We start from the raw sequence: 72,089 nt of genomic DNA on the forward strand, positions 1-72,089 counted from the left end.
CCGCATTCCTCTTCATCATCTGCTCGAACATCATTTCAATTTTACCCATATCATTACCCGAAGAACTAGGACCTTGAGATGGAAATGGTGGTGGATTGTTCGGTTGTTGGTACATTGGGGGCCTTTGAAAGCCTTGCCCCCGGTTTCCTTGGTTTCCATTGTTCCATCCTCCTTGATTATTATTGCCACCCCAATTATTTTTATTACCATTCCAATTCCCTTGGTTGCCTTGATTGTTGTTCTGATTGCCCCAGTTGTTGTTTTGGTTGTTGTTCCCCCAATTGCCATTGTTTTGTTGTTGATTGCCCCAATTGCCTTGAGGTCTCCACTGTTGTTGGTTGGAAGAGTTGCCCCGTTGGCCTTGATAATTGTTTACATATTGAACATCTTCACTTTGGTCATCATAACCATCATTTTGAAAACCATCACATGCATTATCAAATTGCTCAGAATTCCCTTGGTTTTGTTTCCTTCTCTTGTTGACAAGCATATTAACACCCTTCATGGCATTCACTTAGCGAGGATTCTGAACTTGTTGCAACTGCTCCTTAGCCAATTAGTTCATAGTAGTAGTAAGCTCAGCTATCGCTTGCCCGTGATCATGTAATTCCTTGTGCAAATGGATAATCGTAGGGTCACCTTGAGGCACATTTGCTCTACTCTGCCATGCTAAAGAAGTGTCCGCCATTTCATCAAGTACATCACATGCCTCATCATAAGAAAGCTTCATAAAATTTCCCCCGGCCAAATGGTTCACAATGCATTGATTTGTAGTATTTATGCCCCGGTAGAAGGTTTGTTGGATCATGGCCTCGGTCATATCATTATTTGGGCACTCCTTCACCATTGTCATATAACGCTCCCAAATCTCATGCAAAAGTTCTGTTGGCTCTTGCTTGAAGGCTAATATTTAATCTTTAAGTTCCGCCATATGCCCGGGTGAAAAGAATTTAGAAATGAATTTATCCGCCAACTCATCCCAAGTTGTGATGGAATGGTTGGGGAGTCTCTCGAGCCAATCTAATGCCTTCCCCCGAAGTGAGAATGGGAAAAGTCTCAACATAAGAGCATCCTCGGACACATTCGTCTGTTTGCTCCCTCAGCATGTATCCACGAACCCCTTGAGATGTTTGTAGGTATTTTGATCCGCAGCGCCCGTGAAGTACCCACGCTGCTCAAGTAAGGTCAACATCACATTGGTTATCTGAAAGTTGCCCGCCCGAATTCTAAGTGGGACAATAGCACTTGCATAACCCTGGTTTGGAAGTACTTTGGGAGCCACTCTTGGAGGTGGCGGAGGAGGGTCTGGAATATTGTCATTTGGATTAGCATTGGCATTGCGGCCTCTACGTTGTCCTTGAGGTACAAGAGGCACCTCATCTTGCTCAACATCATCTACCTCCTCCCCCGCAATCATGTTTCCAAGAGGGTCATTAGCTTTGTTCAAAGCCATATTGGTACCTGAGTAGTGACACAAACAAGTAAGTAACAAAGAAGGAAAGAAGAACAATACACAAAACTAACTAAATAGATAGCCAAAACCGTTAGCTCCCCGGCAACGACGCCAAAAAGTGATTGCTACCTACTCTGCACCACTAAAAAGTAGCGAGAGAGGGTCGCAATAGCTTTTACCTGATTTTGGGTTAGGATCGATTTCCATAGAGAGCTAGAAAGGGAGTTGAGTATATATTTAGGTTGGGATTGTGTATTGGTTCCAAATTGCACTTCTATTTCATTTTTGGGTTTTCTTTTATAATTCTACTATTATCGAACTACAAATTATAATTGCAACTAGATTAAGCTAAGAGTAAAATGCTACAAGTTGTTCAAATATTCTAAAAGGCACTAGGTTAGTGACTTTCACCTAGGTGGCCAATTGACGGGTAATTGCGTCTAAGACACGATTGACTTGATTGGGGAATATGTTATAATCGTTGATCGATATTACCCATTCTCACACCTCTCGGTAGAAAGAATGATTTTGCCCAATTGACTTTCTCAAGACCAATTGGATATGCATATTTGCTCAAGCAACTAAGGTTCAAGTCGGGTATTACTCTCTCGAGGTTTAACCCTTTAATTGGGACTACCAATTCTCTTGAGTCCATCCCAATTCCTTGTTGGATCAATTTCAGAGACTTAGGCTCTCTTTCTCAAGAAGAACCCAAGTCAACTAAGCACAAACTAGTGTTTGCAACCAATAATTCATAGATTAAACCATGAAATTGACCCAAATAACAAACACCCATAGTCAATCTAACCTTAAATCACAATACCCATCAATTACCCACACTAGGGTTGAGACACAACCCTAGCTAATGGGTCTAGCTACTAATACTTGAAGAGAAAAACAGAGAAATAGATGAAGATAAAGACATATTAATTAATTGCTAAGGTGAATACAAAGATTCAATGATAAAAACTAAGTAAAATGCCCAAAATGTCTAAGAAAAGTCTTCTCACGAGCGCAGCTAACGTCTGATAATATCTGATGCCCTAAAAATGGAAAAAGATTCTATTTATACTAAGCTGGAAAAACTGGACAAAATTGCCCCTGCGGGGTTAGTGCGGCTGCACTAGGCTCTTGAACATGCAATCTTGACTCTCTGAACCCAGGCTCCGCGGATCGCACAAAATGGACTGCGGCTGCAAAGGCTTCTAGCGCGGTCCGCACAAACTCGTCCACGGACTGCACAGGCTTGAACCTCTGAACTTGGCATCACTCTGAACCTTGTCTCTGCGGACCGCACAGAATGGGAGTGCGGCCGCAGAGGTCCACCGCGGACCGCACAAAGTGTAGTGCGGCCGCATTGCTTCGAAGCCTGAAATGTTGAGTCTCTGAACCTCTCTAGTGCGGACCGCACAAAGTCTAGTGCGGCCGCACTAGGCCTGTTTTTCCTGAGTTTGTCTTGTCTTTGGTACTTGTGCAAGTTTCACTCCTTTTGAGCTTATCTTTGATATCTTGTCACTTTGTTGATCAAACCTGCAATCAAGCACAACTTATGAGCCTTTTGGGACTATTTTTTATGAATTTATAATCAAAGCACAAGTAAGAAGGAGCATAAAATGCGTCAAAATCCCTAGTTATCATGCACTATTGGGGATTGTGACTTAGTCCATCCCGAATGACTATTTTACAGTGTATTTGACTGAAATCTATTTGCTATCATCTTGTTTTAGGCTGAATGCCATATTTGGGCCTCGTGCCAACTATTTGAACCCTTAGGGGATTTTTTTATTGATATTTCCTCACTGTTTTGACTTTATACTTGAACTCAGTCATGCTATATTCTACTGTTTTTCATAACTCAGCCATGTTTACTCTGCTTAACACTTAAATGATATTTTAAATGATATTTTGGGCTGAGCACTATGTTTTATTGTTGCCCGAGTGGTTGTGAGATTCTGACTGAGTAAGGCCGAGGGGCTATGTTATGAGGAAACACTGATTATGATTATGAGGCCGAGGGCCTGAGATATGTACGCCATGAGGTGGCTTGTTGATATAAGGCCGAGAGCCTAGTAATGATGCCACGAGATGGCTTGATATTGCACTTGGGCCGTAAGGGGACCCTCCAGGAGTCTGCACACCCCCAGTGAGAGCGGGTAACCATTGTGATGTGAGAGATAGCCCGAAGGGCTAGTATTTTTGACATTGTACCCGAGGGGCAATCCTTTATGTGCTTATTTATCTTATTTGTCTGTCATTTACCTGCTTAATTGTTAAAAGGCATTTCATGAAGCTTAAACTGAACTAAAAATGATTTTACATATTTTTGTTGATTCACTGTCTTTACTGGATTTTATTGCTTCATTATAGCATGTAATGTGCCTTACGTGTTTTCATATCTCTTAGTCGTTTATTTATGATTATTACTCACTGAGTTGGAGTACTCACTTTACTCCCTGCACCCTGTGTGCAGATTCAGGCATTGTTGATCTCACTAGCGAGTGTTGATCTTTCCAGCTCGGGCGGATCCGAAGATTCTCTAGGTAATTGTAGGTGTTCGCAGCCCAGAGCTTCTTCCCTTATCTTATTTCTCTTTGTTTTAGATTTGTATTGAACTCTGTAGACTTTCTTGTCTTATTCTGGATTTTTAGATGCTCATGACTAGTGACCCCCCGGTATTGGGCTGCGTTGGGTTGTATTCCGCAAATTGTTCTGTATTATTAATTGCTCACTTTTGGATTATTTATGTCGTTTTGGACCTAGTTGTTACTGTTTAATTGCTTAAAAACTGAAATGAAAAGTGTCGGTTGGACTTGTATTCACGAGAGGCGCCATCACGATAGGGTCCGGGTTTGGGGTCGTGACAACCACTGATATATTTGGTTTGCTCTGGGTGGTTAGTTTCTTGTGCTTTTGAACTCAGCTCAGACTCTATGTTGGTTAGTTTTAAAGGGTTTTTGTTATTTTCATGGATTTAAAATGATTGAGCAGGCTTCATTTCCAATTAAAGATCAGCTCCAATTTGTTGTTCTCCTCAAAATAAAATGTTCTTGCCTAAACTGCATCCTGAACTCAGTGGTATTTTGTTACTTGGACGTCTCACTTTACTTTGATGTACCCTACCTTTCTTTACTGACATGAATGCTTTATGTTATTGGATCAGGTAAAATGCAGGCTTACGTCAAATTTTGAGTACAATCTCTTAGTCACAAAGTTAGAGTCAGGGCATAATAAAGCAAAATAGTGCACAACATATGAAATTAATTGTAGGAGCAAGCAGCTAAAGGTCTCCAACTTACTAGTCGGACTTTAGTCTTTCCTATGTCAAACTAATCTGTTTGAATTGTCAACATCCTACGTGTATCAAGATATATTCAGCCCTTGGTGTGCATGCAGTTAATGGCTTTTAGAATGGTGAAGTTGATGAAATTTTTATTACGTTTTCTATATGAGCTGTATTCTTTTCCATGATTAAATTCCTTTTATACCATAACTTGTGCAGTTCAAGCTACTTAACTACTATTTTCTCTAAACTTGCAGTGACTGAGGACTTCACTGTCCTCCTTACTTGGTAAAATGTGCCAACCTTAAGATAAAGACTGGGATAATCTTCTTTTGTTTCTTTAACAAAACTAAGCTATATTGTATCCACCCTGAAATGTTTGGGCGAGAAATTTGATTTAGATTGATTAAATAAGCAGTATAATATTTTTGTATCTTTGCTTTTCTGGTTTTAGGGTTTGAGATATCACTTGTGCTCATCTCACGATTTGTTCAACTTTGAATTTTGGGTTGGTAAACTTCAGCAAGCTTCAAATTATATTTTAATTATGTATTTTGTGTGAGCTGTCAAATTTAGCATTGCATCTTTTGTAGTTAAATGAAGAATATCAAGCTATAAATGTAGCTGTGAGAAGTGACATGTGGAGATCTGAGGTTAGCTCTTTTTCTTTTAACTCGGAGGTGAATTGTATATGGTCTGTAATATCTGTCCTGAGCGTAAATTTGCTACACTACAAAGTAGTTTCTCTATATGACTATAGGAGATGGATGCTTATCTCTTATTTTAGGTATTTTGATTTCTGTAATCGTGTCTGCAATTGATCTTTTAGGAAACTTTACTGTTCTTGATGAAAAAGAAAAGCCATAGAGTTTAATGGTGAATTTCCTTAATAAGTTATGTCTTTTATTTGCATGATACCTGGTTACATTCTAACATTCTCTATAACTTTGTTAGGCAAAGGTTTGAGAAGTGAGTTCCCTATTATTTAATTTATTTCAGAAACTTGAAATTGCTTGACTGATCTTACTAGTCTTGCTTTTTCTAATGTGCGAATTAATTTTCTTTCTGGACTGCTCTACAGGTTGTTGTTAATGGCGTTGATCCTAAGAAACAAACATTCTTCTTTTGGTATGTAACTATCATACTCCTTCAATTTGTATTGTAGTTATTTGATATTATTTCAGAAGTATGTTATGATATTCTTCTGGTTTACATGTAATTTGTGCTCAGTTCAAATCCACTAAGACGGAGGAAACAACATGATTTAGTTCAAAATTCAAAGTATGTGCACCCACTTGTTTTAGATTCAGATTTCTCTACATCAACGAATGGGATCAATGACAAGATTAATAGTAATGATGACCCATTGTATTCCTTGGATTATTCAATTTGTTGTTAGTTCTGTATTCCTTTGTAAATGTTGTAGATCATGGTTTCTTAATGAATACATATAAATGAATATCACTTGTTATCAAAGTATCACCGACATCGTTTTGTGTAAATTCTTTTTTAGATTTTTATCTTGATTTTTACACTTCTTATTTCAAATTAATGGGTTTTATTTAAGAAAATCGGACGCCATAAATAAAGTCACATTTTAGGTATACGTTTTGTTTTTCTTATACTTTAGAAGAGCAAGACTTTCGACATGTCTGCTTGGAATCTTTTTAAAGAAGCTTGAGGGCACTTCAGTCATTTCCCAGTAGCTCTATACGTGTCCTTTTGTGCTCTCTGCAGATATACGTGTACATTTGCTTTTCTTCTCTTTCAATATATCCCTCAGCAAAGCAGACACAAGAAAAAGTACCAGAGAAACAATCCATCACAAAACCAATTCGAAATCAGGTAAAAATTTCTTTCTGAAGTTCAGATTTGAGTTTGATTCAAAGTAATTTTGCTGGATTATTGCTCTGTATCAGTTTTACTCCTTAGTTTCTAGCTTTTAATCCATCCCCTTTGGTTTTGGCATTTGTTGGCCTGTGAGTTATGTTTGTACCTGTGATTTGTGCTAAATTTTACTACTTTCTCTATCAAATATCTTGAACTAAATCTCTTACTCTTTAATATCAATTAACCCACAGAAGAATCGGAAATTTTCGAGCTAGGGTTTTGATGGATGAAATTGGAAAATTTTATTATTTTCTATCTGTTTCTTCTTCTTTTTTGTTTCAAATTCATGAAAACGGAGTGAATTAATTACAGATTTTCGAGTTAGGATTTCGATGGATGAAATTGGGAATTTTTTTGTTTTTTGGAGATAATTGAAATCAAGAAAACAAATTCAGTTTCTTTACTTGCTTGAATTTATGTTTTTATACCAAATACCAGTTGCCTAATTTATGTGGTCCATGTAAAGCATATAGGAGAGTAGTGAAGGCCAAGAGTGCACTAAATACCCTGCCTCATATTCATTTCCAGTTGCCTTTTCTAAGAGCTCTTTATGTTGTAAAAGGAGAAAGAAATCCATATGTTGTAATATCTATCTGCTAATGCTTTTTCTTTATAACTGTACTAATAGAACAAGTAGTAGTTTCGGTATAAAAATTAGGTGAAATTTTGAATAGCTCCCTACTAATTCTATTGATTTAGTTGTCGAATGATTTAAATACTTACTGTCATAATTGGATTCGATATTAGATAGGTAACTTACACTTTTAGTCTAAGAAAAACTTTTAAAAGAGGAACAAACCTGTAGCTAGAACACACAACCTTGAGAGCAAGAACACACAATTCTCAGAGGGCCTATGGAGATCGGAGAAACAAAGTATAAAGAAATTGTGTGTTTTTGCAGTGTTTTAATTTAACTTTTGTATCGTATACGTGTCTTTCATTATGCAACTGAATAGTCCACCACGTAGCATATCACTCTACCTCTTGAGCAACACTTAGTTTTGAGTATTTAAAACAAGTACACTTATACCAAATCCAGGCCACTCTGGCAGAAATAATGGATGCAATGTACTCTGACTATCCTTTTTTATGAAGCTATTTAATCTTAGAACACGTAAAGATTTAAGAGCATAATCTACTGAAGCTTGATGCAAAAACCTCAAAGAAAACTTTATTGTATCTTACACTTTATTATCTCACCTTGACCAATTAAGCTACTACTTCTCAGAGCAGTGAACCTGCAAAAGTTAGAATATTGAACTATCACTGCTATCATGAAAAGTGTGCAAATCTTCATACCAAAGCAAAAGAGGTATGCGGAATGCAAATGTCCAGATATTAACTCAAATGCCCACTAACTTAAAACTCTGTGTTTACTTTCACTTTCCTTACACTTGGTACTATAACAGTAAGCCTAACCATTCTCCCCCTACGCAACGTGGCTTTAACCCTGCAACTGAGTAGACACGTATCATTGGCCACTTTTTGCTATCTGTTCATCGCCTTCTTCTGCCTCTCTATCATCTCTATTTCATCTTCCCATGTTGTGATTTTGCTGATTTTGGTATTTCAAGCAATATATAATGAATTACCCAGTGGGCTATGTTGGTTGCTCTTGGTGCTTTGAATCCAGACCTGTTAGAGCTGACGAGACTATTTCAGTTTGCGAAACCGATTGGGGTTAGAGCTGACGAGACTGTTAGATCAAGGATGGTATCTTTCATTTATGTGTTATTGCTAGATTTTCCTTTGTTAATAGGTGATGCTACAAGTATCTATTAATATTATGAGCTTTCATAACGCACATGCTTCAGCTTTGATTAATTTACGAGATCCAAGTTATCATCCGTCGAATTTCTGACCTAGATCTTGGATCCATTAAGATATTCACATAAACTTTTCTTTTTGTTACTTTTATCTTTCTTTAACCAGTAATTGGTAACGCTAATACTAATATGTATCCTGCTAAATGAGTAATAATTTCAAATTTTATTAAACTGGATTTCAGCTATTTCAATTCTATTTATTTTTGCAATTAAAGAAAATCCACAAGCATAAGCATGGGATAGAAATAAAAATTCCTCCCTCGAAAAAGTGCTGAAAGGTATTTACTTCTTCCTACATCATTCTTCACTTGTATTATGCTGCTTCTTGGCCTTCACTTGGTTTCCGTCTAAAGTTTCTCCATTTGGTTACAATTCGTCTCTGTTTCTCTCAAAATCTGACTGTAAATATTTTTTGAGGAAAATATGCAATGTTCAATTTGTGTTTAGAGTTTGCGGATGATACCAACTCTTCTATAATATTAAAATATGCATGTTTGTGATATACTATTGTTTCTGGTGTGTGTTGATTGTTTGGAGAGGAAATAGGTTCTTCGAGGATGAACTTGGCAGTAGAATTGTGATCTATTTTCTCCGAGATTACTGATATTGGAATCTTTCTGCTTATCAAGTTTTTCATATTTCTTTGTATATTCCACACATGAGTGTGATTATTTTCTAAAGTAACGATGGAACGTAGAAGAATTTTGTTGCACTCAAGGCGTTTGATGATATGACTGAAACAAGTTATTTTTTTCCCTTTTCTGTTTCTATAGGTATTCTGCAATATACGCATCCATCATCCACTAAGTCAAAAGGTACATTATTTACTTCTACAAAATTAGTAAATTATATATTGTGTGTTATTTGTTATGTATCAGTGTTAAAGAAATTATTCTTTGAAACATATTCTATTTGCTTCAAGTATATCTCTATTGCAGTGTTGTTACTATTTGTTTAACTTTTTATCAACAACAAAAATTAGATGTAATTTATCACCACTTCAAAAATGTACTAAATTATAAATAATTTGACAAAAGTTTACAAGCTTTTAGATCAGAAATCTAGATACAAAAATACTACAGATTGAGTACCTAAATCTTAAAAGAAGAAACAAAGACGACTCTCTAGATACATGCTTTTAGGAGCTTCAAGTATCTTTTATCTCATGTTAACTTTTATTAACTAGAATAGGTTCTCTTGTGTATATTATTAACAAAAAAAGGTTCTCTTTGTGGTATACTTGGTTTTCTCATCATCTCTGTAGATAATGTTAGTGGTTGATGCTTTTGAATGAATTAGTCAACTGTAGAAAGTGAAAAATAAAATAAAGAGAGTGAATTTGAATCAGTGAAGAAGAGAGCAGTCGTGCTTGGAATAGGATGGGCTGGCTGGTACCAGCTTCTTAAAAGAGATATTACTTTCTTCTTTTAGTAGCATTAAATGTTGGGGAAAGCTTATAATAGGCTGTGATAGTATATGGGATGCTTTATCATTAGATTTGGCAACATAGTCTTGCAGAACTTTACTGACAAAACTTGCTGCAAAGATAGTTGTGAAGGTGTGGAGTAGGTTAACAAGTTTAAAAGTGCCAATCAATTTAGTGATTACTCAAATCAGTTCACTATCATGGTGCTGAAATTTCTTTTTATGTCACATTTTCTATATATTAGAAGAGCTTGATTTTCGACGTGTATGTTTAGTGTCTATTTCAAAAAGCTTGAGAGCACTTTAGTCATTTAGCATCATTTTTGTTGTATCATACATATACGTGGCTTTATTTGCCTACCCATAAGTCTACCTGTAATTGTTATATGACTCCAGGTGTGCATCTCTTTTCTTTAACATCTTAATCTTAATTCCCTTTTCTCTTTCTTTCTACTCAATATCCCAATTTGGAATTTTCTAGGCATGCACAGAGAAAAAGCAGTACAGCAACAACTCACCACAATCAAAGCGTAACACCGAGAAAGGGCAAAAACCAGGTGATGATCCCTTTTTGAGTTGAAATTTGATTTTGGTCTCAAGTCTTTATGCTCGATTATTGCCTTATTCCAGCTTTTCTTTAAGTTTCTTCTTCACTCTTCCATTAGTTTTTACTTAATTTCTACATTTTCTCATTTGCTCTTTGGTTTTGGGATTTATCATATATGTGAATTCTGCGGAGTTTCTTGGTGATGGGATTTTGATGATATGTTTTGGTTTTTGCAGTTTCCTTCTTTGTATTTTTGGGCTTTGTTCTATTTTCTTTATATGGTGATGAGATTTTGTGTGACGACCCAAAAGGGTCATCACCTGTTTCTAATTGAAATCTGTATCTCCGAGGCCCTGAAAACCTAATTTAGAGTCGCCTCAATTTGTGTGCGCAGTCCGGGCACGTAGTCGGAAAGCTTAAATGTGAAATCTTGTGAAAATTGCTAAGTTTTGACCTCGAAATGAATAAATTTGACTTCGGTCAACATTTTAGGTAAACGAACCCAGACCCATAATTTGACGGTCCCGGAGGGTCCGTAGGAAAATATGGGACTCGGGCGTATGCCCGGAATCGAATTTCGAGGTCCCCAGCCCGAGTTATGAATTTTTAAGTGAAATTGTTCTCTAAAATGTTTTAAAAAAATTAAAATGAAATCTGATTAGAAAGTAATGGTATCGGGCCCGTATTTTGGTTCCGGCACCCGGTACGAGTCTTATATATGTTTTGAATCACTCCTGTAAAGTTTGTTAAAAACGGACGTCGTTTGACGTGATCCGGACCCAAATTGGGAAAATTGATGTTTAAAAGGAAATCTGAGAAATTTCATTGATCTTGAGGCTCAATTCGATGTTCATGATGTTATATTGGTGATGTGATCACACGAATATGTTCGTAGGGTGTTTTTGAGGTAGTGTGCATGCTTGGTTTAGAGTTTCGAGGACTCGGGTGAGTTTCTAGTAGGTTCCGGGATGCCTTAGGCTTTAGAAGTTCAGATGTTGCAGGTTCAGGAATTTTGACAGGTCTCTGAACCCTCTTGCGCGGTCCGCGAGCAATCGCGTGCGGCCGCGGTCGCCTTGAGCGGTCCGCGGTGGGTGCTGTGCGGCCGCGGTCGGCTTGGTGCGGTCCGCACCGGGAAATGATCCGCAGGTCTTCAGGGAGCCTGCGCGACCGCGGTCCTTCTTGCGCGGTCCGCGGTGGGAACTTCAGAGGGGTATAAATATACGTGAATTTCAGTTATTTTACACTTTTTAAAACCCCAAAACATAAGAGGCGATTTTCCAAACAACATTTCTTCTCCGAAACGATTGGTAAGTGATTTCTAACTTATTTTCTTCACTTCTTAACATCTTTTAACAGATTTCAAATTCAAATCAAAGATTTTCATGGGGAAATTGGGTGATTTGGGTAGAACCTAGGTTTTTCTAATATTAGGGATTTGGACCTCAATTTGAGGACCGATTTCAAAACAAACCATATATTTGAATTTGTGGGGAAATGGGTAATCGAGTTTTGGTCCGAACCTCGGGTTTTGACCATGTAGGCCCGGGGGTGATTTTTGACTTTTGGGTAAAACTTTGAAAAACTCATTTTCATGCATTGGGGTTGATTCATTTAGCATTTATTAATGTGATTAAGTAACTTATGACTAGATTCGAGCGGATTGGTGGTGGAATCAAGAGGTAAAGCTATAATTGAGACTTGAGTGGTGTTCAAGGCATCAAGGTAAGTGTTTGGTTTAACCCTAGCTTGAGGGATTAGGAGTTGAGTCATATTTTCTACTTGCTTCATGTTGAGTACGACGTATAGGCATGGTGACGAGTATCTATACGTTAGTGTCAAGCATGACCGTGGGTCTTAACTTGAAAGTTATTGTGTTTTTGAATGACACCTTGTATACTTTAATTAATGATCCTCTATGATTAAGTATTTCCATTAATTGAAATGAGTACTAGCAATGTGAGATTGGTTATAGCTGATTCTCCCTTGCCGGGATGACTATTTCGATATCCTTGTTCCCTTGTCGGGAAGTTATTATATTACTTATGTTCCCTTGCCGGGATTTCTTGTGATTGTGTGATGAACTGAAATGGGAGCGGGTGGTATGCCTACCACAAGAGATGAACTGAAATGGGAGCGGGTGGTACGCCTACCACAAGATATTATGAAATGGGAGCGGGTGGTATGCCTACCACAAGATATTATGAAATGGGAGCGGGTGGTACGCCTACCACAAGATATTATGAAATGGGAGCGGGTGGTACGCCTACCACAAGATATTATAAAATTGGAGCGGGTGGTACGCCTACCACAAGATATTATGAAATGGGAGCGGGTGGTACGCCTACCACGAGATATTATGAAATGGGAGTGGGTGGTATGCCTACCACGAGATAGAATGAAATGGGAGCGGGTGGTATGCCTACCACGAGATATGAGAAATGGGATCGAGTTGCACGCCCGCAACAAGAGGAAACTGAAAGTGAAAGTTGCCTTTATTTTCTTCATTTGTGATAGAAGTTATAGTGCTAGCTTCTTATTATTCCATGTTATTTCTTTTAACTGCTATCCCCGAAGCATGTTCCCCTTTCCCAGCTTTAACTGCTTATTACTTGTTTACTTTTCCGCCATATATTATATAATTGTACAGGTTTATCTGGAGTCTGGTCCTAGCCTCGTCACTACCTCGCCGGGGTTAGGCCAGACACTTACCAGCACATGGGGTCGGTTGTGCTAATACTACGCTTTGTGCTCTTTTGCACAGATCCAGGTTTTGGACAGCAGCAGTCGCGCGGAAGCCAGCCTTCAGTCCAGTGAGACACTGAGGTAGCCTTGCAGGCATTTGCAGGCCCGGCGTCTCCTCTATCTTTTATTTCCGTCTGTTATCTCATATATTCGAGACAAACAGTTTATATTTTCTTTCAAACGGTTGTATTTAGCACTCTTAGAAGTTCGTGAGTAATGTGACACCAGTTCTTGGGTAGAGGCATATGTTGATTCTCGCATTATTGTTTAGTTTCTTTAAATTTAAGTCTTCTGCATATTTATTTAATTCCGTTGCTTTCATGCTATCGCCAATAATTGTTAAAATAAGTAATTATTAACGAAGTAAGCAGTTAAGGATTGGCTTGCCTAGCTCTCATTAGTGGGCACCATCACGACTCTTGAGAGTGGTAAATCCGGGTCGTGACAAGTTGGTATCAGAGCTCTAGATTACATAGGTCTCACAACTCACGGACAAGCTCAGTAGAGTCTGAGGGATCAGTACGGAGACGTCTGTATTTATCCCCAGAGGCTACCGAGTTAGGAAAACTTCACTTTTGTTCTTTCTTGTCGTGCGGATTTGTTCCTCAAATGCTAATTGAACTTCTACTCTGTTCTTTGTAGATGGCAAGAACACGCGCTTCCTCATCTACCGCTCAGCAGCTCGATCCCCCTACAGTAGCTCCCACTAGGGGCAGAGGGCGAGGCCGAGGCCATGCTAAAGGCTGAGGTAGGGGCAGAGCTCAGCCCCGAGCAGCGGCACTAGTGGCAGAGCCTCAGGTTGATTTTGAGGAGGAGGTTCCATCCCCAACAGTTCTGGTGGGCCCAACTCAGGTTCCAGAGGGGTTTATCGCTACCCCAGTTCTTGAGGATGCTCTGGTTCGATTGGTGGGCCTGATGGAGAGTGTCACCCGAGCAGGTTTGCTTCCTGTAGCACCAGCCACTTCTCAGGCTGGAGGAGGGGCTCAGACTCCTGCTATACGCACTCCGGAGCAGGTAGCCCCCTAGATTCAGGTTCCAGCGGTTCAGCCAGCGGTGGTAGTTCAGTCGGGTGTAGTGGCTCAGACCGGCGATGGAGTGGCTATGTGCCTATGTCCGCCGATGCTTTGTGGAGACTGGACAGATTCACCAAGCTCTTCACTACTACTTTCAGCGGAGCTCCTTCTGAGGATCCCCAGGATTTCCTATACAACTGACATGAGGTTCTCAGGAACATGGGCATTGTTGAGACTAATAGGGTCGATTTTGCTGCATTTCGCTTATCTGGATCCGCCAAGACTTGGTGGAGGGATTATTGCTTAGCGAGACCAGCCGGATCGCCATCTTTGACATGGGAGCAGTTTTCATTGTTGTTTCTGGAGAAGTTTCTCCCCGTGACGCAGAGAGAAGCCTATCGGAGGCAGTTTGAGCGCCTTCAGTAGGGTTCCATGACGGTCACTCAGTATGAGACCAGGTTCATCGATCTAGCTCGCTATGCTCTTGTCATACTTCCCACCGAGAGAGAGAGGGTGAGAAGGTTTATTGATGGTCTTATTCAGTCGATTCGTCTTCAGATGGCCAAGGAGGCTAGGAGTGAGATTACATTTCAGGAGGCGGCCAATGTGACCCGCAGAGTTGAGATGTTTCTATCATAGGGAGGTGGTCATGGGTAGGATAAGCGGCCCCGTCATTCAGGTAGATTCAGTGGTACCTCGTCTGAAGGTAGAGATTCATATGGTAGAGGCCATCCTCCTAGGCCCTTTCAGTCAGCTCTTCAGGTCTCCCATGGTACTTCAGGTGGTGGTTCTCAGACGCACTATTCTGATCAGCAGCCTTACAGTGCACCATCAGCACCTATTAGTGCACCGCCACTTCAGAGTTTCCAGGGTCGTCAGCCCCAGCAGCCATGGGCTTGTTTTACTTGTGGAGACACGAGGCACATTGCTAGGTATTGCCCTCGAGCTTCGAGCAGTTCTCTGCATCAGGGTTCTCGTGTTATGGTACAAGCACCAGATGTCCCACAACCTGCCCAGCCAGCTAGAGGCGGGGGCAGAGGTGTTAGAGGTGGAGGTAGAGGTCCTAGAGGTGGAGCTCAAGCCGCTAGAGGTGGAGGCCAACCAGCAACAGGCCGTCCCAGAAAGGTAGTTCAGGGTGGTGGGGCCCAACCCCGATGTTATGCACTTCCAGCCAGGCCCCAAACTGAGTCTTCAGATGCAGTCATTACAGGTACTATACTGGTTTGTGATAGAGATGATTCAGTGCTATTTGATCCAGGGTCTACGTATTCGTACGTGTCATCTTATTTTGCAGCGTACCTGGTCATGCCTAGTGATTCATTGAGTATTCTTGTTTATGTGTCTACACCGGTGGGTGATTCTATTGTGGTCGACCGAGTTCATCGTTCTTGTATTGTAGTGTTTGGAGGTCTTAAGACCCGTGTTGATTTGTTGCTTTTAGACATGGTTGACTTCGATGTTATATTGGGAATGGATTGGTTATCCCCGTACCATGCTATCTTGGATTACCATGCCAAGACCATGACCTTAGCCATACCGAGTTTGCCCCATTTAGAGTGGAGAGGGACTCCTAGTCATTCTACTCAAAGTGTTATTTCGTATGTGAAGGCTCGGCGTATGGTCGAGAAGGGGTGTTTGGCATATTTGGCTTATGTTCGTGACTCCAGTGCTGAGGTTCCCTATATTGATTCTATGCCCGTGGTTCGTGAGTTTCCTGAGGTTTTCCCTTCAGACCTGCCGGGGATGCTACTCGACCGGGACATTGATTTCTGCATTGATCTGGCTCTGGCCACTCGGCCCATTTCTATTCCTTCATATCGTATGGCCCCGCCGGAGTTGAAAGAGTTAAAGAAACAGCTGTAGGATTTGCTTGAAAAGGGTTTCATTAGACTCAACATTTCGCCTTGGGGTGCGCCAGTTTTGTTTGTAAAGAAAAAGGATGGTTCGATGAGAATGTGCATTGATTACTGGCAATAGAACAAGGTTACAATTAAGAATAAGTATCCAATGCCGAGTATTGATGATTTGTTCGATCAGCTTCAGGGTGCCAAGGTATTTTCAAAGATTAACTTGAGATCTAGCTACCACCAGTTGAGAATTAGGGCATCTGATGTCCCTAAAACAGCTTTCCGCACTCGGTATGAGCATTATGAGTTCTTGGTTATGTCATTCGGGTTGACCAATGCCCCAACAGCATTTATGGAGTTGATGAACCGAGTGTTCAGGCCTTATTTGGACTTGTTCGTGATAGTCTTTATTGATGATATCCTGATATATTCCCGCAGCCAGGAGGAACACGAGCAGCACCTCAAAGTGGTTCTTCAGACTTTGAAGGATAGCCAGTTATATGCTAAGTTCTCGAAGTGTGAGTTCTGGTTGAGTTTAGTGGCATTCCTGGGTCATGTTGTATCAGCAGGGGGCATTCAGGTTGATCCAAAGAAGATTGAGGCAGTCAAGAACTGGCCTAGACCAGCATCAGCTACAGAGATTCGGAGTTTCTTGGGATTGGCAGGCTACTATTGTCGGTTCGTGGAGGGGTTCTCATCTGTTGCAGCCCCGATGACCAGGTTGACCCAGAAGGGTGCCTAGTTAAGATGGTCAGACGAGTGTGAGGCAAGCTTTCAGAGGCTCAAGATAGCCTTGACTACAGTACCAGTATTAGTTTTGCCCACAGGTTCAGGGCCTTACACCATTTATTGTGATGCATCTCGCATTGGACTTGGTGTAGTGTTGATGCAGGATGGCAAGGTCATTATCTATGCTTCGAGGCAGTTGAAGGTTCATGAGAAGAAATATCCAGTACATGATTTGGAGTTAGCAACCATTGTTCACACATTGAAGATTTGGAGGCATTACCTGTATGGCGTGGCATGTGAGGTGTTCACGGATCATAAGAGTCTTCAGTATTTGTTCAAGCAAAAGGAGTTGAATTTGAGGCAGAGGAGGTGGTTGGAGTTGTTGAAAGATTATGATATCACTATCCTATATCACCCGGGAAAGGCCAACGTGGTGGCCGATGCTTTGAGTAGAAAGTCAGCCAGTATGGGCAGTCTTGCTTATATTCCAGTCAGTGAGAGGTCGCTTGCTTTGGATGTTCAGGCTTTGGCCAATCGATTTGTGAGGTTGGATATTTCTGAGCCTAGTCGAGTATTAGCTTGCACGGTCGCTCGTTCTTCGTTATTGGAGCGTATCCGTGATCAGCAGTTTGATGATCCCCATTTGTGTGTCCTTAGAGACACGGTGCAGTGTGGGGGTGCCAAGCAGGTTACCTTAGGTGATGAAGGAGTTCTGAGATTGCAGGGTCGAGTTTGTGTGCCTAATGTGGATGGGCTTCGAGAGTTGATTTTAGAGGAGGCCCATAGTTCCCGGTACTCTATCCATCCGGGTGCCGTGAAGATGTATCAGGATTTGCGGCAACATTATTGGTGGCGTAGAATGAAGAAGGATATCGTTGCCTATGTGGCTCGGTGTTTGAATTGTCAGCAGGTTAAGTATGAGCATTAGAGGCCTGGTGGTTTATTTCAGAGGATTGAGCTTCCCGAGTGGAAGTGGGAGAGAATCACTATGGACTTCGTTACTGGACTTCCGTTGACTCGGAAGAAGTTCGATGCAGTTTGGGTCATTGTTGATAGGCTGACCAAGTCAGCGCATTTCATTCCTGTGGCAGTCTCCTATTCGTCCGAGAGGTTAGCTGAGATCTATATCCGGGAGATTGTTCGTCTTCATGGTGTGTTGGTATCTATCATTTCGGACCGAGGTACGCAGTTTACCTCGCGTTTTTGGAGAGCAGTTCAGCGAGGGTTAGGCACCCAGGTTGAGTTGAGTACATCATTTCATCCTCAGACGGATGGACAGTCCGAGCGGACAATTCAGATATTGGAGGATATGCTCCGAACTTGTGTTATTGACTTTGGAGGTTTGTGGGATCAGTTCTTGCCTTTAGCAGAGTTTACCTACAACAACAACTACCAGTCGAGTATCCAGATGGCTCCTTATGAGGCTTTATATGGCAGGCAGTGTCGATCTTCGGTTGGATGGTTTGAGCCGGGAGAGGCTCGGTTGTTGGGTACAGATTTGGTTCAGGAGGTCTTGGACAAGGTCAGGATCATTCAGGATAGGCTTCTATAGCTCAATCCAAGCAAAAGAGCTATGCAGATCGTAAGGTTCGAGATGTGGCTTTTATGGTTGGTGAGCGGGTGTTGCTCCGAGTGTCGCCTATGAAGGGCGTGATGAGATTTGGGAAGAAAGACAAGCTTAGCCCTAGGTTCATTGGTCCATTTGAGATCCTTGATCGAATGGGAGAGGTGGCTTATAGACTTGCATTGCCGCCTAGCTTATCAGCCGTGCATCCAGTGTTTCATGTGTCCATGCTTCGGAAATATCACGGCGATCCATCCCATGTGTTAGATTTCAGCACTGTCCAGTTGGACAAGAATTTGTCATATGAGGAGGAGCCGGTGGCTATTCTAGACTGACAGGTTCGCCAGCTGAGGTCGAAGAGTTTTCCTTCGGTTTGTGTTCGATGGAGAGGTCAGCCCCCTAAGGCATCAACCTGGGATTCCGAGTTCGATATGCGGGACCGGTATCCTCATCTTTTCCCCGACTCAGGTACTTCCTTTTTCTGTTCGTTCGAGGACGAACGATTATTTTAGAGGTGGAGAATATGATACCCTTTGGGTCATCACCTGTTTTTAATTGAAATCTGTGTCTCCGAGGCCCTGAAAACCTCATTTAGAATCACCTCGATTTATGTGCGCAGTTCGGGCGCGTAACCGGAAAGCTTAAATGTGAAATCTTGTGAAAATTGCTAAGTTTTGACCTCGAAATGAATAAATTTGACTTCGATCAACATTTTAGGTAAACGGACCCACACCCGTGATTTGACGATCCCGGAGGGTCCGTAGGAAAATATGGGACTCGGGCGTATGCTCAGAATCGAATTCCGAGGTCCCCAGCCCGAGTTATGAATTTTTAAGTGAAATTGTTCTCTAAAAATGTTTAAAGAAAATTGAAATGAAATCTGATTAGAAAGCAATGGTATCGGGCCCGTATTTTGGTTCCGGCGCCCGGTACGAGTCTTATATATGTTTTGAATCACTCCTGTAAAGTTTGGTTAAAAACAGACGTTGTTTGACGTGATCTGGACCCAAATTGGGAAAATTGATGTTTAAAAGGAAATCTGAGAAATTTCATTGATCTTGAGAATCAATTCGATGTTCATGATGTTATATTGGTGATATGATCACACGAATATGTTCGTAGGGTGTTTTTGAGGTAGTGTGCATGCTTGGTTTAGAGTTTCGAGGGCTCGGGTGAGTTTCTAGTAGGTTCCGGGATGCCTTAGGCTTTAGAAGATCAGATGTTGCAGGTTCAGGAATTTTGACATGTCTTTAAACCCTCTTGCGCAGTCCGCGAGCAATCGCGTGCGATTGTGGAGGGGCCAACGCGGCCTCGGTCTCCTGGAGTGGTCCGCGGTGGGTGCTGTGCGGCCGCGGTCGGCTTGGTGCGGTCCGCACGGGGCAATGATCCGCAGGTCTTCACGGAGCCTGCGCGACCGCGGTCCTTCTTGCGCGGCAGAGGGGTATAAATACATGTGAATTTCAGTTATTTTACACTTCTTAAAACTCCAAAACATAAAAGGCGATTTTCCAAACAACTTTTCTTCTCTGAAACGATTGGTAAGTGATTTCTAACTTATTTTCTTCACTTCTTAACATCTTTTAACATGATTTCAATTTCAAATCAAAGATTTTCATGGGGAAATTGGGTGATTTAGGTAGAACATAGGTTTTTCTAAAATTAGGGATTTGGACCTTAATTTGAGGTCTGATTTCAAAACAAACCATATATTTGAATTTGTGGGGGAATGGATAATCGGGTTTTGGTCCGAACCTCGGGTTTCGACCACGTGGGCCCGGGGTGATTTTTGACTTTTGGGTAAAACTTTGAAAAACTCATTTTCATGCATTGGGGTTGATTCATTTAGCATTTATTAATGTGATTAAGTAACTTATGACTAGATTCGAGCGGATTGGTGGTGGAATCAAGAGGTAAAGCTATAATTGAGACTTGAGTGGTGTTCAAGGCATCGAGGTAAGTGTTTGGTTTAACCTTAGCTTGAGGGATTAGGAGTTGAGTCATATTTGCTACTTGCTTCTTGTTGAGTACGACGTATAGGCATGGTGACGAGTATCTATACGTTGGTGTCAAGCATGACCGTGGGTCTTAACTTGAAAGTTGTTGTGTTTTTGAATGACACCTTGTATACTTTAATTAATGATCCTCTATGATTAAGTATTTCCATTAATTGAACTGAGTACTAGCAAAGTGAGATTGGTTATAGCTGATTCTCCCTTGCCGGGATGACTATTTCGATATCCTTGTTCCCTTGCCGGGAAGTTATTATATTACTTATGTTCCCTTGCCGGGATTTCTTGTGATTGTGTGATGAACTGAAATGGGAGCGGGTGGTACGCCTACCCCAAAACATTATGAAATGGGAGCGGGTGGTACGCCTACCACAAGATATTATGAAATAGGAGCGGGTGGTACGCCTACCACAAGATATTATAAAATGGGAGTGGGTGGTACGCCTACCACAAGAATATTATGAAATGGGAGTGGGTGGTACGCCTACCACAAGATATTATGAAATGGGAGTGGGTGGTACGCCTACCACAAGATATTATGAAATGGGAGCGGGTGGTACGCCTACCACAAGATATAATGAAATGGGAGCGGGTGGTACACCTACCACGAGATAGAATGAAATGAGAGCGGGTGGTACACCTACCACGAGATATGAGAAATGGGATCGGGTTGCACGCCTGCAACAAGAGGAAACTGAAAGTGAAAGTTGCTTTTATTTTCTTCATTTGTGATAGAAGTTATAGTGTTAGCTTCCTTATTATTCCCTGTTATTTCTTTTAACTGCTATCCCCGAAGCATGTTCCTCTTCCCCAACTTTAACCGCTTATTACTTGTTTACTTTTCTGCCATATATTATATAAATGTACAGGTTTATCTGGAGTCTGGTCCTAGCCTCGTCACTACCTCGCCGGGGTTAGGCCAGACACTTACCAGCACATGGGGTCGGTTGTGTTGATACTATGCTCTGTGCTCTTTTGCACAGATCCAGGTTTTGGACAGCAGCAGTAGCGCGGGAGCCAGTCTTTAGTCCAGTGAGACACTGAGGTAGCCTTGCAGGCGTTCGCAGGCCTGACGTCTCCTCTATCTTTTATTTCCGTCTGTTACCTCATATATTAGAGAAAAACAGTTTATATTTTCTTTCAAACGGTTGTATTTAGCACTCTTAGAAGTTCATGAGTAATGTGACACCAGTTCTTGGGTAGAGACATATGTTGATTCTCGCATTATTGTTCAGTTTCTTTAAATTTAAGTCTTCCACATATTTATTTAATTCCGTTGCTTTCATGCTATCGCCGATAATTGTTAAAAGAAGTAATTGTTAACGAAGTAAGTAGTTAAGGATTGGCTTGCCTAACTCTCATTAGTAGGCGTCATCACGACTTCCGAGGGTAAAAAATCCGGGTCGTGATATTTTGATAGATATCTTTTGTTTTTCTTCTTATTTTGGAGTATTTTGATGGTTGTGTGAAATTGATGAAGGGTTGTTATGATTACTTTGCCCTAATTATTTTGGGATGGCTAATTCATATCGTACTTTCATATATTTTCGTGAAATTGTATGCCATATATTTGACCAATTGGATGAATGACATTGGAGCCTTAGAACTAACAATTAAATATGCTCAAAACTGTTTTCAGTCGATATATTTTGCAATACATGTTTTAATTATATATATATATATATATATGTGTGTGTGTGTGTGTGTGTGCTGGTGCACATAGGAAGCAGTGATGTTAGATGACAACAACAACCTCTTTCTTTATTCACTTTCAACTAATGCTTCTTCAGTTTTTTACATACTTCCCAGTTACCAATATATTTTTGCACTGAAAAGAGTACGTGTCTCTTCCATTTACTTCTAAAGGATGCTGATTCCACGTGCTTTTTAATTCTACAGAGACAACATATTACATTTTTCTAATATTGCAACTTAGTTATTTTCTCTGGTTCATCGCTTTCTTCTTATCTATCTTGAGTCCATTTCTATTATTTTTGCTCTAGGTTAACAAGTTTAAAAGTGCCAATCAATTTAGTGATTACTCAAATCAGTTCACTATCATGGTGCTGAAATTTCTTTTTATGTCACATTTTCTAGATATTAGAAGAGCTTGAATTTCGACGTGTATGTTTAGTGTCTATTTCAAAAGGCTTGAGAGCACTTTAGTCATTTAGCATCACTTTTGTTGTATCATACATGTACGTGGCTTTATTTGCCTACCCATAAGTCTACCTGTAATTGTTATATGACTCCAGGTGTGCATCTCTTTTCTTTAACATCTTAATCTTAATTCCCTTTTCTCTCTCTTTCTACTCAATATCCCAATCTGGAATTTTCTAGGCATGCACGGAGAAAAATCAGTACAACAACAATTCACCACAATCAAAGCGTAGCACCGAGAACGGGCAAAAACCAGGTGATGATCCCTTTTTGAGTTGAAATTTGATTTTGGTCTTAAGTCTTTATGCTCGATTATTACCCTATTCCAACTTTTCTTTAAGTGTCTTCTTCTGGCCATTAGCTTTTACTTGATTTCTACATTTTCTCATTTGCTCTTTGGTTTTGGGATTTATCATATATGTGAATTCTGCGGAGTTTCTTGGTGATGAGATTTTGCTGATATGTGTTGGTTTTTGCAATTTCCTTCTTTGTGTTTTTGGGCTCTGTTCTATTTCCTTTATATGGTGATGAGATTTTCATAGATATCTTTTGTTTTTCTTCTTATTTGGACTATTTTGATGGTTGTGTGAAATTGATGAAGGGTTGCTGTGATTTCTTTGCCCTAATTATTTTAGGATGGCTAATTCATATCGTACTTTCATATATTTTCATGAAATTGTATGCCATATGTTTGACCAATTGGCTGAATGACATTGGAGCCTTAGAACTAACAATTAAATATGCTCAAAACTGTTTTCAGTCGATATATTTTGCAATACATGTTTTAATTATATATATATATATATATGTGTGTGTGTGTTGCATATAGGAAGAAGTGATGTTAGATGACAACAACAACCTCTTTCTTTCTTCACCTTCAACTAATGCTTCTTCAGTTTTTTACATACTTCCCAGTTACCAATACACTTTTGCACTGAAAAGAGTATGTGTCTCTTCCATTTACTTCTAAAGGATGTTGATTCCACATGTTTTTTAATTCAACAAAGACAACACACTACATTTTCCTAATAGTGCAACTTAGTTGTTTTCTCTGATTCATCGCTTTCTTCTTGTCTATCTTGGGTCCATTTCTATTATTTTTGCTCTCTTTGCTTTTGCTGGAATTTTTTGGGTATTTGGTTTGCTTCTATCGGCAGACTTTTTTTTCTGGGTTTTGTGAGTTTGCTTCTACAATTTCCTTTTGGTGTATCTGCTATATCAGTTTTGGTGCATATTCCATATTTTTTAATATTCATGTGTTATCACATTATTTTATGATTGTAACACTTTCGCAGGTCTAGCCTAATACGCAGATCACTTTTTTTTTCTATTTCTGAATTATTTTATATGTGAAAATATTATTTTTGAATGTCTGATTATGGCTCCATAACTATCTGCTTTAAGGTTCCAAGGGATTTCAAAAATCATATTTCACGTGGTGGGACCAATTGTTTCAACGAGAAAGTACCAGGTGAATGGGAAAAATACTTTCAATTATGTTTTGTCAATATGTAAGTTCATACATGGCAGAGTATGATAAATTAATACCTCATGTTTTAATATCTTTTTCCCATGGGGCAAATTCTTAGAACCAGACTAAGGTTCTAAAGTGGATTGAAGCTCACATTAGAGTTGTCCACATTAGCTATCAAAACTTTATGAAATCAGAATTGTGTTATAGAAAGAATTTAGCTTTGAACTCTTTCTTTCTTTTGCAGGAATATTATGGCTAAAGATGGGCCAAGATGTACAAAGACAAGTAAGTTTGCCCATTTGTCATTACATGTTTGACTGTTGTTATATGTAAATTTTCATATTCAGACTCAGGGTTAGGATATAATACTTTATCTATGAACTCCTTGCATTTGGAGTTTATATATGAGGATAGAATATATTCTTGGATATTATAAAATTAGCAAAATCTAGCTATTGATATATTTGAATTTTCCTTTTCCTCTAACAGAGATGCATAATATCCAGTTCCCTTTCCTCTCCTTTAGGAGAGTAACTTGATAAAGTATAACAATCTTTGCTAGAACTATCAATGAAGATATGTCCAGAACTTGAGGCAAACTACTTAAATAAAGTTTATCTGCGGAACGCTCTCTTCCTATGCATTTCACTAGAGCATAAGCAACTAAAATTCAAGCTTTTTTGTTCTGCTTGTAATGATAGGGAGGCAAAATTAAGTGAATAATCTAATCGTATTGGTGAGTTAGTATATAATTAGCTCTAGGTTCCATTTACTCAAGTCTCAAGTTATGTGGACACATGCTTATAATGTGTAATAACCAAGTTAAACGAAGAATTTTACAATTGAAAGATCTCATAACGGTATAATAAAATAAATGAACAAGACTAGATGATATAGGAAATGTATTTTTTTTTGATGACCTAGATATTGGCGAACCCTTGTGACCAATTGAAATCTTCTATAATCGTGAAATTTAAATATATTGCTTAGTTGGCACAGGGCTTGAACTACACTCCCGGGTTGGTATACTAGACGTATTGCCAATGTGCATCTTCACTTGCTCAGTATTAGGTTCATACGACATAGAATGACTATAGGAGTTAGGAAGTGACCACAACAACTCAAATTTATGTGTAACTAATGAAATATGACAACATAATGATTTGAAAGAGAATTTTTGAGTGATGGTGTTAACATATGATTCCGTGGCTATTATGTATATATATTTTGCTTATTCATTTTAAATTCGATAGCAAATTAACCATTTCGCACCAACACACATCATCAGTTATAAATAATAATAAAATTCAATACAAAAATATAGAAAAGGTAGACTAACACGCAAAATGACCACCAAGTCAATTCTTTTAGTTACCAATGTCGTCAAATTTGAATGAAGTGAATTTTTTTGTCTGAATTTAAGCTTTTGCATTTAGGTATTTACTACATTGTTTAACTTACCATATTATTTTAGAGTTACTTTTTGTATTTCTTGTCAAAAAAAATTGAAGCTTTTGTTCATTATTTCAATTAGTGAATACTAAATGGAGCTATTTTCATATCTAAACATCCTCACCAAAAGTATGTTTAGTCTTTATATAATGGATATGGAAGTTTAATACGAGCAACTATATCTCTAAAGCAAGAACATGCCTTTTGGTTATAGTTGGTTGTTGTAAGATAATAAGAAGTATAACATCTATCTGCTTTGAGGAGGTGGTCCACACGTGAAGGTGGGATGATTTGATGAATTAATGGTCACTGAAATGAGTGTTGCTAGGATCTCTGTTGATGCAGCCCCAGTGCATGCTTTAGTAGGAAATGCATTTACTTAACTGGTGGGGCATGCTTTAGTAGGAAATGCATTTACTTAACTGGTTCAAGATGCTACAATTTGCGCGCAAGTTTACTTATTGCTTTTGAAGTGAGTTAGAGGTTGGCACTTATTATGCTTGCCATAATACCAGTAGTTGAATAAATGGGTATGATTAAATCAAATTCATGAAAGAGTTCAATCAAATGCACGAGTTTGTTTGAGTTGCTGGTAAAATTAAAACATATGGATAAACAAGTCTGTGAGTTGCTCTCGAACACCAGTTGAATAAATAGATTAGTCAAGATAGAAAGCTTGCTAATAGTATTGCAGATGGTTAAATCATTATTATTTCGATGTTAATGGTACTGGCTAATCTTATTTTTCACAGATTATTTTTGAGGAAGCAAGTTAAGTTTTGAATGATATTGTTGGGAGCATAAGAATTGTTATGTCATGTTGTGCGAAAGAGAAGGTCATGGAAATGTGTAGAAAACAGAGCCAAGAGCTAAGGACTAATGAATGCAAGAAAAAGTAAGATTTCTTAATTGCAAGTAAGGTCTGATCTGTCAATTTCTTCTGTTCTATCTTATGCAGACTTGCAAAATAACTTTTTTGGACGTTTTCGTGCATCTCTGATGCCGCTTGTTTTATTATTATTTTTTCCTAAAATTTTAGTTAAAGCTTGTTAAATGGGCTAATTTATAGTGTTTTGCAGCTTGACAAGTTTTCCCTCCTATGATGATCTATATTTATGTCCCAATCAAGCTCATTCGCACCAAGTATAGCCATGGTGGTTGTGCTCTAATATGTGCTATTTCGGACAAGAAATCGGAAAATTCAAGTGATGATTCTGGTATTACACAAGACATTCTGAAGGGAAATTTTGAGCTATAATATGCAATCTTCAGGTATCCATAAAGGCTAGATATTTAAATTTGTGGGTACCGTTGCTTGATCATTCGCTGTGGAAAGCTGAATAGATAATTTGATCCCGTTTATTTGATGTCTTCTTTTTTTTTGAAAAAATAATGACAAAGATCTTTACTACTAGATAATTTATTGGTGAAGTATGAATGGGATGCAAATCTATGAATTTTGGAGTATTTAGAATTTAAGAGATGTTCGAATGCGGTTCTTAGTTCAAGATATGAATATGATTTTACACTGTGAAATGTCAAGCATGCTTTTGCAATGAAAATTTACAATCAAAGTTGATTGCTACATCATTTGAAATATCTTATCTTTTATTTTTTCTAAATATTTATGGGCAGGAAGCATCAAGGCAGCTCAAGTACAAGAATTGAAAGAAAATTTGGATAGCCATATCATTTATTAGTGTTTTGTGGATCTTAAGGAAAATGAAGGTCTACACATGTCCGAAGCCACAATTGATGTTGTTAGATTAGATTATTCTGTTTTAGTTCAATTTGACGATTTATATGATGTAATGTTGTGATTTTGTCTTCATTTAATTTGATGAAATTTTTATTCTCTGCAAATTCAAAACCAAAAAAAAGTTGATAATAATAGTTTTGACGTTCACAATATTGGGCCCGTGCTGGCACGATTTATCCTTACCTAGTTCATTTATAAAAGGGATGAAGAATCATTTTTCTTTAACTGTAGTAAGCTAACTATTTTGAATTATTCGTTTGTAATTTTTAGACTAGAAGTAGCTAATTAGTATTTTATTTTATAACTTTAATTTAGTAAGAATAGAATTTTAAAAAAATATTCTACTACTTCATCATTCTTAATCACTCGCACCCCATTTTCTTAGACAATTTCTATCTCACTACATGACAAAAAATATAGCTTGCTCACCAAAAATATTACTATACAAGATAAATCCTACATACTTACTGTTACGCAACGCCTTCCTGATGTTCTGTGGAAGGGCAATGTAAGGCTAAGCAACCGATGTCAGTGCGATTATTGTCCGCCAATGAGGTCCTCGCCGCACGCTAGACTAGATTGCCAGTGCCGTACGGGAAAACCAATGTCGTGAGCAAATTGCGGAAGCTGAGAGAGAATTGGGTTTCGAATGATGATGATGATTTTATTGATGAATGAAAATGCTGATTACAATGATGCGGTGTCGAAGGGGAGAGACACCAGAAAATGCTGATTGAAATGTTTGATTGTTTGGTCCTCCTTAATAATGCTTAAAAAAAATAAACCAACATTACAAAACTAGTCCTAATAAAGCTGTAGAAGCACACTGAAATGAAAATGATGAAAACTAGCCTATGATTACAATGAAAAGGACTTAGATTATTATAAGGTAAAACTAAGTCCGATGGCAGCAACTTTGTCTTGCGGGTCAGGGTCTGCGCGCGCGTTGCTGTGGGCGCGCGCGACACTTGATGTGCTGGCCTGAGGCTGGGCGCTGGTGCTTGGCATCAGGGTCTGTGCGCGAGGCGCTGTTGGAATGGGCCTGCAGCTGGGCGCTGGCGAGGCATCAGGATCTGCGCGCGCGACATTGTCAGGGCGCACGACGCTGTTGTCATTGGCCAGCCCTTGGGCGCTGGCGAGAGGCATCGGTGGGGCGACAGAGGCACATGCGCGCTTGTCACTTAGCGCAGCCAAGACCACGGGGCCGACCATGGCGCTAGGCATTGTGAGGCTTGCTAGGCCGCCATGGGGCGCGGCCAAGGGGTCATGGGGCGTGTCTGGAAAGCAGCCCATGACATTCTCCCCCACCTGAGTTGGCGCCGTCCTCGGAGCCTTATGATGATGATGATGATGATGATGTTTCTGATGGTTGTTGGATGGGAGGTCTGCGCCCCTCTGTTCTTTGAGCTTGCTGTTGTAGCGAAGCAATGATTGTATGCAGCTGACATGGAAGACTGGATGGATCTTCCACCAGGATGGAGTTTTGACCTGGTATGTGGACTTCCCAATGCGTTTTTCAATGGGCAGGGGCCCGATGTATTTTTGTTGCAGGCGAGGGTCATGGGTCCTTTCTGCAAACAAGTACCGCTTTGGGATGCATAGCATTACTTTGTCCCCTGGTTGATGTTGGGCAAAGCAAAGCTTTTGTTCGGTGAACCTTTTTGCCCGCTCTTGGGCCCTGATGAGATAGCTCCGCACTATCTCCATGTTGCGCTCCCATTCGCTCAAGAAGTTGGCAGCTCGAGGAGATTTCGGCATGGTTGATGCATTCACCGTTTGCGGGAGAAGCGGTTGCTGTCCGGTAACAATTTCAAAAGGGCTTTTGTTTGTATGATGGCTCTTTTGAGAATTGAAACACAGTTGAGCAGCATCCAGGAGCTTCACCCAATGCTTCTGTGATCTGGTTGCGAAGTTGTGGAGATATTCCTCCAGCATGTCATCGCACCGGTCTGTCTGGCCATCCGATGGTGGATGGATGTCTGTGTTGTGACTCAATGTTGACCCAAAGCACCTGAAGAGATGGGTCCAAAAGTTGCTAGTGAAGCGTGAGTCGCGCCTACTAACAATGTTTTTGGGCAGGCCCCAACGTTTGACAATGTGCGAGAAGAAGAGTCGAGTTGTATCTTCTGCTGAGATGTTTTGCGGGGCTGCTATGAAAGTTGCATAGTCTGAGAACTGATCTATGACAACCATGATGGATGCAAGATTGCCGACTTGGGGCAATCCCGTGATGAATCTGAGGGAAACACTTTCCCATGGTCTCTGAGGGACATGTAATGGCTGCGAGGGTCCCGGCTGTGATGAGTGATCCGACTTGTCCTTGTGGCATGGCTGACAAGTCTTCACACGATGATGAGCGTCACCAGTCTTTTGAGGCCGATGACATGATGACTGATTGTTGCTGCGAAGGGTAGTCTGATCCAGGGGTTCATGTCTGTCGACTACCTTCTCCAACTGCATGGCCGAGATGTTTTCAGCGGCCATCTTTATGGGAAAGCATGGTATGGTGCAGGTCTTGGCCCCGTTTTCTCCCATCATCAGGAGCATGTTGGCAAATGGTACCAGAATGGTGTTGGTTTGCCTCATGAACTCTAAACCCACTATGATGTCGAAGTCATCTATGATTGCGATGCGCAGGTCGATGCTTCCTTTGTATGGGCCAAGTTTCACTGGGACATTTGTAGCTGTTCCACCCAATGTCTGAGGTGGTGAGTTGATAGCCTTGACGCGGCCTTTGCTCTTTTGCACAACAAGACCTAGGCGCTCTACTTGCGTTGATGACAAGTAGTTGTGGGTGGCACCCGTGTCTATCAAGGCGTGAAGGGGCTTGCCGTTCACTTTCAATTCGACGAACATTAGGGTCCTCGCTTGTTTAGGAGGTCTCTCGTCCATCTTTTCTTTCCCTTTCTTGGTGATCGGGACTGATGTTTTCTTAGGAGGACATGCACTGGTCCCCACTAAGGCATGTGGGATAGAGCCAACAATTGCATTGAAGGCGCCTACCTGGTTGTCTTCTGATGTGTCTGATGCATCTGTCTCATCCTCGACAGTCTGATGATCATTGACCTTGATGTTTGGGCATTCATTGTTCCAATGTGCCCCGCCGCAATGACGGCATTTTGAGGGAGGATTTCTCCCCTGATTGTTGTTGATGGATGCAGCACTGTTGCTGTTGGAGGGAGGAGTCTTAGTTTTGGATGCACTCCGATCTCCCCCACTTTTGCTTGGGACACCATTGCTGGGATGGTGCCCGTTGAATCCCCCTCAGACAGACGGCTGGGGCCTGTCGTTCTGAGTTCCCAAATGATAATCGCCAAGGCATTCTGCAGCTTGAATGGCCTTGGACAGGGTGTCTACCCGTTGTCGCTGTAGTTCCATACGGGCATGAGGTTTCAAACATTCTATGAATGCGAAGAGTTTGTCTTTGTCCCCCATGTCGCGTATGTTTAGCATGAGTGCGGAGAGTTCGCGCACGTACTCCCTCACTGATTTGGTGTGGCGGAGGTCCCGTAGCTTTCTCCTTGCATTGTATTCCACATTTTCGGGGAAGAATTGCAGGCATATGGCTACCTTCAATTCGTCCCATGTCTGAAGAGTATCTTCACCGGCCTTGATGGCTTCGTATTTGACCCGCCACCAAAGTTTGGCATCGCCCTGAAGATACATGGCAGCAGTCGCTACCTTTTTGGATTCCTCCAAATGGCCCACGGCATCGAAGTATTGTTCGATGTCGAAGATGAAGTTTTCCACTTCTTTAGCATCCCGGGATCCGTCGTATGGCTTTGGCTCCGGTATCTTAAGCTTTTGTGGAATGGGGGTGAGGTCTGCTGCACCCCTGATGTGATGGTCGCCTTCTCGAAGTAGGCTCTGTAAGGCAGCATTGACAACATTGAGCTTGTCTGTCAAGTCGTTTATGGTTTGCTGCATGGCAGTTAGTCTGTCTGCCTCCTGTTGCTGATGGGCTAAATCGTCGGCACGCTCCTGTTGGAGGTCCTCAAATTTGCCATGAATATTGGCAGTTTCGATGGCTGCCGCTTGTCGGTCGTCGTCAGAGTCACGACTGATGTTTGCAATGTCATTTTCGGCCTGCCGCATTCGGCGGTCCAGGTCGTCCAACCTTTGCACTAGGTTGTTGTTTTGATCAGGCACCGTATCCACGATGGGTCGTAATCGGTCAACCGTCTCTTCTAGGGATGCTAGACGCTCCCCATGATTCACCATGGTCAGAAATGGTGATGATGGCAAATGTGTTCCCTCGTCCGATATCGAGCCTAGGCTCTGATACCAACTGTTACGCAACGCCTTCCTGATGTTCTGTGGAAGGGCAACGTAAGGCTAAGCAACCGATGTCAGTGCGGTTGCTGTCCGCCAATGAGGTCCTCGCCGCACGCTAGACTAGATTGTCAGTGCCGTGCGGGAAAACCAATGTCGTGAGCAAATTGCGGAAGCTGAGAGAGAATTGGGTTTTGAATGATGATGATGATTTTATTGATGAATGAAAATGCTGATTACAATGATGCGGTGTCGAGGGGAGAGACACCAGAAAATGCTGATTGAAATGTTTGATTGTTTGGTCCCCCTTAATAATGCTTAAAAAAATAAACCAACATTACAAGACTAGTCCTAATAAAGCTGTAGAAGCACACTGAAATGAAAATGATGAAAACTAGTCTATGATTACAATGAAAAGGACTTAGATTATTACAAGGTAAAACTAAGTCCGATGGCAGCATCTTTGTCTTGCGGGTCTGCGCGCGACACTTGATGTGCTGGCCTGAGGCTGGGCGCTGGTGCTTGGCATCAGGGTCTGTGCGCGAGGCGCTGTTGGAATGGGCCTGCAGCTGGGCGCTGGCGAGGCATCAGGATCTGCGCGCGCGACATTGTCAGGGCGCACGACGCTGTTGTCATTGGCCAGCCCTTGGGCGCTGGCGAGAGGCATCGGTGGGGCGACAGAGGCACATGCGCGCTTGTCACTTAGCGCAGCCAAGACCACGGGGCCGACCATGGCGCTAGGCATTGTAAGGCTTGCTAGGCCGCCATGGGGCGCGACCAAGGGGTCATGGGGCATGTCTGGAAAGCAGCCCATGACATTAGTATTTTGAATTATTCTTTTGTAATTTTTAGACTAGAAGTAGCTAATTAGTATTTTATTTTATAACTTTAATTTAGTAAGAATAGAATTTAAAAAATATATTCTACTACATCATTCTTAATCACTCGCACCCCATTTTCTTAGACAATTTCTATCTCACTACATGACAAAAAATATAGCTTGCTCACCAAAAATATTACTATACAAGATAAATCCTACATACTTACGTTTGGACGAGGGAGGAAAGCTTTATCCTTAAAAAACAAATAATAAAAGATTAAAAAAAGGTAATTGGAAAAGGGACTCAAGCAAATAGATAAAGGCTAAGAAAAAGGAGCTGGAATATTTCTCCGGATGGATACACTGAGAAGAGCAAACCCTAGAGAGAACTAGAGCAGCAAAAAGGAAAAGAAGAAAGAGAAAAAGAAAATGCAGTTGCTGCTGCTTATCTCCTTCCTCCACCTAAAAATTCAGGTTTCTTTCCTTCATTTGTCAGCCATGGGAACACCACCTTTAACTTCTCCTCAACACCGTCCCTTTTAACACCCATAAACCATCACAGCTTTACCCCCAAAATCAGCCACCACACTCCAGCCAGAAACGCACCAAACTTCAGCCAAAAGTCAGCAGTGAATCACCTCTGAAAACCGGTCTAAATCTCAGTCAAAAAACGGCCAAAACACTGCAGAAAATAGCCATAAGACCAGCTCCAAATTACCATGTAAATACCCCAAAAATACCATCAAAATACCTCCTAAAAACACCTCTGTCTTCACCATTTTGGATGTGCAAGATCGACTGTTGAGACGCCGGCGCGTTTCGATCGAGGTCCGAAGTCCATAGGGATCTTTCTCGTTGCTTTGATTTCTCTGTACCAAAGCAAAGAGGTCAGGCTCTTCAATATTAAAGGTTCAATCTTTTCCTCTATTCTTCACTTTCTGGATTTTCTCATGTGAAGTAATTAGTTGTTGGGTTATATGCCCTTCTTTAAATCGTTATTTTTTTGAATGATTTGCAACCTTAATTTCCGCTTTTTCTCTTTTTGTAATGAGTGTTATTTGGCCCAGTAGTTAACGTGTTAGCTTTAGTTAGTTTGAATCATCTCCTCCATGTTTCTTTTATTTTGTCATGTTCAAGTATTGTTATAAGTAGGCATGATGAAAGTATGTAGTCGAAGTTTTCTGTTTAGGGGAGACTAGAGATTTCTCAGTTTCAACAATCTTTTGTTTTTTGCGCCAATCAAGTTCTTAAGCGGTCTGCTCAGTTACTGGAATTAGTAAAGTTTGGGTCATACTCTTATTTGCCGAGTACCCTTTGTTTCCTTCATTTCAATTTTGATTGGGCACAAAGTTTAAGAGTTTTTTTTTTTTGGAATTATGTAGTTCTAAAAGTGTAAGGGCAAAAATTTTGTGGGGCATGACAGTAGTGTGACTATAAAAGCTTCTCATTAATAATAGTGAGTAAAATAAAAAATTTAAATTTAAGTTGTTTCCAAATACAGAAATGTGTCAATTTTTTTTGGGATGCACTAATAAAGAAGGTGTGTCTTAAATTGAAATAGAGGAAATATAATTGGTATCACAAATAAAATGGGATGGGAGGTTAGTTGGAGAGGAAGGGCCACGACACTAACACTTGTTTGGATTGGTATCATATTGTTACTTTAAATATAATGTTTGTCATAATTATTACTTAAAATTTATTACACCATATCGTTAAAGCCGTCGTTACGTAACGACGAAAAGTGCCACTTTATGTTACGATCGATTTGGTGTGGTCGTATCGTTACCTTTTTTTCCCTCTCATCTTGCACTTTCTTGTGATTAAATAATTTTATTTATTCTTTACTTTTATGTAATAATTCTATTTTGTATCTTACTTTTTCTTAGTTTATTCTTTATATTATTGGTGCAAGACATCATGAAACAACGACAAACAACACAATTTATTCAAGCGTAATATATATCAAATTGATACAACACAAAACAATACAATACGATATGATCAAGAGCGGATTTAGGGTGCGGAAGGGGGGTTTACCCGAATCCCCTTCGTTGAAAAATTATACTGTATATATAAGGCAAAATTTGATTTTTACCTCTCTATATATTATATTTTGAATCCCCTTGACATAGCTCAAAAGCATAGCTTAGTGGTCGAGGGGGTTCAAAACCTTTGTAAGATCATTGTTTCAATTTCTAGCTACAATCTTTCTTAATTTTTTCCTTTTTTGAACCCCTCAGCAGAAATTCTGTCTCCGCTAGATACGATACATTATAATATGATACATAACAACCATGCAAACAAGTTGTAATAAAATAAAAAGAATTAGAATTTGGGCCTCATTATCTTTATATTATCCAATCTTTAAGTATTGGTCTCTTCATAATAATAAAATTCATAGGTTGGTCCATACCTTGTAAATAAATACAAAATAACTCTAAATCCATCAGTATGCTCTTAGGAGCGTATTAATAATCTAATTATCATAGCTATGAGTACAGTTTGTGTGGCATAATTATAATCCATAACTCCTAATGCAAGTGCGCATTCACGCGACTTGACCGATTAACTTTAAATAATAATAATAAAGTGTCATCAATCGTGAGTACGTGTGCGTGTCATGATTTTTGACGCACAAACATGACAAGGGTACGGTTCGTGTGACTTGTTCAAGATAATTTCCATAAAATTTCAAAACAAGCAATTAAAAGTGGTATAAAAGCGAAAATTCATAAAGCCCTTTGAAACATATAATATCCGATTTAATTAAGCATGTGTAAATTATTAAGCGGCCATGCTAGAACCACGGAACTCGGGAGTGCCTTATTGTCACACCCTAACCTATGTGAGGTGAACATGCACCTAGTACTTCATAATATCCCGTCCAATCCTCAAGTTATTTTAACCTCCAGCTCCTTTGTCTACAAGCAATGAACAATACTTTCGTTAGAGTACGAATGCTAGAACTTGCGCATTTGAATGCCATTCTTTATTCTACGATAAAACGGACAACACCTCCCCTATTTATATGACTTTCCACAAGTTTCAACAGCTAAAACAACATCAATAATACTCATAATAAGCCTTTCAAAACAGTTTAACAATCCCGGCAAGCGCAAGCTCGATTTACGGTCAACAAAATAGAGTTTGAATCCAATTTCCTTTTCATGAATCTTCTTAGAATATCAATAATATTATACTTATGTTTACCACATCATTTTCAGCCCAAAACATCAAAAGAATAATCTTCAAAACAGTCCACTTGCCTAGCACCTTACCTTTTATCGTCAATCACCTATTTTTCATGTTTTCTTCTTCAATCAACTTAATTAACACCTAGATAAACTTAACAACAGCTATAACATTATCAAATTATTTCTCATAATTTCCAGCCATCACAAACCATATATGTAGCCGCAAAACAGTCCAACAAAAAAATAACCATGTGGTTTCACTCAAACAACACAACCAACACAAGATTAACCTTAGGCACAATCAAGCAGATGTCATACATACTTTGGACAATAGCTATACCTCGAAGCTTCATCACAACTTAGCTCACTGTAGCCCTCAATCATAGAAGCATTCTCTGGTAGTCTTTAACACTTTTGATTATGATTTGAGTTGATTTCTCTTGAGTTTGGTTCTTGGATCTTGTAGATATGTCAGAGATCTTGTGGACGAAGTTTAGGTGAGAAATGACCAGAAGTAAGGTTGCAACGTCTTTTAAAAGAAGTAAAGTTGGTGGCCGCCTCAAGTGGGTCCCAACGGGGCTGCATCCGCAATCTTGCGAAAACACAAATATCTCTCTACTCTGATATCGTATCGACGAACGGTTTAATGTGTTGGAAACTAGACTTGTAGATCTTTAATTTGGTAGGTGGATCATCCCATAACTCCAAGTATATTGGGGGAAAAAGCTCAGTGACATTAGACCCTAATTTCAGAGTCGTACATGCTACATGACAGAAGATGGCAACAACTGCGAGATTGGAAGAATTACGGCCACAAGTCGTAGTGTGAGAAAGAGGCCTAAAGGGGGAATGCTCTGGCTTTTGAATTTATTTATAGAACAATTGCCTAGAAGGCAAGGACATTATTGAAGTATTCGTGAGAGCCGTAGGTTATGGGACTAATAATCGCATCAGTCGACATTTGAGAACGAATGTTCCAAATGGGGAATAATGTTACACCATGTTTTAGTACATAAAGGTATGTATGTCGTAAGCCAATTGATGTAAGCTCGAAAATGACATCATCTTGGAAGTATATATAGTAAGTTAATCATGTTACCTTGGAGGTTACAAATATTGAAGATCATGGGTTGGAAAGTTTAGAAGCTAAACGAATCGAAGAAAATAAGTTTGGTTGAAAGTTGACAAGTTGGGAATGTTATAACCCGTACTTTTTAAGGTGAGACTAGAGTGCTTAACATGAGAAGAAGGTGATGTTATGAGGTATTTTAGTCGTATGATAGTGTGTGTTAAGTTTTGAAGTCAAACGAGTTGTGAAACAAAAGTCGACTTGTACAAAAAAACTAAGCTAAGCTACAATCAATTATTTTCTGAAACTAGTTTAAACATATAATAATCATAATCTATTAGCGGAAATAGGCCCACGTGAACGAGGTACAAAATACGACATTTCAACATAGTAAAATCTCATAAAATTCTTAAAAGTACGTGAATATTACTTTTAAAAAGAGTGAGCAACACCTATTTGAATTAAATCAACACCTTAGGTTGTGCCAAATAACTAGCAGCGTTGTCAGAGGCGAAAAGTTCTATAAAAGTGCTCCAGGTCTATTGGGCTTTAAGCACAAAGCGGAATCAAAGTGAGGGCTTTAGTAAAAAAAGGCGCATTGATATACGAATTGCTTGAACATTATTGTATTCTTATTGGGACTTTGTCCTTCTTGTGATTGTAACTTTGTCTCTAATATTGGCATTGCCTCTTGATATAATTTGGATCTTGCCCCATCTTGACTTTGGATTAACATTTTATCTTACTATGAACCTTTGTCCTTTTTAAGTATGAGTGAGAAAGCTACTTTAAATATGGTTTTTGATTCTCTTGATTATTGGGTTTTGACCCTACTTGATTCGGGACCTCGGTCCTTTTTGTTAACTTTCATGCTATGTGATTGCAAGGCGTATATGTTGGGCTAAATTGACTAATTAGCTAATTGATCGATTTATTGAATTAACTTGAGAAGCTTTCTTGATACTTTGGATATGAGTGTTACTATTTTTGACTACTACTTGGTTAGATATTCATTCTCTACAAATATAGTATCCTCATTATAAACTTGATGAAGATTTGATGAACTTTTATTTATGAATTTCTTTGTTGTACTTTTGTTGATACATAACTAACTTATTGACATGAAGAATTAGGTTAAATTTATATTTCTAAGTTTCATATAATCTATGCATTTTATTATGGGAATTGGAGAATTTAACGACTCCAAGCCTAAAGTTATGTTCCAGTAAGTTCTATGGTTAGCGATAGTTTGTTACTATCATAAGTGATGTACCGAAAGAGACTTGAGGATGGTCATACAAGTAGACTCTTTGGAAGCTTAGATGAAGATCATAATTGCGTAAGCATAGAAATATATTAGATATGTACTTTTGAATGAATATGGGGTCATGATTCTATTATTTTGGTAACTTGATTTCGTGAATGATTTGACTATCTTGGTATTTGCTTTACCAAAATCTTGTGATATGTTTAATTTGGTACTTGCATTGAACTTGGGAGGCTTAACTAGTTTGTATTTGAGATTAAAAGTTAAATTTCATGCTTAGAATAAGTCTTGAATGTTGTAGTATGAAAAATATTCCTCTACTAGTTATCGGTGTTGTCAAAGGCTTATTTAAGGCATGCTTAAGATCTGAAGCTTAGAACAGCTCAGGGAGGGCGCTTCACCTCGCTTAAGATGTGCTTCAGTGTAGGCAAGAAACTAAGGCATGTGACCTACTGGCCATGAGTTCCATATTTAATCGAAGGTACTAAAGTACAAATATAATTTTGCAAATAAGTATATTAGTTGTTGAGGAAAACATTATAAATGAATTTATTCTTTTTTTTTTGAACTACCGATAATTTGTTTAATTTTTTCCTTCAATGCGCCTTTTTTACTAAAGTCCGCACTTTGGTTGCGCTTTGTGGTTAAAGCCCAATAGGTGCTGCTCACTCTTTTTAAAAGTAATATTCTTGTACTTTTAAGAATTTTATGAGATTTTACTATGTTGAAATGTCGTATTTTGTACCTCGTTCACGTGGGCCTATTTCCGCTAATAGATTATGATAATTATATGTTTAAATTAGTTTCAGATTATAATTGCTTGTAGCTTAGCTTAGTTTTTTTTTGTATAAGTAGCAACCTTCCTAGGGGGCGCTACAATATTACCATTATCTTTCCTATCCTTGTTGCCCATTATGTCATGTATTTTATGATTCTTTTCTCACATGTTTTTAATTTCTGAATTTAGTGAAGTTGAAAGAACTATGAATATACATTTGAGTACTGTCTGACAAGGATGCCAGGCATACCTTTAGTGGCTCGTGAAACCACGTAAGATATTCCCTATGCCCTGCATTTGAGGTCTTATAGCTATGTTTGTCAATAATTACATTTTAAAATACACCAATGCACTTACTGAAACATGGATATTGATTGTTATAATATAATTTGTGGAACAGGCATTACACTTGCTACTGCAGTTACTCTACAGTTACCGACTCAATGTGCAGGCAAGATTCTGCTACACATTTGTCTGCAGAGGAGAAGATTGATGCTGAAGAAAGCCTTTCAACTTATTGCAAACCTGTTGAACTCTACAACATTCTCCAACGCCGTGCCGTTAGAAATGTAATATACTTAAAGACCATTTTTACCTATTCCTCAAGGTTAATATTTTTGGCATAGTTTCCTTGTTGATATTAATGGTCTTGGACAGATTGTTGATTTTATTGTTTTTGTTTATATGCATCAAACATTCATTTTAAATAAGCACATCTTGTTTAAGTTGAAGTGTTTCCGGTAATACTTAAGACTATTGTCATTCTTCTCGGTGCTGATGTTTCATATATACGCATTTTTTGTCAGTTCAAGCATTCTTGACAAAAGCAACTCACGATTATTATCTTTCTCTCACCCATGATTTGGAGGGGATGTTTTTGGTCCTGACTCCCTCCCATTTTTGCTGGCTGCCAACTGTTACGAGTTTTAATGTAATTGGTCTCGTCAGTTTTATGATGTGCTAATTATACATTCATCATTGGCATTTCGTGCAAGATGTTTCTAACAGAAAGTAAAATTTCATGCAGCCTTCCTTCCTTCAAAGATGTTTACAATACAAAATTCAAGCAAAGCACAAAAGGAGGTATATTTTGCTTGTGATTGCTTTCACTCCCAAATTACCCCTTATGCAAGGTTATGTCTCATATGCTCTATACTAGAGGCTCCGAGGTATTTCTGATTGTCCTGTAATATAGTCTATGCTTTTTTGGAAGTGAAGCTCTAAATTTGTGGGGAGACATGCCTGCTTTTACTTGATTCTATTGGGAATGTTTGTTTGAATTATTTCGCAATTATAATAGTTGTTTCCTCATTATTATTGTATTAAATTTAAAGAATTTGTATAGCTGATCAGGAAATGATTCAGTGGTCTATATCAAACAAGTCCCAAGTGATAATATAGGTCTTCCCAATCTGATTCAGTGTTCATACTTCGTAGCACTACACTACTCTTTGGTAAACATTTGTTCATGGGTACTTACACCTTATAGGTGCAAAGTAATTTCTTAGAAGTCAGACCTAATTACTGTTGCCAAGTTTGTCTAAGTCGAAGGCAAAGTCTACTAACTACAATTTAGTTGAGTCTGTAGTTGGTTATTAATATGATCCATGTTATTCATCATGTCACCCTATAATATCATCCACTGTTTTTAAGCAAAAAGCATAAAAAAAGCAACGAGGTCCATGAGGCTTGAGGCGAAAAGCGAAGTGAAGTGCATGCTTTCTTAAGTGAAACACACAATTTCATAAGATTAAAAAATGCAAAATCTATATTAATTTTATACTATAATAAACAAATTTCAATTAAAATAACTAGTTTGAGCAACCAATATACAATACTTTGACTTCTTTTAACAATAAAAATAAAATAAAATATACCTTTATTTATCACCAAAATAAGCCAACTCCTTAAAGGTGAAATTCAAATACCTCTATTAATAAAATATCTTACTTATCCAAAAAACTCCAAGTCCTTAAAGGTGAAATTCAAAAAATCAGCTGCTTCTTGTTGGGATCACTGTGTGGGTAATTGTTTGAAGCCCACGCTTCACTGAAACACATGGCTTCACCATGAAATGATAACCCATTGCTCCGCATCACTTCATCGCATTAAGCAACCAAGCGATGACTTTTAATAACATTGATTTCATCAGTGTATATATATGCTTGCAATTAGATTGCTTTGGTTTACTACTGTGGCTATTTTTTTTAGGATTGAAATGGCAATATCTGTACCAGCAACTGTGAACGATGAATCACAGATTCAAAATGTTTTTCCTCTGTGTGTAATTTTGGCAAGGCCATTATCAAATGCTGCGGGTGCTGAGGCAGTAAGTTCTTATTTTGTGTAAATACATCCAGTAAGTAGTAGTCCTGTATGCTGTTGTGTACCTCGCTAATGCCATTGGTTACAGCATTTTGCTGTCTTTCAATTTAGGCGGGCATGCATATCAACTTCTTTCACTGGAGTTGATGGAATAAATCGAGCTCAAGCAAAATTCTTTCTTCCTGAAATGGATAAACTTTCAGCTGAAGTAAGGGCTGGCTCTCTTGCCATCCTGTTTGTCAGCTTTGGTAGGTATAAAGTGTTTTCTGAAACTTTATTTGTTGAGATTGAGGGCTAACTATAAATGGTTTCTTCCTTTGCAGCTAAACTTGCTAGAGATCTTTTGGATACATCTTCATTTCCATGTAAGTAGCAGGGAAGTTGGAAAGATCCTTATTTTGTGCTGTTACCAGTGTCAAATAAGCTTTATGATTGCTGGCATTTGTCAAACTCAGCAATTTTTCATTTTGTTTTCTCTTTTGGTATCCATTTTGATGCTTTAGAATAAGTTAAGCATACGTATATTGAAAGTCTAATGATCTATAATGTGCCAAATCTAGAAACATGTTTCTTCAGTTTTGAGCAACTTATTTCACAAGCCTGAAGTAAAAGAAAGAAGACTATAATGAAATGACATAGTATTTGCAGTATGGTAACCTAGGTCTATAGTATTTCTTTCCTATTCTTGCCTTTCTTAGAAAGCATTTCCTTCTAGATCTTCATATTTAACTGATTGAGGAAAGAGAAGTTCCGAGTATCCTTCTACTTGTCCCTTTATGCCCTTATAAAGTGATTCTCCTTCACATCCACTAACACCGTCTCTTTAATTTTCCCTTCTTCTCTTTATGTCTCTGTGGACCTGACAAGATTTGGACGTCTTATAATTCAATGCTGGTGGTTCTAGCACATTTAGGACCTTGAAACATGATTTGATGATATTATTATTTCTAAAGTCTTAACATCAACAATTGTGTGAAACCAATCAAATTTAAAAGGAACACTTGAAACTTTTTATATCTCAATCTTATGGCAGCACAGGCCAGCTTAAGAAACAACCATAAACCTAAACATGATTATGAATTCATGTTTGTCATTTGATGTTTAAAATATATAATACAAAGTTTGAATTTATATCTGGAATGTTGTCAACAAATTGATCTTAAGAAGTCCACAGACTTTTCTCAGCACTTGGAACATGCACTCATTGCTTAGCTCCATTAGCGCATGAAAAGAAAAACCACATAATGGTTGTTATGTCAAATTCCGTTGTATTAGACTATCTGCAATCTTTATTGTCTTTTGCTGCTTTATACTTTTTCATTAGGTTTGAATGTTGGGATGTTTTTCCTCCATCAAGAACAACTTTTCTTCAGGTTTCTCATGGTCCATCTTCTTTCTTGTTCTAATCTTATTTTCAAAATTGTGATAGTGAATCTTGAAGGGAACTGCTTGTTGGGAAGAATGCCGATGGAATTACTTCATCTATTGTGGGAAAAGTCTCCCAATTTGAGTTTAGGGGAGAGAGCTGAGATGTTGTCAACTGTTGACTTGAGCCCTTGTTTTATGAAGGTACACTAGCAGAAGTTTCTTATAGAAGTATGTAGTGCTTGTTTAATATTGCTTAGTTGACTTATTGAGAACCAACATCTCATTGACAATCTGGAAGAGTGATCGAGTTGATAAATAATTTTTTTTCTCCTTCAAAATTTGCTTTCTTAGTTTAACAAAACTTGTGGTTTTTGAAAGATTTCTTCAACCAAATACCATTAGAGCATCACCTCAGTAAATTGAGGTCTAGCCACTGGTGAGGGTGTTGCAATTGCCCTAATTCAGTTCAATATGCCTCCTTTTTCATTACCAATATCGAAATAGATTTAAAACCAGCTTCTCAGATTGAAAACACGAAATCTTCCATACAAATGTTGAATCTGGATATGATCTATCTCCATTAGTTGCTCCCTTGACTACATCGGAAGCTCTGAATCAATGTGCCTTTTCTGAGGCATTACTCTGTTTGGAGTTGGCTTTTGTTAGTTAAGGCAGATATTTTTTCTCTTCCTCATATTGCTCCTTTATATTACTTTAGTAACTCCGGAAGTGAAAACGAGCAATTTCTAGTCCTCTATTATTTTAATCATAAGTGTAGGGCTTGATAACCAAGTCATTGGTTCTTCACATATTTGGTAGAGAGGTTGCTTCTTCTACGCAAACTGTTTTCACTTAGTGTTTCATGATGTAGAATCCGTTCATAGAGAGCATTGCAAGATATTCTGTAGAGGCTAGTTCTTCTGGACAAATGCATTGCTGAAGTACTTCTGATTGATTTGTTCATGAAGTTGTTCTGGTGTTGATATTATGGTCACACGTAATGAAATAAGTAATAGTGATGCATAATCACACATAATTTGTTGCCGGCAATTTTTTCATATTTTTTTTCCTGATAACAAGGAACTTTATCTTCTTTTAATATGTGGAGTGCAAGTTCAGTGACGTGACCCATGAAGCGGATGTAGATGAGAGACTTGATACACAAGTCATTCCCAATAGAGGAAATTTCAAGTGCCTTGGGTCTATAATCTAAGGAAATAGGGAGACTGACGAGGATGTTACACATCGTAATGGAGCGAGGTGGATGAAATGGATGCTCGCATCTGGTGTTTTCTGTGATAAGAATGTGCCACCAAAACTTAAAAGTAGGTTCTATAGAGTGGTGGTCAGACCAACTATGTTGTATGGGGCAAAGTTTTGGCCAGTCAAGAATTCCCATGTCTAGAGGATGAAAGTAGAAGAAATGAGGATGTTTAAATGGATGTACGGGTATACCAAGATTAATTAGGAATGAAGATATTCGGGATAAGGTAGGAGTGATCCCCGTGGAAGACAAGATACAGGAAGCGAGGGTGAGATAGTTTGAGCATGAGAAGAGGAGAGGAATAGATGCCCCAGTAAGGAGGTGTGAGAGGTTGGCCTTGGTGGGTCTGAGGAGAGGTAGGGGTGAGCCAAAAAAGTATCGGGGAGAGGTGATTAGGCAGGACATGGCATTGTTTCAACTTATCGAGGATATGACCCTTGATAGGAGGGTGTGGAAGTTGAGAACTAGGGTAGATGGTTAGTAGGCAGTCGAGCGTTTTTCTTTTTCGTACCAGTATTGTTCGTGTTAGTCTTGTATTTTTTTATTCTTAGATTTCTATTACTACCTGCAGTAATAGAATAGACAGTACTTCCCCCGTTTCAATTTATGTGAACCTATTTCCTTTTTAGTCCGTGCCAAAAAATGACACATTTCCATATTTGGAAACAATTACCTTTATGCAATATATACACACAAAATATATGTGCTTCATTTTACGCCACAAGTTCAAAGTCTTTTCTTTTTTCTTAAATTCTGGGCTCGGTCAAATAGGCTACTTCCTCCGGTCCATAAGAAGTGACCTTTTGGCCTTTTTGTTTTGGTCTAAAATAAGTGTCCTTTTTACCTGGTCAAGAAGAATTTAACTTTATTTTTCCAAATTTGGTCTTATTTACATATCCCAATGTGTCCAGTTAATTATATACAAAATTTAATTAATTGTAATTTAGTCAAAACACCCTTTTTAGAAGTTAATATTTTCTTAAGGGGTGTTCCAAAGGCCAAAATGTCACTTATTATGGACCAGAAGGAGTATCACTTTTGTTTACTTATCAAAAAAAGAGATTTCTATTACTGGGGCAGTATCTTTCGCTTCGGTTTCTTATTATATTGATGTTGTTACTGTTTTTTTTCCATCATTGCTTGAGTCGAGGTCTATCGGAAACAACATGTCTATCTTCTTAAGATAGGGGTAAGGTTTGCATACACACTACCGTCCCTAGACCCCACTAGTGAGATTACACTGGGTTTGTTGTTGTTTCTTGCCAAGAGATCCTTCATTTCTTCCTTGAGGAAAAAGAAACAATAACCCCCTCCCCCTCCCCCTCCCTCCATCCCAAAAAGAAAGGAAGAAAAAAATAAAACCAAGAGGAACCATCTTCTCTGATGGCTACTGTGTCTTCATCTGCAGACAAGCTGTTTGGACAAAGACAGACATATTTCCTTGCAGTATCCCCGTAGTTCTGTACCTCTGGTAGGCCATTTTGTACTCAATGCTTATGTCCTTGAGGATTGTAGTAAAAGATTTTTCATCTCTTTGCTTATATAATTGATTTTCTTGCATAATGGTTGGATTATGAAAGGCAACAATACATCAGCTGCAAGTCAAAATTTCTGCAGAAGAAGCTGGTGCTGGAGAAAGATCAGCTTATGATTCATTCTCCTATGATGACATTCCTACGACTTCATTGCCTCGAATAATACGGTGAAGTTACCCATTTCTGGTCTGTTTTTTGCATTGCATTTCTTTTTTATTGTGTGTGTTGCCTTTCTTGTATTTCTGTAATGCAATGCTCCTTTCACCTAGCTCTACAAGAAATTATCAGTACTATTGTTGTTGACACCGATATTTCCAACATTGTGTTAACTCTTCCTCCCTGCACCTATTTGCATTCAGTTTATTGCTTATTTAAGCCCGTGCCCTATGTAGATTTGGCTCTTTAGCTCATGTCAGCATTCAGGGCCATACTGCTCTAGCAAAAGTTACTGACACCACAATTGTATTGGTGTATATCTACCTTGTTAGAGCAGGATTAACTTTTCCTCTTATATTCCCAACAAGTTTTGTGCATGTTTGGCAGACCTTATCATTCTTACCCATTTTTGCCACCTTCACTAGTTTGTAATTGACTCAACATATTCAACCAAATTGATCAATCCTGTTGATCCTTCTTGTTTCCCAATGTGAATGTAGTGACACAACTCAATATCATAAAATTGCTAAATATCGAGCCATGCTCTCTGTAGTTTTGAAAAATTGCTGATTTTTGTCTTTTCTGCTGCGTGTCCCTTTTCAAAGTTTACTTTTCTCTTTAGCAAACAACATATCCTTACCTATAAAAGAAAAAAAAATTAGTTCTTTTCTTTTCTTTAAAGAGAATTTTGGAAGTGGGGACTTAGCTCTCTACTAAGTTAAAGAGATTCAAAAAATTTCATGTGCATTATTAGGTAGACATGTAGCTAATCCATTTACTTATTGCGCTTTCTAGGTTGAGGACAGGAAATGTTGTCTTCAACTATAGGTACTATAACAACAAGTTGCAGAGAACAGAAGGTAAATCTTCATTTTATGGTAAATCTATGGCTTGTTTAACTTCATATTTAGCTGGTTTCATTTTATTTATCGTGATATTGCCACTGATATATTTGGTTTGCTCTGGGTGGTTAGTTTCTTGTGCTTTTGAAATCAACTCAGACTCTATGTTGGTTAGTTTTGTTTTATAAAGGGTTTTTGTTATTTTCATGGATTTAAAATGATTAAAGCAGGCTTCATTTCCAGTTAAAAGAACAGCTCCATTTTGTTGTTCTCTTCAAAATAAAATGTTCTTACCTAAACTGCATCCTGAACTCACTGGTATTTTGTTACTTGGACGTCTCACTTTACTTTGATGTACCCTCCCTTCCTTTACTGACATGAATGCTTTATGTTGTTGGATCATGTGAAATGCAGGCTTACGTCAAATTTTGAGTACAATCTCTTAGTCACAACGTTAGAGTCAGGGCATAATAAAGCAAAATAGTGCACAACATATGTCATTTTGAAATTAATTATAGGAAGCAACTAAAGGTCTCCAACTTACTAGTCGGACTTTAGTCTTTCCCATGTCAAACCAATCTGTTTGAATTGTCAGCATCCTACGTGTATCAAGATATATTCAGCCCTTGGTGTGCATGCAGTTAATGGCTTTTAGAATGGTGAAATTGATGAAATTTGCATTACGTTTTTCTATATGAGCTGTATTCTTTTCCATGATTAAATTCCTTCTATACCATAACTTGTGCAGTTCAAGCTACTTAGTTGCTATTTTCTCTAAACTTTGTAGTGACTGAGGACTTCACATGTCCTCTTTGCTTGGTAAAATGTGCCAGCTTTAAGGTAAAGACTGAGATAATCATCTTTTGTTTCTTTAACAAAACTAAGTTATACTGTAGCCACCCTGAAATGTTTGGGCGAGAAATTTGATTTAGATTGATTAAATAAGCAGTTTAATATTTTTGTATCTTTGCTTTTCTGGTTTTAGGGTTTGAGATATCACTTATGCTCATCTCACGATTTGTTCAACTTTGAATTTTGGGTTGGTAAACTTCAGCAAGCTTCAAATTATATTTTAATTGTGTATTTTGTCTGAGCTGTCAAATTTAACCTCGCATCTTTTGTAGGTAAATGAAGAATATCAAGCTGTAAATGTATCTGTGAGAAGTGACATGTGGAGATCTGAGGTCAGCTCTTTTTCTTTTAACTCGGAGGTGAATTGTATATAGTCTGTAATATCTGCTCTGAGCGTAAATCTGCTACACTGCAAAGTAGTTTCTCGATATGACGGTAGGAGATGGATGCTTATTTCTTATTTTAGGTATTTTGATTTCTGTAATCGTGTCTGAAATTGATCTTCTAGGAAGCTTTACTGTTCTTGATGGAAAAAAAAAGCCATTGAGTTTAATGGTGAATTTCCTTAATAAGATCATGCCTTATATTTGCTTGATACCTGGTTAGATTCTAACGTTCTCTATAACTTTGTTAGGCAAAGGTTTGAGAAGTTTAGTTCTATATTATTTAATTCATTTCAGAAACTTGAAATTGCTTGACTGATCTTACTTGTCTTGCTTTTTCTAATGTGCGAATTAATTTTCTTTCTGGACTGCTCTTCAGGTTGTTGTTAATGGCGTTGATCCTAAGCAACAAACATTCTTCTTTTGGTATGTAACTATCATATTCCTTCAGTTTGTATTGTAGCTATTTGATGTTAGCACTGATGCACCGGTGAGGAGATGTGAGCGACTGGCTGTAGTGGGCACGCGGAGAGGTAGAGGGCGACCTAAGAAGTATTGGGGAGAGGTGATCAGACAGGACATGGCGCGACTTAGGATTACTGAGGACATGGCCCTTGACAGGGAATTATGGAGGTCGAGCATTAAGGTTGTAGGTTAGGGGAAAGTTGTGAATATTTCTACAGCACAATAGAGTGAGACTAGCCAGTTAGGAGTTAGACTAAGAATGCCATTGGTCGTCTATTGATGCAGGGCTTTACCTGCTAGTTTTTACTATACCAGCCATCTATTTCGTATTTCGTATTCTGTATTTCATATCTCTTATAAAACTGTTATTTTATTATGCATTTTTATGGTACTAATATATCGTCTCCTGTTGCTTTTTTGAGCCGAGGGTCTCCTGGAAGCAGCCTCTCTACCCTTCGGGGTAGGGGTAAGGTCTGCGTACATATTACCCTCCCCAGACCCCACTTGTGGGATTATACTGGGTCGTTGTTGTTGTTATGATATTCTTCTGGTTTACCTGTAATTTGTGCTCAGTTCAAAGCCACTAAGACGGAGGAAACGACATGATTTAGTTCAAAATTCAAAGTATGTGCACCCACTTGTTTTAGATTCAGATTTCCCTACATCAACGAATGGGATCAATGACAATATTAATGGTAATGATGACCCATTGTATTCCTTGGATTATTCAATTTGTTGTTAGTTCTGTGTTCCTTTGTAAATGTGGTAGATCATGGTTTCTTAATGGATACATGTAAATGAATATTACTTGTTATCAACGTATCACCGACATTGTTTTGTATGTGAAGGGTGCATATTTACTGTCTGAAAGTGCAAATTTGTTGAAAATTCCTAGACGATCTTTCCTTGCATACTTTGCAATAAAATTTAAATTGTCTTGTCTATGGCAAAATGGTAGCAGATGTTCCCTTTATACACTCGTCGCCCATTGAAAAATTAGCATCTTACCTTGGTGGAATTTGTGTGCTACTGGCCCTCAGGGCATGGTTGGCATGTGGGCTGGGCCAGGCCCAATTCAACACATTAAGCAAAGGCACATTGAGCCAGTGTGCCAAGTCGAGTTGGTCTTCCCTTTGTGTGCCGGGTTGTGGGCCAGTTCTTTGGGCCAAAGTTGAGCACACTCCATTCCACGACCTCTTAAGGATGTGGGCTGGGCTCGGGCTAAGTGGGCGGGGTTAATGTGTTGGGGATTTTTTTTACAACCTTTTAGTTTTAATACAAAAGGTAAGGAGTGAATTGAAGAACTGGATTTGGGTATTTGGATACATTTCCTCAAAGGCTCAAAGTTTTAAATTTATTAAGTTTGAACTTGCAAATTGCTAACTAACTTTAATGTTTAAACTTGCAAATTACTTACTAACTTACATTCTACCACAATAGTTTCTACTTTAAACTTTAAGTTTGATGAGGTAAAAATGAGAAACTACTAAACTGAAGTTAAAGTATTGGGTTTTGTATTTGGACACAAATTTGAAAAAAAAAACCCTCAAAAGCTCAATTAGCCTTAGATTTTTTAGTATAACTTTGAGGCTTGAAATTTGCAAGTTTAATACAAAGTGCAATTTTGTATTTTGATTTTTGAACTTTAAACTTGCAATTACAACAAGACTCACGAGTCTCTACTGAAGTAAAAGAAATAAAGAGGAACTTCAAAGTACAATAGATGAATAAAAAATATCAGAAGTTTCTTAAAGAATTAGACTTCTCCTCAATATCAATTCAAGGAGGATGGTATCAGACTAACTTGATTATCGCTTCTCGCCACTTTGGTCAGATGACATTGTCATGACGTCTTCATGTGCTTCGTCCTCCGGTCTAGGGCTGTTCAAAATTGAACGGTAAATTAGTTTATTGGTATCGGATTATCGGCTGAACATTTGGGAAACAGTTTCGAATTTTCTAGTTAACGGTTTATAGTAGCGGTTTGCTCATCTTTAAAAACCTTAAAGCCCTTCGCTCAGCTCCACTGCTCCAAGCCTCCGGCCTCCAGTCCACTGTCCACGGACGTTCTCCAATCTCCATTCCAACTTCCAGTATCAAATAAGTTTCTTTGTCCACGATTAACCAAGATGACAAATTAAGAAAAATCCCCTCTTCTTTGTTCCATTGAGCTCGACTTCCCTAGAATACATCTTTCTTTTTTTAATTATAAAACAAGGGAAGATTCAATATTGATTAGAAAAAATTAGTGATGCTCAGCCATTAGCCAACCAGGGCCCAGGTTTTTAGCTTTTCTCCTTCAACTTGTGTTTTTAATCTTGTATGCTCTAAACCAAAATCTAAAGCTAATTAATTTAAACCTTGAATTTGATTTGGAATATCATTCTATCCAAAATGGCATTCCAATTATTTCTCCTTGTGAATCTTTGGTTGATGGAATACATATCTTGTGTGCATTGCCGATAACTGCTGAAATCAAAACTGAACTGACCAATATCTTATCAGTTCGGTTAGCGGTTTAGTTATCCTTCCACCATTTCAAATTTCTTGTAAAGAATAAGAAATTGTTTAAAGTTATCCTTCCACCATTTCAAAATGTTAAGAAGAGTTTGATGTATTATTTTGTTTACCAATAGGGCCAAAGTGTAACTTTCGAATTAGAGGGTTAAAAATATAAGTTTTCGGTAGGGGTGGAGATGTTTTGGGGGATGAGGTTCTGATTTAGCCGTTTAGGCCATTAAGCAATGGCAAACTTTGAAAGTTGTCCATTTTCAATAAACATATTTTGACCAAGGAAACAAAATTGGTGGGTTAATGCCGGGCTACCAGCTTTTCTATATGTGGGCCGGTCCTGGTTCCGAGCCAAAGTGTACCAGCCCACTCCAGACCCCTAACCTGTACTAGCGCACTCTAATCCCTTTCCTATATGTGGGCAGGGTCGGTCCGGCTCTTTTGTGTGCCGGTAGTGTGCCTAGCTGACTCGACTCGGCCTATTAGCCACCCATACCTCGTGTATTTCTCAGTTATCAGTGAAAAAATATCTTGGTGGAATAATGATTATATAAATTTCATACCAAGTGCACACATGCTTGTATGTATCTATAAATATTAAAAATTAAATTCTAATCAGAGTAACAATAGTTGAAAGAAAACTAAAGTATTCTGTAATGGGAAGACAATAGGAGGGTAAAAGCAAAATGCAAAAAAATAAACCATTGAATGTTATGATCATATGAACCCAGTCTTTCTCCTTGTTATTAGGGTGGGAGGGTTACAAAGGAGTAAGAGATAGGTTTAAGCTACATCAATCACCTCCTTCTCCCTTATAGTACTTGCCGACGGAGTGAAGATCTTTTATGTACCTAAACACGCTTATATAGAATTTTAGCTTTTGCATTTATGTATATGTGAGTTATTTGTTCCAATGTTTTTACCGTTGGAACTGTAGCGTTCCCTAGTGCAAGGTGAATGCCAATCATCTTGCGGCATAGGTGGGGCGTATCATGAGACACATGGCCCAAATGCTTGAGCGTGTCCCAGATGCATGATATGTGTAACGGCCCAGGTTTGCTGACAAAGTATTGTCCACTTTGGCCCGATCACTCTGGGCCATCGCAAGGCTTTTGGGCCTCACGTTTTTGTCTCTTTTGGGCTTTAACCCAAAAGGCGTCTCCATAGTTGAATCTTGAACTCACCCTCACGTGGGCCCTAACTTTCCCTTCCGTTTTGATGAGGCGATGTGGGGTTTGCCTAAGACAAATTTCACAGCGAACCCCTTTTGGGTTCAACGCGAGCGGTCCATGGGTTGTTACAACTTTAGTTCTGTTCAATTTCCCCTCGAAATTTTCCTAAGTAACTCTAGACTCAAACAACAATTCATAATCCAAAATGCATAGGTTTGAATATCTGCCAAGTCAATTTTAGTCCTAATGTCCATTCATTTGCTAACTCAGATTCTTGCTTTGCAAAGTTAATTACACAACTGCTTGATGGAAGAGGAGAGAATTTACCAAGTTACTAAGTGGCATAATCTAACGGTATAATCTGAAATATTGGTGTCTTTCTGCCAGCCCAACTGTTGAATGCCATTAACTTCTGTTTGACTATTGTACCAGCGATATTGACTTTCTGTTATTCACTTATTTGTGAATATTTCTACAGCGCACTCGAGTGAGACTAGCCAGTTAGGAGTTAGTCTTAGGATGCTACTGATCAGCTACTGATGATGGGCTTTATCTGTTGGTTATTAGTATACTTTACATCTTTCTCGTATTTACATCTTTCTCGTATTGCTGTTATTTTGTTATTTTATGGTATTTTATGTTATGTTATGTTATGGATTTTATGTTATTTTATGTTATTTTATTATGAGTCTATTGATAGTACTAATATAGCGTCTCTTGTTGCTTTCTTGAGCCGAGGGTCTCCTGGAAACAGCATCTCTACCCCGAGGGGCTGAGGTAAAGTCTGCGTACATATTACCCTCCCCAGACCCCACTTGTGGGATTATACTGGGTTGTTGTTGTTGTTATTCACTTATTTGTGCTATTTGAGAGGAGGGAGGGAAGGGGGTAGTGTACTGTTCTTTTCATACAACTTGTAGCAAGTTGTAAGATAAGGCTTATTCCTCTAGCACTTTGCATGATTATTGAAGAAGAATTTCATGAAATAACTGCTGTCATTCTGCTCATGCGGGGACACTTTTGTTGAATATTTATCAGGCATTGGTGAGGTTCTAGAGTGTGATCCATCAAGTCCCAATGGTGCAGGCGTTTCCTATCCAGATCCTGACTCTGTGCAATCAGTACCAGGAAGCACCCTTGCACCCCCAGCACTGCTTCAGTTTGCCAAGTCAAGAAAGTTATCAGTTGAGCGCTCTGATCCCAGAAAGTATGTTCGACGGCACAGTGTCGAGTAGCATTTTTTATTTAACCAAATTATTTTGGGTGGAAAGGATTTTACTGCAGAAGAGCTGCAGTATGGTGTCCAATAAATCATCAATTAGCTGATTTTGTTTGCTGCAGTAGGCATTAATCCCTTGAACTTCACTGTGGACTATTGGCTGTCTAATTTGGAGCTATTATTTCCCTTTTATTACTGTACCCCATTGGGCCTACTGCAGTTATGGTGCTTGTTTTTGGGAGGTGGGGTGTAAACATGCTCCCATGTTTTGTAAATTTGAGGTTTTGATGTCTGTAATTACGAGAATTTTAGGAAATTCTTGTGAAAGATACTTCCTCCCCCTTTAGTTTTTTCTCAATAATTCAATGGTGCCCCATACCTTCAAATTCTGTCTTGGCCTCTAGTTTAGTGACCAGTAGGGTCACTGTATCCAACTTGGACCTACGTCAGTTATGAAGTTGTATCTATGAAGGATATACTAGCCCTCTAGTGTTTCCAAAAATCCAAGGGTGCCCCCATCTTCAAATATGGTCTTTGCCTTAGGTCTAGTGCCTAATAGGGCCTGGTTATGGTGGTTTTCTGTTCTGCCTTTTAGATAGCTCAGTCATAACTTTATCAGAAACCTAGACCATGATCACGATTTTAGTATTGGCAAGATGAACTGGTTCTCGACTATCCTTTCTGTAGTTTGAAGGTACACTCGTGTTTTGAGTTTCTCGTTGACTGCGCTTTACTTCCCATTTGATGGATGCGTCGAACCCTTTCCCTCTCTTTCTCTGTCAGCTGTTAAATCCTATTTGAGCTTATATGCTACAAAATTAGGACTGGTTCCTATCTAGGTTAAGAATGCTAAAAATTGATTGTATCTGTCCAGTGATACTTTTCTGTATTATCTGTATTTCTGTGTTTCTTGGTTTTGCTTAATGTCTTTGATGTGATACTAATTGCGAGAAAATTGACTACACAATTTTCTGTATTATGGTTTACTTTTATAGTTCGTAGATAAGATTGTCTGGCTTTTAATACAATGTTGTTTTTTCTTTTACAGTCGTGCACTCCTGCAAAAAAGGCAATTCTTTCATTCTCATAGAGCCCAGGTAATCAGTTTCTTACCTTGTGCTCTGGGATCTTGAAATTTCTTTTTGGTTCCTCATAAAGCAACTGCTATTCCTACTGATGATCAACTAGAATGTGAAATACTTAACAATCAGGATTATTTTGTATTTACTCAATGTATACATACAGTTGTCTTAGAGTCTTACTGAGGGAACGTTGCATTTAAAAATTCACAGTCAGTGTGCCAATATGTCTGCTTTTGGTCAAGTCAGCTCGCTTGATAGGTTGTATAATTGACCCAAGGCTGAACTAGAGTATCCTATCAGTGAATGATGGGTTACCTCCTTGCAACTTTATAGAATGGCCTTCTTAAAAAAATATAGATGATGAACAATTTATACTTGGTATAAGAGAGGATCAATTGGCATCTCAAAGTCGTTAACCAACTTGTGGGCGCACTGGATATGACAACATGGGAGGGTGTTCATTTATCCGGAAGGAAACATGGGATAATTTTTTGATTCACTACAGTCATGTTTTGAAGGGTTATTTGTTTCTAATGGTAGAACTATTTTTTTTTTTTTTATTTGCACCGGGTGTCCGAGTCTCTTCGAGCCCCGACTAATCCCGGGGGTGCACAGGCCCTCGGCAAGGAGTTTCCCGCAAGTGCACCACGGTTAATTCAGGTTTTACCCAGTCCGATGGCCCTCAGAAATTGTTTGCACCTAGTGAGTTTCGAACTTGAGACCTTGAAAGGGAGCAAACCCCAAGGCTCAAGTCAATTGCCATTAGGCCAACCCCTGAGGGTTTCTAATGATAGAACTATTAGTAGCATAATTCATTAATATCTGTCAAAAAAATTGAATCAAAAAGAGGAGAATGTGTAGCCATCTTTTATTTTTCTTTGAGTGCTGCTTTATTTATCATGTTTGCTTAACTGAAAAAAGGAACCTATTCCGTGAGAACTATTTTGTTCTCTGCATTAAAAATGTATTGACCTATCACTCTGTACAAGATGATTCATACAGATGGTTGTAACTAGGAAGCCACACATTCTGCAGCTTGCTTAGGTAATTGTATTCTAATTGAAGAAAAAATTTCTGTAGCTTAATTAGTTGAAGTACAACTTGTATTACACCTGGTGAATTTGGAAGGACAAAAAAGGAAAATATAGTTCCTGTAAGTTTCCAAGTTTGTCAAATGGATTTGTGATACTCTATACGAGACAGGGTATGTAGCACTATCAATTAATTTCAATCAGGGATATATATTTATCCTTAAGATACTGAAACGATTACCATTATTGGTGTCAAACCAATATCGTTTTATACAAGCTAAATCTTCTAATCTATATTTTTCTCTTTATAAAGTGGTTTCTTCATCCAAAAATTGACTCCAGCTTTTTACATTGTTTTTGTCACGTTGGGAGCTGAAGGATTTGAAAAAAATGACAAGAGTTGAACTTAGGGGATGCATAAATTCAGGAAGCCTTAGTGATCCTGAAATATTTTGAAAACTGCATTTAAATATTTCAAATAGTATCAGAAGATATATATCCTTTTATATACGTTAAATAGTATCAGAAGATATATTTTTTGGATTATATATTTGACGAATTGGAGCAATATTTGCGCTGTTTTGACTGTTAGTGAATATGTGGGAACCATTGTAGTTTTGAGTTTAAATTGCCTGTGTGTTGATTAATCGGCTTCTCTTTTACTATCGTGTTTTGGAGGGAACTGAAGGATTTACATGTGTGGCAAAAGATTTGAAGCTACCAGCTGGCTCCTTATTCCTGTGGAAAACTATTAATTTTGTCTTCTAATGTATTTGGTGTGAAAGCTTATGAAATATTAAATCAGCACTTGGAACTCACTGTGCTAAGTAATTCGATATTTAAAATCTTTTATTACGGGATCAGAAATTTCTTAATGGTACCATTGTAAATACTTTACTATATTTAATCTAAAGCAACCTGACTTGTTACTATATTTGAAGAATAGCAAATCATTAGATGTCGCATATCTCAAATAAAGTTAATGTTTAAAACCAAGAAGTTTAGATATTTAGTTCATAATAATTCTTTGACAATTACGTCGACTGATTTTAAGAATTTTCAAAAGTAAACCTATTATAAATAAAAAAAGAAATCTCAAATAAATTAGAAGCATAGTAGACATTAACAAGTCCTTAACTTTTTAGATTAGCTGCATATCAATCAATGGAGAGAGTTAAAATTCAGCAACCTAAATTATTCAATGATCAAGACTTCAGTCTCTAGGTTTCAATTTTATCAAAAAGCCCTACCACTGAAGGCTTTGCCACTGCCAAAGTACTGCTATAGTTTGTAGTCATATACTGATGTGTTGGGTTTATTGTTGGAAGCTTCCTACAATATTAAGTTGTAAAAACTCTATGCCTGTTCTCTTTTTGTCGTTTAATCAGAGATGCGGCAAAATTCACTTGTTTGGGTATTCATTCATTGGATATATAAAATTTCAGTTGAACAAATCAAAGATCTAAATAGTGACAGTTCAATATTGGCTTCCCTTGTTGTGTGTGGTGATTTCCATTTGAAATAGCCCCAGTTCCTGGGGTCTGGAGGTGACATAAAATTATCTTGCTGAATGTGACACAAAATTGAATAAATTTTAAAATGTTTGTCTACTTGTAATGAATCTTAAAATCTTTTGAAGAACTGATAGCCAATATATGTCTTTAGAAATCTGGGAAGCAATGAGGAGTCCTTTTAACCATATGTTTGCTAATGAAAATTTTTTATTGGGGTGAAGCCCATGGCACTGGAGCAAGTTTTATCGGATCGAGACAGCGAGGATGAAGTTGATGATGATGTTGCAGATCTTGAAGATCGAAGGGTATGCAGCATAATTACATAGTTTGCTTCTTTATTTTACTCTGCATCCAAATTAGTTGGCTGACTTTTTGGGATAGTTTTGTCCTAATTGTCTTGACCCTTCAAATAAATGGCAAGGTTAATGAACGGATTGCACTTCTCCTGCAGTTATGCAGTCCACATTTTCGCCACAAGCAGATCACAGTTAGCTCTATGAATACCCTGTGCCACAAGTCGATATTTTAATTGCAAAGTGCTGCATCTATTTTTTGTAATAATTCCATGGGCATCCCACCTTGATCATCACAAATCCTACACACTAACAATTCAATTGTCCAACTAAAAGAACTTACAAGAAAACACGTATATCAGAAGAAGAAATAAAAATCTAGCAAAAAGAAGAGGGTGGGAGGGAGGGAAAGGAGAGAGAAGTTACCGCAACAACATTTGGATAAAATTCTGATAAATAAAGGAAAAATGTAGAAAATGAACAATTTGCAGAAAGAGATCATAGTAAAATGGTGAAAATACTGCAAAGCGCATCCAAAGAAAAAGAAAGAGAGCTAGAAAGGTACGATTATAAATCATAACATATTTAGAAATAAAGGATTGCTAATGAGAAGCTACAGAAAAACTGAAAAAAAACCGAATTACAGAAAATTTAATCAGATATTTAAAAGCGGAGATTGCCACTGTGTAACAGTGGAGGGAGATCGTCATCATAGAGGGTAGATGAGGCAGGCCTGGCAGACCATCATCAGTATCAATGCAGGGTTTTTTTGGTGGGTGGTGGTGGGCTTGAGGCGGGTCGTTGTCATTGAGGGGCTAGGGCATGAGTAAGGACACTTGGGAAGGGGACAAGGGTAGAGGAGAAAGGTGTGAGCATTTTGCAGAATGTTATTTATTCATGATCCTGGAGGGACATATGTATCACATTTCTCTATATTGTGTCAGTGAGTTATATTGTCCCATGTATACTAGAGTTCTGAAAATTATCAGCAAGCAGTAGCGTCCATATGGCTTGCTGCTGATGCAGTTGTAATTTTCTGAACAGCCGAGTAATTGAATCAAAATTGCATTTAATGACTTAAAATTTTATAAGTGGTAAATTTCATTGATCTAAAGGATATATTCTGTAATTGCTTAAAACTAAAATCAAGGTCTGAGCATTTGCAGAATGTTATCTATTCATGATCCACCATTTTCCTTAAATCTGGTACAGACTAGGCAAATCGCCTTTGATTTTTCCTCAAATGAATGAAAATGGTATTTCGAATGGTTTGGATGAATATCGACCACTGAAACCAACTAAGGAAAGGTGTGTTTTGATGTCTGGTTCTGACTGACTGGATGATAAACGTTTTTGGCCCAATACTTGCTTGTCATTTGAAGGAACTGTATAATCTCAACTTGAATGTTAGGCAGAATCATGGAACTTCTTAAGCTGCTTTAATATAATGCATTTGAGAACTACCAAAGGTTACCCAAACTGTTCCCTCCAACTGATTTCCCTTGGGAACTGCTGCAAAGTTTAGTTAATTCAAGAGGCAAGATTTTGATTGTAGAAGTTACTTGAAGAAATCGTTCAGCTAACCTCAGACATATTACAGATGCTTGATGATTTCGTGGATGTTACCAAAGATGAGAAGCAAATGATGCATCTGTGGAACTCATTTGTTAGAAAGCAAAGGTACTATCTTATTTCGTATGTGATCTTATTTGCTTGTATGATTTTGCCTATTATTATTCAGAGTGCTGGGGTATGGAGGTGTGTATCGTCCGCTCTTATTTTTGTTTGGGTGAAGAGGGAGGGCCGGTGAAGTAATAGTAGATGGTGGGTAACTTAGGAATGTAGTAAAAGTGCAACAATCTGCGATTAGCTTCTCCAACCTTCCCTGAAATAGGTGGAGTGATAAGAAGGTAAGTCTCACTTACTTCTTTACCATTGTGCAAAAGAGAAGGGAGTGACAACTGTTTTTAGGTAAGTAGATAGACCAGTCCACCTCCCCCTTTCACTACCTTTCATCTTCGTTTAACCAAAAGCAGTGTTGTATTAGTGAGTAAATGCCATTGGTTACCAGCAAACTAGCTAGTTTCAGTACGAGAGTGACATCACCTTGTACCTTCATCTACTACGTGGTAAATGAAAAGAGAAAGACAAAAGAAGAGTTCCTGGAAAAAGAGAAGGCCATCCTTGATCTGATGCTTTCAAATAGACATTTTTTGAGAACTTCTGGAAAATGCTGCGTCATTTAAGGGTTTTCGAGAAGCAGATAACCTGTTTCTATGTTCTTATCAAGTTACACGAACTTCTCACTGAAGTAAATGTGTTTTGAAGTTGGGTCTGTCTTTCTTCCCTCTTCATGCACAAGCAGACTGGTAAGATTATCAGAATAATAATATATTAAGCAAAAAATAAAAGTTGTATAAAGCAACAATGGGCAACAAGTGTGGTCTTCTCGTGCTGAATTACATACTTGCTGGTGATAAAGGAATGCCTGTTGGAAAAGTTCGGTTGCTGAATTCCCTTCCTGCTGGCTGTAAAGAGCAACAGACGGAGAATTGATGTTGGAACAAGAGGATTGTGTGGGTCTGGGGGTGAGAATAGGAGCTTAAGTACTATAGAGAAGCTTCTAATTCAAGTTGGGCCACTAGGAGTTTGTTTCTTGGCTCATTCTCCTTTAGTTTCAGAAATTTGTTAATTTTGAGTCTCAGTTTATTTAAAGTGCGACCTTTCCTCTTTATTTTTTATATTTTTATATTTGTATAACATGTTTCTTGTTACTGTGGCAGGGTGTTGGCAGATGGTCACATTCCTTGGGCATGTGAGGCTTTTTCAAAGCTGCATGGTGAGGAGTTCGCCCGGGCACCGGCCTTCTTGTGGTAATTAATCTTCTTAGTTACCTGTGTCAACATTTCACTGTTATTTCTATCCGATGCCATCCAATCCATACACCTGTATCGTGCCTTTGTTTGGTTCATTTGAGATCCTATATGTTTCCCAGAAAGAAACTGCTCTGTTTTTTGTTGAACACTACTAATATGTATTAGAATGTTGGTCTATTTCATGATCACGATGCTTATTGGGAATTTCTGAGCTTGTTTATCTTATTTACATTTTTTTGGGTGGCTCATTTCTTTACTCATGGAAGCAAATTTATTGTTGGTTTTGTCACATAAATACATGTTTTCTCAGATCTGATGAAGTAGTAATAGTGCCATCAACAAACGTCTAGACATTTTAGGGGCACTGGTTTTCCCTTAAAATTCCTTATTTAGGTCTATCTCAATATGTGATAATTGCTCATCATCTACAGTAGCATGTACTCTGTTTTTCCTCAAGTGTAGCTTTTATGTATAATCCAATGTTTTATGGCAGGTGCTGGAGATTATTCATGATCAAACTGTGGAACCATGGCCTTATTGATGCGCGTGGAATCAACAATTGTAACTTAATCCTAGAGCAATTCCAAAGCCAAGACAATGATTCTACTAGAAGCTGAATACCCGTGTGACAATATTTCACAATCTAGCAATGGATTTGGTAGTGATACAGCTCTTTGGCTGGATCTACATCTCCAAATTTTCAACGTCTTGTTTTCTTAATGTTATCGTGGCTAGATGACTGTTTTGTCTTTTTAGGGTAAGACTAGTACTGTACCCGCACGATGCACGGAAAACGTTGAGAAAAAAATATAATAAATTATTATCAGACTTGCTTGTCCGCCTCATATTTTATAATTTGATCAATCATAAAATTTAAACCATTTGATACACAGTCGTTGATAATCAGGCAACTAAGGTGGGGCATTTGCATTTATACCCGCTTTTTGTGTCACATTTTAACTTGTGCCCGCTTTGTAAAAAAAATTGAAAGCATACCTGCTTTTTCGCATAACTTCAGCACACAGGGCTGAAGTAGCAAAGGCAATCACGCAAAACTTCAGCATTCTAGTAGCCGGGCCTGAACTGGGATAGAGCTGAAGTTTTTGTGTTGTAACTGGGATAGAGCTGAAGTTTTTGTGTTATAACCGGAAACTTCAGCTCTAGAGCTAAAGTTTTTGTGTTGAGTTTCTCGGACTGTTTATCACAAGTAAATCTTTTTATTCAGAATTTGCAATGTCGAGGATTAATCTTCATACAACAAATATTTGATAATTTGTCTCTGCTCTTTATTTAGCAGTTTTGGCGGTCATTTATATAATAACAGTTACTTAGAAGCAATATTCTGTACGGTTTGCTCCAGAAAATTTAAGATACAGACCCAACCAAGCACTCCGAGCAATGAATAAAAGATTTAATTGAATAAAGTATAATATCTTCCATGTTACTATCTAACAAAACATATTGCATTTTCTGGAAAAAAATCTGCAACTTTTCCTGTTACTATCACATAAGCTAAGTTCTAGCCACTGAATCTTGATCTACAGGCTGAACTTCAAATTTAAGAAGGCTGAAGTTCGCCAGTTACAAACAAAAACTTCAGCTCTAAAGCTGAAGTTCGCTAGTTACAAACAAAAACTTCAGCTCTAGAGCTGAAGTTCCCAGTTATAAAACAAAAATTTCAGCTCTAGAGCTGAAGTTCTCCAGTTACAAAAACAAAAACTTCAGCCCCACTTACAAAACAAAAACTCGCCAGTTACAAACAAAATCTTCAGCTCTAGAGCTGAAGTTTTTGTGTTGTAACTGAAAAACTTCAACTCTAGAGCTGAAGTTTTTGAGAGTTTCAATATGGGTATCTTTAAATATTCCTTCTCTATCAAACTTGATAAAACGCAGCAACACATAGGAAACAACCCTTTGCAAATTGAACGACGATGCTTGCTTGCCTTATTAAAATTGATGTTGCATACAAGTCAGATCTGTTATATATGAAATTATTATTCGAATTATCGCTATATTATTTTTTTAACAAAATTATCCACTTATTAAAGTATTATAAAGCGTCAAAAACAGTTGAAAAGTATGTTTCGAAAGGAAATAATAAAGTCAAATGATCAGGTCCTTTGCCTTTGGTCAATTCACGTAACTACCAGACAATTTGTGGTTGTTTGCAAGAAGAAAGCGAAAGAAAACGAAGGAGGAGAAGGAGGGGGGAGAAAGGGAGTTGAAATTGTTTAAAAAGTGGGTACAAATTAAAATTTTTAAAAAAAATAGATATAGGTTAAATGGGGGCGACCAAATATGGCGCCCGATGCAATTTTTACAACTAAGGTAGGAAAAATTATTTTATCCAGCCTAAATCGACGTAAGATCTTGTGTTATGTGCAATGAGATTCAAATATAACTTAACTTACTATGATTATGTGATTTAGCCAAGTAAAAGTACACATTTATAATAATGACTAAGACCATCTCCAACCCTAACATCAAATTTCAAACTAAATTTCACACCAAAATGGTGTAACACCAAATTTACTCTAACCATTACACCAAAAAATAATCTCCTCTCTCTTCTATATTATATTATTATCTTCTATTTAAATTTTATTTTTTATTTCCTTCAAACAAATATATAATCACTTATTTTTATTTTATGTATTGTTAATTTTTTTTTAAAATTTTAGTTTTCACTTTTCAATTTTAACAACATTAGATAATAAAATTAACTTATAATTTTATATAAATATAATATATACAAAAATTAATATATCAAAAAATAGGATATAAAATTAAATTATAAAGATCTTAATATAAAAATCAATTATATACACAATATATGATAAATTAAAAGTTCAAAAAATAAAAAAATGAATAAAATAATAATAAATTAAATTTGGTGCAACACTATTCATGCATTATAATGGTGCAAGATTTGATGTTCCATTGGAGCGAAAAAACACCAAATTTTATACCAAATTTGGATTTGGTGCCGCATTGGAGATGGCCTAAGTAACAAAAGTGCATGTGTAATCACATATAGTATTTAATATTTTTTTATAAACACTTGGCGCTAATAAGTTTATACCCAAATATACATAGAATGCAAAAATTCACTAACATTAAGTGCTACTGTATTCCCTCTTGCTTCTTCCTCCAAAGAAAGTATGCAGTAAATCCTTGAACATACGCCAGGAAAGATGGTCATCCCAACACATCAACCGAAAATGATTCTCTCTTACCTTGATAGACTTTGAAGAGTCCCACTATGTCCCTAAAAAACACAAAATGCCTCCCTAGATAACTTAGTCTCCTGTGCAGTGAGACAAACCAATTACACTTGTTATGTAACAATCTCCATTCACTGTATTACGAAAAATATATAGAAAAAGTTAACACACTAACCTAACGAAGGATCAAGAATTTAAGAGTATAAAAGTTAGAGTGTTTTTTTAACGCAAATATCAAAAACATCTCATAACTTAAAAGAATTACTCTCCTACCCGTGTATTCTGAAAACAATTCACAAGAAAAAAGACTTCAATATCTGTTATCGCTATATAATTTTACTGAATTAACTATAACCATTATACTTCTTCTATCAACATGGCTCCCATAGAAATTGGATATCGAGGCACGTACAAAACAAAAAAGAATGAAACTATGATTGAGGGGCGATTGGAGTATATTCAGTTGCAACCACAGGTTTAACCTTATTTTCAGTCTACATTTTCAATGAGCATATGGTAGCTTCCTCGGAATGTCAGTTAAGGTCATGGAGAGGCAGGGAACAAACCATATAGTACATCCAATTGGACAACTGCAAACAGTACAAAAGATATACAAAAATTAGAAACAACAAACACAAAATTATAAGTTGTTGTCTTCTTAAATATAGTAGTAAATGCAAATATATATATATATATAGTTGTAGTAGGTTAGCATTGTATACATTTTTTATTTTCCTTTTATGTCCCTAGCAGCACCCTAACAACACGTTAATAGGAGGGGTTTTATTGTCTTTTTATCCAAAAACTAATGCCTACCCAATTCCTCTTCCCCTCTTTTCTTCTCACGTCAATGGTGTTACCATAACAAGAAAAAATATTAAACGGATAAAATGGCTGCAACCTAAAGACAAAACAGAAATTATAATATCATTTGGGCAAAGTCATTACTTTCTCCTTGATTATTGCCATTCCCTTGGAGTTCTTTCAGAAGAAGCTTCAGCAATCAGATTAATATATAATCAAATTCGAACGGCACTAACTTCAGATCTAAAAATTGCAGTTGGCATTCTTGTATCACTGATTTAGAAAAAATGGGGATAGAAAGATGAAGATTGTATTTTGGATTCTCTTACTGAGATTGGTGGCACACATTCTTAAATTCCCCTTGGCACCTTGCATAATGAGAGAAGGAGAAAGGGAGAAAACTTAATAAGTTCAATTTCTTGAATGGCTATGGCGTTGCAGAGAGGAGGGAGAAGGAGAGTTTCTGAAGAGAAGAGAGAGAGAGATGTTGAGAAATTGGGGAGATAGGGACAGGGAAAATTGTGATGGATTTTGATTTTTGTCAAAAAGACAAAAAAGACCTCTCTTATTAATGTTTGTCAATTAACTTTTAGGGACATAAAAGGAAAATAAAATATGTATACAATGCTAACCACTACATATATATATATATATATATATATATATATATATATATATATATATATGAAAAAAACAGAGAGTGCAACAAAGAAAACCTAAGAAAAAGTTGAAGAAGATGAGTGAACCGAAAAATACCCAAATCCTTGGTTATCATATATTATCTATGCTTTCTAATCCTCATCCGAATTCTCTCAATCCTGAAATTGAGAGAATGGTAAAACCCAAAGTAATAATCAAAGGAATAGAAACTTTATTAAATTTCGTTTGTATTTCTGGATGTCAACCAACAATGAAACCCTTTTAAGAATTTTTATAGTAAGCTTACATAATATTTACTGCTGGTTAAATTCTTTTGTTGCTTACTGTCCCAACTTCACTATTCCCTCCAAGCGACTCTTACATGTTGCATTACATAAGGTGCTTACTGACACTTTATTATATTATATTTGACCATTGAAATTCCTTTTTAAAAAACTATGGACATGTGACAAAAAAAAATTACATAGAGAAAAATTATTTGCAGAAAATAAAGTAAAAAATAGTACAAAGTTGTCAAATTTTACATCCTTGAGAATTCTGATAGGAGATAGGAACTAATAAGTTCCATAAATTTGTAGCCTAAAAAAATGATATTCTGGACATGCTATAATCTTCTTCATATGATATGACCCACATTAAAATGAAGATTTATAAAGAAGAGAACTTACCATATTTTATATATCTTTAAAGATATTGATGAAAAGTTCAAAACGACATAGAATCAAACCAAAAATATAGGTAAGAATTTGATAAAGAACAAATATCAATAATTATATTATAGTAGTGGCTAGTTTAGTGATCGATAAAAGCTTTTTAGTTTTACAGGAAATTATAGAAAAGTATAAATAATATTGTTCTTAAAGTCTACCCTCCACAATAATACTATTTAAAGGGTGGTATGCAATATAGTTAAGGAAAATTTCATTGCGAAATACAAAAAAAGATTATATGATTCTGAAATTATATTTTATGTCAATCCAAGCTATGTTCTCTGCTGATCCACCATAACTTTTTTATTAACATGAAGTTCATTAGATAACAAAAAGGTAAAAGAATTACAACGAAAACATGAAAGCGGCAGAGGAAAAAAAATACCAAGTCAATTTGCCATACCAATCTAGAAGTGCAACCTCACATTAGGAGGTATACCTAAAGCATTTTAGGTGAAATACTAATATCTTCCCCTCTCTCAGCTGCAGTATAAAATTCCATTTATTTCTTCCATACTTTTATTGATATGAATCACACCACCTATCCTCTGGCTGTCCTACACCTAGTAACGACCAAGTGTTTTACTTCAAGTTGGAGTTTTAAAATAATTAAAATAAAAAAAGATATCTTATAATTAACTATAATAAAAAAACGAAAATATAAATATATAAGAAAATAACTACCCATTCACAATAGAATGACACATGGCATAATTAGTTATTAAATTAGTTATTGGTTATTCTTTTTAATTTAAATATATCTAAAAAATGAAAAAAAAACTACCATATATATGTATATATATAATTGGTTATATATATATATATATATATATATATATATATATATATATTAATTGGTTACTTTAATTTAATTAATAAATATAGATTTCTTATCTATATCTATATTAATAATTAACTATAATAAAAAAAATAAAAAAAATATATAAAAAAATAACTACCCATTGAAATTGGGTGGTAGTAGTTTCAAGTTGGAATTTTTAAATTATTTTAAAATCAAAAAGCAAAAAAAAAATAAAGCTATAAAAAACGGAAAAAACAGAAGAAAAACTACCCATTCAAATCGGGGAATAGTTTCAAGTTGGAGTTTTAAAATAATTAAATAAAAAAAGATATCTTATAATTAACTATAATAAAAAATGAAAATATAAATATATAAGAAAATAACTACCCATTCAAATTGGTAGTTATTTTTAATTAATAATTAGTTATTGGTTATTATTTTTGAATTTAAATATATATAAAAAACAAACTATGATCAATTTTCGTCTGACTTTATAAGTACGTTTATATATATATATTGGTTACTTTAATTGAATTAATAAATATAGATATCTTATAATTAACTATAATAAAAAAAATCAAAATATAAATATATGTAAAAATAACTACTCATTCAAATTGGGTGGGATTAGTTTAAAGTTGGAGTTTTTAAATTATTTTAAAATAAAAAAACAAAAAAAACTATAAAAAACAAAAAAAAGAGAAGAAAAACAACTCATTCAAATCATGGAGTAGTTTCAAGTTAGTGTTTTAAAATAATTTTAAAATAAAAATAGATATCTTATAATTAACTATAATAAAAAAAACGAAAATATAAATATATAAGAAAATAACTACCCATTCAAATTGGTAGTTATTTTTAATTAATAATTAGTTATTGGTTATTATTTTTGAATTTAAATATATATAAAAAACAAACTATGATCAATTTTCGTCTGACTTTATAAGTACGTTTGATTTAATAGAGATTTCATTATATATATATATATGTGTGTGTGTGTGTGTGTGTATATATATTGTATATATATTGGTTACTTTATTTAAATTAATAAATATAGATATCTTATAATTAACTATAATATAAAAATGAAAATATAAATATATAAAAAGATAACTACCCATTCAAATTGGGTGGGAGTATTTTCAAGTTGGATCTTTTAAATTATTTTTTTTTAAAAGCAAAAAAAAAAGGCTATAGAAAACGAAAAAAAGAGAAGAAAAACTACCCATCCAAATCGGGGGTAGTTTCAAATGTGAGATTTAAAATAAAAAACGAAATTAAAAAAATAATAAATTATCAATTCAAATTGGGGAGTAGTTTTAAGTTGGAGTTTTAAAATTATTTGAAAAAAAAATAAAAAAAATAAAGAAATAAAAAAAACTTCAGAGAAAATATTAAATAACGTAATATGCTAATGAAACTTTCTATTAACAATGTAGTAGCATTAAATATTTGAAAATATAATAAAGAAAAATACATAACAAAAAAGTTATTCGATGCGCTGCCTGTATAAGTCTCGTTAGTTTAACAAAGATTTTACAAAGATTTAACAAATATTTTATATAAATTATATCTGTTGTAGTTGAGGAAAAATCCCTTTTGTTAAGCCAAGTGGCAGCCTAAAAAAAAGCCACATGACATAATTAGTTACTAAATTTATTATTTAGTTAGTAATTAATTATTGCTTATTCTTTTTGAATTTAAATATATATAAAAAACGAAAATAATAAAAAAATATAAAACTACCATATATATGAATATATTCATTATATATATATATATATATATATATATATATATTAATTGATTACTTTATTTGAATTAATAAATATAGATATCTTATAATTAACTATATAAAAAACGAAAATATAAATATAAAATAAAACTACCCATTCAAATTGGGTGGGAGTAGTTTCAAGTTGGAGTTTTAAAATTATTTTAAAATAAAAAATAAAAAAAATCTATAAAAAAACAAAAAAAAGAGAAGAAAAACTACCCATTCAAATCGGGGAGTAGTTTCAAGTTGGAGTTTTAAAATAATTTTAAAATAAAAATAGATATCTTATAATTAACTATAATTAGAAAATGAAAATATAAATATATAAAAAAGTAACTACCCGTTCAAATTGGGTGGGAGTAGTTTCAAGTTGGAGTTTTTAAATTATTTTAAAATAAAAAAGCTATAAAAAACGAAAAAAAGAGAAAAAAAAACTACCCATTCAAATTGGGGAGTAGTTCAAGTTGGAATTTTAATATAAAAAATAAAATTAAAAAAATAATAAAAATAATAAATTACCAATTCAAATTGGGGAGTAGTTTTAAGTTGGAGTTTTAAAATTATTTAAAAATAAAAAAACAAAAATAAAGTAATAAAAAAAACTTCAGAGAAAAATATTAAATAACGTAATATGCTAATGAAACTTTCTATTAACAAAGTAATAGTATTAAATATTGAAAGATATAATAAAGAAAAATACATAACAAAAACGTTATTCGATGCGCTGCCTGTATAAGTCCCGTTAGTTTAACATAGATTTTATTCACTAAAATTTAGATAATATTATTAAGAACAACAGAATAAAATTTAAAATAAAAAAAAATTCAATAGTAATAAATTATATATCTTCTCATATATTACAAAAAGAAAGCGAATACTAAATATTGTTTAATATAATAAAGAAAAATAGAACAAAAAAGTTATTCACTGACTATATAAGTACGTTTGATTTAATAGAGATTTCATTATTGGGTATATCGTATTGACAAACAAGATGACAATTGAATTTTATTAAAGCAATACGATCTAATAGGATCAAACAAGCCTGATCATAATTTAATTTAATTAATATTGTTTTAATATTGACCGCGCATCGCGCGGGTACAACTACTAGTAATATCTATTTTAAAGTCCTTAATATTGGGGTTTCTTATTTAATTAAATAAGAAAAAATCTAATAATCAAATTTTAGTTTCTTTTAAAGTCCTAAATATTAAGATAATAATTAAATGACTATTTTGTCTAGTATGAGCTCTATTTTAAAAGGATAAAAAAGGCAAACGACATTTCGCTAAGGGCCTTCGTGCTTTTAATATAGTATAGATAGATTAAATAAATTCTTTAATTTTAATTTATCTTTTAATTTATTTTAGTCCAAGCATTTCAAATGGAAACGGAAGAAAGAGGGAATTTTTTCTATTTGGTATGAGAATACTTAGGCCAAAGCGTGTTAGTGCATAGTTGGTTATAGTTGGAATAAGTAAAAGTTTAATATGGAAAAGTTTAGTTGATTTCAAATTCTTAAATATTTAGGATTCTTACATAATTTAAATAAGGAAATAGATTCAATAGTAAAGATTATAATTGGTTTAAAAGTCCTAAATATTAAAAAAATAACTAAAAGATATTTTTGTCTAATGTAAATTCTATTTTTAGAGGGTAAAAAAAGCGAACGACATTTCAGCTAAGGCCTTCGTGCTTTTAATATAGTATAGATAAAATATAAATAAAAGATTCGCTAATTTAATGTTTTATAGAGGTCATACAGTGGCATGTGCCATTCTAAATTAGAAATTAATGATTCACATTGTTCAACGGCTCTATTATATCTTTAGTCTCTCTCTCCCAACCCACCCCTGCTTAGGCAGCTGTGTTTCCATTCACTTTTGCGGCAAGTATAGATACCAAAATGTAGATATTCCTCAAAAGGAGTAGCTTTTGGCCCCATAAGATGCGATTATGTTCGAGTTCCTTTTGCAGTTCTCAATGGTACATTTTGAATTAACCCCAAAACAAGTGTTTGCTATCCTTTATTCTGTAGTCCTGAAGATGTATTCTATACATTGAAGATCAATAAAAGACAACTATGATCCTGTAGCGAACTCAACAGCAAAAGTAGGTTTGCGACAAGCTTATTACATTAAAAAATACAACACACACACAAAAGCATGATGTCGATCCTCTAAAGATTTGGAATTGGAATAGCAAATTCAAGAAGCTCCACGTAGACAGACATATCTTGCTTTCTCAGTGACACAAATGCATCAATTCCAAGATGAATAATCTGTTATTTGGGCCATTTAGTATGCTTACTTTTGCAGGCTTCTCCCAGCCAAAATCGATTTCATGAAGTGAAAATTTCACTAATCTGCTAAAACGAAATGCATTTTCTTGTGTTTTGAAGAAAGTTTTCTCTTTTGATGCTAGCTCAATAAACTCTTTAAGTAGATTATCTCTGACAGTATCTCTACTGCAGACATGTTTCTTTTCCTTTCTCATTTCGGTCGCTATATTTGATAGTGTCATGTCTTCCTCAGTGAGTATAGGTATGAAAGACCTATGGTTGGAATGGATAAACAGAGTTTGCTTTTATTGCAGCAACGAAACTTTTAAAGAGAAGTGCACTGACAACTTCATTGCGCGACGGATTTTTGACACTTGATTTAGCAGCTACTGAGGCCTTAAGTTCATCAAGTTTTTGGCCAAAAAAAAATGTATCTTCTGTGAATGCCTTCATCTTTGTTGGATGTGCAAAGTGCGGATGGGAAAGGACCACTAGGTGGTGGGGGAAAGATGGATTCCTCGACATAATACAGACAAGGTTTTGTTGACAGATTTGGCTCGCGAGATGTTATGGCTCAGTCCTTCAAAAAATTGTAATCACTGTGTCCATCTCCAACTTTGTGGGATATACACATGCTGACAACTATTCCTCAACAATTGAAGTAGCTGATTTGAGCTACAACTAATGCACAATTTGTACAATTAGACCAAGGCAACCCTTGTGGAAATATCATCTCTTCAATAGCATTATTATGCCATTGAAGAAATTCAGATATAGGGGAATTGATTTGGACTTGTACAAACTCAGCACCAGCATCGTTACAATTCAAAATAGTATTATCCTCAAGTCTTCCAGCGTGTGGATAATATAATGATAATGTTTGGGATAATGAGTTTTCAAGAATATTAGATATTTTAGTAGGATCCATTGAAACATCATCTAGTTGTTTTTTGGTGTAGAAAAGTGCAAAATGAGTGTATATGTTACTAAAGGCAAGACAGGAAAGCTTGTGCCATCTTTTAGTAGGAGAAGTTAGAGAGGAGGGTTTGATGAGCTTCTATGATATTATAGATGCAACGGGGGTGGGATTAGGAGATGATGAAGCCATTTTTTTAAAAGTAATATTCTCGTACTTTTAAGAATTTTATGAGATTTTACTATGTTGAAATGTCGTATTTTGTACCTTGTTCACGTAGGCCTATTTCCACTAATAAATTATGATAATTATATGTTTAAATTAGTTTCAGATAATAATTGCTTGTAGCTTAGCTTAGTTTTTTTTTTTTTTGTATAAGTGGCAACCTTCTTAGGGGGTGCTACAATATTACCATTATCTTTCCTATCCTTGTTGCCCATTATGTTATGTATTTTATGATTCTTTTCTCACATGTTTTTAATTTCTGAATTTAGTGAAGTTGAAAGAACTATGAATATATATTCGAATACGGTCTGACAAGGATGCCAGGCATACCTTTAGTGGCTTGTGAAACCACGTAAGATATTCCCTGTACCCGGCATTTGAGGTCTTATAGCTATGTTTGTCAATAATTACATTTTAAAATACACCAATGCACTTACTGAAACATGGATATTGATTGTTATAATATAATTTGTGGAACAGGCATTACACTTGCTACTGCAGTTACTCTACAGTTACCGACTCAATGTGCAGGCAAGATTCTGCTACACATTTGTCTGCAGAGGAGAAGATTGATGCTGAAGAAAGCCTTTCAACTTATTGCAAACCTGTTGAACTCTACAACATTCTCCAACGCCGTGCCGTTAGAAATGTAATATACTTAAAGACCATTTTTACCTATTCCTCAAGGTTAATATTTTTGGCATTAGTTTCCTTGTTGATAAGTCACGACCCAATTTAGTATCATAACCGGCGTTTAGGAGCAAGTGCTCCCAAGTAGGCCTCATCGGTATTTTACAGAAAATCAGACAGAGTTTTCCCTGTTTTTGGACTATCCCAAATATTTCCTGTCTCAAATCAACAACTAAACATCCTAATATCATACCAAACAATTGACAACTTATCAATTAACCAAAACAAGTCTCCACCATTATGCTAATCAACCAACTAACAACCAAAAATACTAATTTATCTCCAACTTTGATACTAAAGAACGATACTCAACATAAAACTATAATAACAAAATAATACTCATGACACTAAAATATTGACTATGGAGTGACTCTAAGAGTTCAAAGAAAGACCATAACAATAAATAAAATCTCCGCCCACGCGAACAAGTACGCAGTTCACCAAGAACTATCCTGTTCGCTCTAATTAACGAAATCCTCACCCGCGTCAACTGCTGTCTCTATAAAAAAAATTTAGCGGGGAATGAGTGCTAGATT

The 72,089-nt window shown here is 37.0% G+C and overlaps 2 protein-coding genes and 1 pseudogene across 7 annotated transcripts; 2 read left to right on the top strand and 1 right to left on the bottom strand.

Moving 5' to 3' along the window:
- Window positions 1–14,511: 14,511 nt before the first annotated feature.
- On the top strand, window positions 14,512–27,316 carry LOC107804935 (uncharacterized). Its single transcript, XM_075240399.1, has 9 exons — window positions 14,512–14,583; window positions 14,834–18,784; window positions 21,309–21,370; window positions 22,666–22,741; window positions 23,890–23,956; window positions 24,204–24,244; window positions 26,164–26,306; window positions 26,491–26,683; window positions 27,047–27,316. The coding sequence occupies exons 1-2, from the start codon at window positions 14,512–14,514 to the stop codon at window positions 16,037–16,039; spliced, it is 1,278 nt and encodes a 425-aa protein (XP_075096500.1). The 3' UTR covers window positions 16,040–18,784; window positions 21,309–21,370; window positions 22,666–22,741; window positions 23,890–23,956; window positions 24,204–24,244; window positions 26,164–26,306; window positions 26,491–26,683; window positions 27,047–27,316.
- A 5,230-nt stretch (window positions 27,317–32,546) lies between these two features.
- Window positions 32,547–60,287, top strand: LOC107804934 (polycomb group protein EMBRYONIC FLOWER 2). Of its 6 annotated transcripts, none has more exons than XM_016628888.2 (22): window positions 32,547–33,149; window positions 38,763–38,845; window positions 38,974–39,142; window positions 39,601–39,656; window positions 40,785–40,902; window positions 40,987–41,146; window positions 41,222–41,263; window positions 42,328–42,467; window positions 44,939–45,001; window positions 45,111–45,232; window positions 46,017–46,081; window positions 46,851–46,903; window positions 47,049–47,102; window positions 47,188–47,247; window positions 47,678–47,724; window positions 48,337–48,458; window positions 52,485–52,653; window positions 53,714–53,762; window positions 56,514–56,597; window positions 58,186–58,265; window positions 59,369–59,458; window positions 59,955–60,287. In XM_016628888.2, the coding sequence occupies exons 2-22, from the start codon at window positions 38,811–38,813 to the stop codon at window positions 60,076–60,078; spliced, it is 1,902 nt and encodes a 633-aa protein (XP_016484374.1). In that variant the 5' UTR covers window positions 32,547–33,149; window positions 38,763–38,810; the 3' UTR covers window positions 60,079–60,287. The 6 variants fall into 6 exon arrangements, with proteins under 6 accessions (XP_016484374.1, XP_075096043.1, XP_075096042.1 ...); XM_075239942.1 differs by having other exon boundaries at window positions 32,548–33,149; window positions 39,601–39,742; XM_075239941.1 differs by having other exon boundaries at window positions 32,569–33,171; window positions 39,601–39,742.
- A 9,022-nt stretch (window positions 60,288–69,309) lies between these two features.
- LOC107825195 (acyltransferase Pun1-like) lies at window positions 69,310–70,830 on the bottom strand (annotated as a pseudogene).
- Between the last annotated feature and the right edge of the window lie 1,259 nt (window positions 70,831–72,089).

This window comes from Nicotiana tabacum, chromosome 20 (genome assembly GCF_000715075.1).
Source record: "Nicotiana tabacum cultivar K326 chromosome 20, ASM71507v2, whole genome shotgun sequence".
Taxonomy (NCBI): Eukaryota; Viridiplantae; Streptophyta; class Magnoliopsida; order Solanales; family Solanaceae; genus Nicotiana; species Nicotiana tabacum.

Coding starts and splice junctions, on each gene's coding strand:
- LOC107804934 (XM_016628888.2), top strand. CDS start 38,811: ATGCCAGGCATACCTTTAGTGGCTCGTGAAACCAC. Junction 39,143..39,600: donor AACGCCGTGCCGTTAGAAAT/GTAATATACTTA, acceptor AATTTCATGCAG/CCTTCCTTCCTTCAAAGATG. Junction 59,459..59,954: donor CGGGCACCGGCCTTCTTGTG/GTAATTAATCTT, acceptor GTTTTATGGCAG/GTGCTGGAGATTATTCATGA.
- LOC107804935 (XM_075240399.1), top strand. CDS start 14,512: ATGGGAGCAGTTTTCATTGTTGTTTCTGGAGAAGTTTCTCCCCGTGAC. Junction 14,584..14,833: donor AGAGAAGCCTATCGGAGGCA/GTTTGAGCGCCT, acceptor GGTCATGGGTAG/GATAAGCGGCCCCGTCATTC.